The following is a 71,148-nucleotide window of genomic DNA, read 5'->3' as shown; positions in this document are numbered from 1 at the left end:
GAACACAAAATTGTTCATAAAGAAGTAGCCAAAATCGTACATATTACAGAAATAATACACTTTAAAAAGAATATACTTAAGTGTGTACTTAATGTACAGTTTTGGACACTTAGTTATATGTTTAATTGCAATTAAAGTATTATTTATATTAAATACAATATTTGATAAATATTAGTGTCCTGACCCTCTTAAGTAGGACTTAAGTACATCTTTTTATGCAATAACTTCTATTGTCTTTGAAATATAGTTGAATTTATTGTACGGACAAGCATTTATGATCAACTAAAATATACTTTAATTTTCATTTCTAGTTAAACTTGTGTCATGTATTTCAATATATTTGTAATGATGGAGCATTTAAATCTATTAACTTTAAATGTAACATTTGATAACACTACATTTAAAACCATAATCAAGTACTTTAGCTTTATTTAAACAGTGATTTAAAATGTACTTTAAGATAAAAACTTAAAGGGATAGTTCACCCAAAAATGTAAACATGAGGTCATAATGACTCACCCTCATGTCGTTCCAAACCTGTAAGACCTCCCTTCATCTTCGGAACACAGTATAAGATATTTTAGATTTAGTCCGAGACTTTTCTGTCCCTCCATTGAGAATGTATGTACGGTATACTGTCCACGTCCAGAAAGGTAATAAAAACATCTTCAAAGTAGTCCATGTGACATCAGAGGGTCCGTTAGAATTTTTTGAAGCATCGAAAATACATTTTGGTCCAAAAATATCAAAAACTACGACTTTATTCAGCATTGACTTCTTCTCCCGGGTCTGTTATGAGCGCGTTCACAGCACTGCAGTTTAGTGATATCCGGTTCGCGAACGAAATCACACTCGATGTAAACAGATCTTCTTGAACCAGTTCACCAAATCGAAACTGAACGTTTGAAAGGGTTCGCGTCAACAATAAGCATTAATCCACAAATGACTGACTTAAGCTGTTAACTTTTTTTAACATGGCTGACACTCCCTCTGAGTTCAAATAAACCAATATCCCGGAGTAATTCATTTACTCAAACAGTACACGGACTGAACTGCTGTGAAGAGAGAACTGAAGATGAATACCAGGCTGACCCAGATAACGAACGAAAGATTGACTCGTTCTCGAGTCAAGAACCGGTTGCATCGGTTTTTCGGATCACCGGTAGTGATGGGAAGTTCTGTTCTTCTCCGCGAACCGGTTCTTTCGGACAGTTTGATTCAATAAAACCGTTGTCGAAAAACGGTTTTTCACCAGTTCTTTTTGCGCTCGACGTAATGGACTTCCATTGGCGATGATTGCCTTGATTCAAGCCCTTCGGTTTTACCCGTCCTCGCTCATAACATTAGCACAGAATCAGTTCAGAATCAATCATCAAAATAACCAGTTGGCAGTTCAGACGCGCTGTGTGTCAGTCTGCTTCACGCTGAATCAAGCATGCGCAGTATCATCAGCTCCTCGGTTCTCGAATCGGACGCGTCTGACAGAAACGGTTCTTGACTCGAGAACGAGTCAATGTTTCGTTCGTTATCTGGCTCGGCTCGGTGTTCATCAGTTCAGTCAGTGTACTGTTTGAGTAAATGAATTACTCCGGGATATTGGTTTATTTTGAACTCAGAGGGAGCGTCAGCCATGTTAAAAAAGTTAACAGCTTAAGTCATTTGTGGATTAATGCTTATTGTTGACGCGAACCCTTTCAAACGGTTCAGTTCGATTTGTGTGAACTGGTTCAAGAAGATCCGGTTACATCGAGTGATTCGTGTCGCGAACCGGATATCACTAAACTGCAGTGTTGTGAACGAGCTCCTAACAGACCCGGAGAGAAGTCAATGCTGAATAAAGACGTAGTTTTTTGATATTTTTGGACCAAAATGTATTTTCGATGCTTCAAAAATTCTAACGGACCCTCTGATGTCACATGGACTACTTTGAAGATGTTTTTTATTACCTTTCTGGACGTGGACAGTATACCGTACATACATTCTCAATGGAGGGACAGAAAGCTCTCGGACTAAATCTAAATATCTTATACTCTGTTCCGAAGATGAACGGAGGTCTCACGGGTTTTGGAACGACATGAGGGTGAGTCATTAATGACATAATTTTCATTTTGGGTGAACTATCCCTTTAATTTGCCCTTTATTACAAAGGTCATTTTTTAAAAGTGTACTTAAGTGTGTGTAGAAACATAGTCATGAAAAAATCGGTCTCTCTTTAAGTGGCCTTTTATTTCATTCTTATTATATTATCTGCAAGTACAGTTTTAAAAATATACTTTAAAGATTTGAAGTGCAATACAATTAAGCACACTTTGTCACGAAGGGGGTTTCAGGAGGCACTACATTTGAATATGTTAAAACATTTTATATTCCAAGAAAGTAAATTGTATGTGTTTGGAACAGCATGAGGACAGACTTCTCCATTCATTTACATGACGGTTGAGTTTATTGCACAGGTATGTTGTCGTGTCTTTATTCTGTGTTATAAGACGTCTCTGTGTTTGTCTTGCACAGATAACCTGTCCTACATAGAGCACATCTTTGAGATCTCGCGGCGGGCCGGACCTCTTGACCGGGTCATCGAGTACCGCACGACCGTGCTGAAGATCTCCGAAGACGACGAGATCGACACCAAACTCACACGCATCCCCTCGGCCAAGAAATACAAGGGTACAAATGAGTACATTCTCTGTGTCTTTCATTGAAATAGTGGCGTCTGTAACAGAGTTGTCCTTACGTCTCTCCTCTCTGTCGTAGATATCATTCGCCAGCCGTCAGAGGATGAGATTATCAAACTGGCCCCTCCACCTAAAAAAAGCATGAGGTCAAAGTTCATGACCTCTGCTCCTCCTCCCCGTCACTTCATCGTCACTAAGCCCCCACCCACTCCACCTCCTCCCCCACCCGAACAGAAGCCAAGCAGCCAATCAGATCAAGATGCTTTAAAGCCACGCCCACGCCACGGAACGCATGGAAAACTGAACGAAAGACAACGAAATGGACAAAAATAGACTTGCAGATCGGATCATCAGATTGTGTATGGAATGAAAAACAAAGTCTGTGTTCGCTGACGCTTGTGTGGAATTGTGTATGTGCGAGAGAGAGCTTATTCACACCCGTGATGGGATCAGAAGTTGGCCAGCACAAAAGGGAGTTCGCAGTTAATGTGGCGACTAGTGTGAGTCTAGTAGAGAAACCGGTTTAGCCACTGATCGCTGTTCCTATAGACACATTTATTCCCTGGTTAGTATCGTGGGTAGACTCCAGGTCGGTACATTCCCTTTAAAACACGACTCACATCAACATTTAAAAGTGTTACAGAGAATCCATCCCTGAATTTGTGTGATTGCCACTTAGAAAGCCAATATTTGCCTTCCTTAGAAATTAAATGCATTATCGCAGGGTATGCAGGTTACTTAGTAGAGATATGATATTGCTTTTTTATATTTCTGTACGTCATACTTCTAGGAATTATAGTTTATTAAATTATCAGTTATATAATAATAATCATTGTTTTGTGTCAAGCGACAGCAGTCTTATATATATAGCAACATATATGGAGTCTGTTAAACTAGCGTGGGAGACAAAATTAGACATTTATCTTCTATTATTAAATGTATAACGGGCCTAAAAACACTGTCTTAGAACGATTGGAACATGCTAGAACACTAAACCCCCCCAGAAAACAAAAACAAGCAACAGATTAGTAAAGTTATAGCTCCATTACTGCAGTATTTGCATCAGGAAATAGAAGGCTTTTTTTTTTCTTTATATATCTTTAAATTGCTCAATTTGACTATGTCTACTGTGAATTATTTATTCTGATGCCTCAGTATGCCATCATGTGAAACATTAGGATGATATCACATATACTGATATCACATATACTGACAGCTGCGACTAAAACAGGGATATTCATGTCACAGATGATGTTAAAAAATGAAATATATATATATATTACTGAGATAACTGCAGCAGTCGATATGTGGCCAAAAGTCTATACGGACACATTGTGTATCCAAAAAGCGCATCGTTTGAGCTGTTTCCATCTATTTTTATCTATTTATCATCCTAACACAGCATATTAAGATTGTCCTGTGTTTACAAATATTAATATCATGATTACGATTGTGATATTCTTTCGCACCATCTGCTGAAAGACTGTTTCAACACGGCTCTAAATTCGCTTGATCACTGTGCGCTCTGCCCCTGCAGACTGTTGTTTTCATGCGATGAAGCCGGAGCGGTTATCGAGGACATGCCATGCGTGTTTTTACGCGTCTGTATTTCCACCCACGCATGAGGCCCGCATGCAGCGTTCAGTTACAGGCTGTTTCTGCTACTCTATATTATTCTGCTGTGCGATTTTGTTAAAATTGTGGCAAACAAGCTGTAAGAGCTCAGCAAAACCTTACACTGAATCTGGAACTGCATAGTTATACAAGCCTGTGGTATTTTGTGAATAGCTGGAGAGCGACCGGTTGTGAGCATTCGTGGCCTTTAAACTTGAAAATCGGTTACTGTGGATTTCTGAGGACTGTAAAGAATCATGTCCTGTCAAGGTTTAGATCGGTGAATTGATCAAGTTTATCTCTGTCGCTGCCAGCCACACAACTACAGATCTGTTATCATTTATCTACCCTGTATGTTCGTTCCAAACCTATGCTTTGCTTGCTCAAAAAAAATATGTTTTGTAGAATGTCCTAGACGCTCCTTTCCATGCAGCGAAAGTGAAAAGCAGACGTCAAAAAGTGTGTCTATAATTCTTAAATCTATAGAAGCTCATTTCTGCCATGGAATAAAATATTTCAACCTTTTAAAATTATAACGGTAACTGCAACTTTTTATCTCACAATTGCAACAGTTTTTCTTGCAGTTCTGAGTTTGCCATGTTTGCAATTCTAAGAAGAAAAGTCAGAATTGTGAGAAAAAAAACAAACTAAAAACTTGTAATTAGCTTTATTTAGGGCGTGGTGGAAAACAAACAAGATTTTTGAGTTAATAACTTGAAATTGCAAGATTCACACTTGAATTTGTGAGAATAAGGTTGGGATAATGAGATCAAAAGTCACAATTACTTTTTTTATATATTTATTCTGTTGCACAGACAAGCTTCCATACAAATCTCTTTTGCATTTCTGCATATTTAATTAGCTGCATCGCATCAAATGTGCATGTTAAAATAGCTTTTTAGTATCACTGACGTCAAACTTTACATCTTGCCACTTAATCATCTTTAAAACGTACACAAATGTGAAACAGATTTGAGTTTATTGAGTTCTGACAGGCTCTCGATCCTCTTTCATTGTATGCAAAAGTTCTCCTTTTTCAGTCCCAGAAATGATCAAACAAATGTGAGGGCGAGTAAACGACAGAATGTTCATTTTTGTCATTTCTCAAAGATTAGCGTGTGAAAATCCAGACGCGTCACAAACAACCCCTTTTGAAAAACAGATTGTACGTTATTCTATTTATTGTAGTTTTTTTATGTTGTTGTTGTTGATGTATTGATGTTTCTCGGTGTTATACAGATATCATCTTGTTTATTCCGCGCTGTGTGACATTGTGGTGATGTTCCCTGTCTACATCTTTCCGAACACAAGGCCAAACGCTCATCAGACATGCCACGATCACTTCCGAATCGATTCGTTTCTCTCTTAGTTTAATAGTAGTTGGTTGGTTTAGTTTGTTTGCATCCTCAGTCCTGACTGAATTCTCTGTGATACCTGACTCTAGATCAGCTCTCTAGGCTTATGCTAGTTTACCAACCCAGATGTAGAAATTCATAACATCCCCAGACCAGCAACCAAGGGCTTCAGATGTGCTCACGTCATTGACGGTGGTTTTCATTAGATGTGGTTCTGTCGATCTCGTATCTGTGTCTGTGCAGTTAGTCACTGATCGGTAGATCCGTCTCTATCAAGGGCCTCTGTTCAGCACTGTGCTTTGCGCTTGAGATCAGTTTGCCAAGAGTATTTCTAAAACACAGCGCCTCCACTGGAGAACATCGGAAAAGCCATATTATCATCGCTTGCCCTTTTCCATGTTTCCTTTTCGAAGGCAGATGAATTTCCTGTTGCAGCAGGAAATGATGCAGAGCTTGATGATTTTCTTCACAACGTCTTTCTCTAGTTTAATGCCACTTCTTTTCCTCTATGCAGAGATTATTGGGCACTGTGCACAAGCGTCTCCTCTAGACGTTGTTAATAACCACTACATGCAAGTATTACGATGTGTTCGGCAAAATGAAACAGTGCACTGCTGAAGCCATAGACGCATAATCATGTCTTCTGATTGTCAAATTGGATGTCAGAGTATTAAAACATATCAGCCTTGATAATGCTGCAAAAGCTTTGTAATGCTGAAGATTTATCGCTATTGGCGTAACAGAAACACGACTCGAGGTGTTTTATCCTACGTTTAGTTATCGTGTCCAAAACAAGTTCCACTGAAACTAGCCAAACTAAAAATGAACACAAATAAATCCTGTTGAAAACCTGTCCACTTCAGAATAGACATAAGAAAAGAAATGCAGAAAGAAAATGAAGCATATTTTTCGAGCCATTACGACTGCGAAGCACATTTAAAACTCCCATTTTCACCTGGATATCGTAAAAAACAACACAATATGTCTGGGTCTTCATGACTGTTTTGGTTCTTTGCTTTATAACAATAACACTGGGCGAAGGATGTGCTTATTTGTCATGGAAAGTATGTAACCTAAAAATAGGCTTCATTTTCTTTTGCATAATGTGATTCTCTTTCTTTTTTCTTAAGTTCTGACTGATGTTTTGTTCTTCAGTTGTACATACAAATATATTGTGGATTTATAAAAGTGTTTATTATTAATTAATTTATTTAATGCAACTGTATCTTGTTTTGGTGTACTGAAGTCTGTGTACTAACTGGACAAGCGGGACGGTGTTTATTCATCAGTGTAAGTGTAAGTGTGATGCTCAGATCAGGTCTGTACTGTTGGGTTTATCGTAGGGCTCAAGATCCTTTTCTATACTCTTCTGTTTTGAAAACTTTACAGCATAATTTACATGTCTTTTCGTCACATCTTTCCTTTTTTTGTATTTTTATTGTAGTGTTTTTCCAAATGCTTGTTCTGTTTCTTAGAAACGCTTCGCAGCATAATATGACTGTTTTGAGCGTGTTGTAGTAACCATGCCTTTGTCATGTTGTGAAATGTTCGTATGAGAGGCCACTGGCTGTAGATGCAAGAAAACCTTTAAGGATCATTCATTTAACGCACGTTTGAAGTTCCCCGTCAGAGCGTGAGACTGAGAAACGTGGAATCGGTTTGTGTAGAGACTGAAACACTCATCGTCGGCTGATGTGGTGTGATGGTTTAGATGATGGTGAAAATACAGTGTGTTTTGAGAGAGCGGATTGTAGGGCTTTAATGAATACACTGATCACAGAAATGAAGAAAGTAAATACGGTCAAATAACTGCACGGGTGAAACTCATGAAAAAAATTGAAGGTCATTTAACCCAAAAACAAACAATTAAACTGCCCCTTTATGCATACATACATATATATTAAACATTTCAGTTGACCTGGTTTGCCCCAATTTGATCAAATTTTATTCTTTTGATTGTAATTTAGTGAAAATCATGCTCTCTTGACTTATTATCAATAATTGTAATATCAGTAATACTATTAATAATTGTTTTTTAGGGTGAAGTATGTCCCACACATGCTTCATCTAGCGGTGTTAGTTTAGACATGAAAACATTGTAACTAAGCTTTTTTTTTTGACATCACATTCGTAAACCATTCAGATGGAAATGTAGAGACGTTGTAGAGAATGTTGAATAACTGATGATAAACGTTGTAGACAAGTTGATGTTACTGCAGAAATGGAAATGCGTAAAAGAAAGGAGAATAGAGAAAACATATGGATAATATAATGCACATTCATAGCACGGAAATACATTAGATTTAAAAATACGAAGCACAGGCTAAAATGATTGTGTGCATAAGAGCTGTTAGAGCTGTACGTTTTACACTGAGGACTAAAGCATGCTCTCATGTCATGACAAAGTGCCAACTCGATTAGTATTTGTGCAGAAGCTTAAAACAGACAAATTATTTTGTATGGCTCTCGTGATAAGAAGCTTACCTATAGTTTAAAAGAGTTAGCACACTATCAGTTGTGCTGTGTGTGCAGGTGTGCAGTGTTTGGGCTGGAGATGCTGTGATGAAGTCGAGTAGAAAATAGATACTGAAGTGGTCGGTCTTAGACTCATGCCGAAGGACTTCTTTGTTTTGCATTTTTTTGGTCATTGCATATTTATTTATTGATGTGATGCTCTTTTTTTTCTAAGTCGCTTCATAAGACATTTTGGCTTGAACCGCTTTGCAGATCGCTGATGTTCTCGTTGATCGGACTGATGTTTGATTCTCATTAAACGTTAAACCTCTATGGGTGGATTACTGTTAGCATTTCTTCAGTAATTCATTTTGCTTTCGTTCTTTCTTTTGTCTTATGTTGCAGCAACAAAGTGATGGACACTCAGTATGGAGTTATGTTTGTTAAATATATGTGGCTTCTCTCTTGGAGTAAATTAGGCTGAACCGAAATGATGCCGTTTTGTCATTGTGCTTAAATATATAAATATTATATTCTATATTAAAATATATTTGCTAACCAACAGATCTGTGTGAGTCGGTTCTTTGTCGCGCTCTCAGATAAAGTTGAAATTATGTGATAATATAAAATGCACAACACTTTTTTATGGTAATACTCTATTTCCTTGGGCTTGAAAAAATAAACCTGCATTACAAAAAAAAAAAAAAAAAGTTTTAACAAATATTTTTATATAGAAATATATTTTAAAATGTATTTTTTTATTAAATATTTATTGAATATTTTCTATGCATGTTGTAAAGTAGAACCTGTAGTGAAACTGATGTTGATGTTGTTTAATCTGTCATGATGAAATGAAACCTTATGGATGTCATTTTTGTCCAAGTGGTTCTACGAAGCTCGCACTCTATGCATCAGGGATTAGATATTATTCAGTGCTATTTTGTGGGTTTTGGTGAACATGGCCTAGGATGGACATCCCTTCTGGCTTCTACTGTTTTTGTGAAAAAGCTCTTAGTTTGTGCTGCAGGCTCTCAGAGCTTCTGGTTTCATACTGCCCTCATGTGGACAGAAAACAAAAGGATGGCTTTCTAGAGAATTTGCATGGACCTTTGATCCTTTAAAGACTGAAAATGTGACGGTCAAGCACATAATGAACAGGTTTGACCGGTTTAGTTTTTGTTTTGCTTTCAGTTTGTTTTGCGTGTTAAAATCTAGTTTCCACTGACGAAGACACTTGACGGTCAATGCACAGGATGAGCCAATAAAGTAAGTTATTCATGAATGTTTTGTATTTTACATTGAAGAGTTGTTTTGTATCTGAAGTTGTGGAGTTGAATATTGTTGACAGCTCTGCGTCTCACACCAGTCTGAAGTATTTGACAAACCCGGCTGAATGCTCTTGATGAAAAGATGGCAAAACCAAAAAGTGAGTGTACAATAACATTAACATGAAAAACTGAACATGAAAATCACTCTGTTTACTTTCTTAGTACACGATCTACAGTCCTGTAAATGATTTCATCGGCACACGATCATGATCCACTGCAAACTCACATTCACATTCAGATCTGACTCCAATCTGGTTTGGGATTCCCCACTTAAAAAAAAAATGAAGTCAGGGTCATTCTGTTCACACCCTAAGATACCTTAAAGGTTGTTACTGATGAATGTGCAACTGAACATATCAAAACAAGCCGTCTGAGGTTTGTTGACGCTGAGTAGTTAAGCCCTGCTTTTTTACAGCAAACTCCATGTGCCTTTTGGAAAGCAGGAAAACAAAAGAGAACGTAAGGATTCACTCTTTAAATCCAAAGTAATGAATAAAACAGCTCCATGCGAAGAAATTAAATCATGGCATGAATGCTCTTATTTGTGAAACCAGTAGCTATCATTCAGTGAATTCATCTTTTTGGTTGATTAATTTACTGATTATTTATTAGATTCACTGGATTGAAATTGTATGTGGGCCACAGAAGAAGAAATATATATATATATATATATATATATATATATATATATATATATATATATATATATATATATATATATATTGTGACGGGGTGAAGAAGCACACGACACGAGGATCAAGGTTAAGTCCCCGAAGGGTGGATTTTATTGAGGTGGTGCAGGGAAAAATAGCCAACGTGAGGGTTTCCGGTGCTCAGTGCTCAGCCCTTCTCTTCCTCCCTCGGTGCGCAGTGCTGTGTGCGGTCCGTGAGGTCCGTGTCTTTAGCGGGCTGGCGGTCACACGCTGCTGGTCTGGAAGGAGAAACACAGAGAATTGTTAGCTGAGTCCTTTGGAGACATCTCACCCTCTGTGTTCGTCGGTGCCGCTTATAAAGCCCGTCTGCAATGGGCTACAGGTGTGACCGCTCAGCCCATAATGAGCAGGTGCAGGTGTGCCTGCTCTGTTTCCAGGGCGATGCTGATGAGAGCTCGGGACACGCGTCACAATATATATATATTGTTCACTTTAAAGTTGTTTTGATCATAAATGAAGACTTTTACATGTTTTTTTCTGCTTATATTTTTGTCAAGATATCAAAAGCTGTAAAAAATTGGAGCAACTTTTGAATGAATATGCAGAACAAATACAGGAGCTGTGTCGTCTTAACGACATATGCCCAAAAAGGTAAAAGTCAATGATTTTTTTAATATCTGAATTTCACTGTTATTTGCCAACCCGGCGTCTCTGTGAAGGTGTGATCTTTATTGTTGCTAAATCAAGAAACAAAGGCCCGAAAAAAGAGAATAAAAGGATGCAGCAAAAAGAACTCAAAGAGCTTATGAAAACTGAAGATCAGTCATTTGATGTCTCAATCTATACTCAGTAATATAGAATCAGCAACAGAAATGATAAAGAAAAACAATCGAAGAACTAGAAAGCGATTCTGATCCTGTCCAGCCGTGCAATGTCAGAAGTAAGTTATTACTAATCTAAATTAATCCAGAAAATGGCACACAAGCATCATGTTTAATGAACAATGGCTTAAATGGCAGCAGCTGTGAAACTGTGAATGTGACCATATATATATACATATATCACACAGATTAACATCTTGGTGTTTCAGGTATGGCCCCGAGTTCTATGTGACACTAAAAAGAAAATGATTGCATCTGGTAAGTTAAGCAGCTTTGATGTTTGGTAAAAAATAATCAACCCTAAAAATTCCCTTTTTCCAAAAACATTACATAAATGATCTAGTTCAGGAGTGTCAAACATACCGGTCGTGGCCAAATGCGGCCCACAAAGGTGATTTGAACTATAATATAAAATATTAAATAAAAACATAATTTTGAAAATTAAATAAAGTGTATTGCTATTTTTAATTTAAAGTGAACAAATTGCTCATTTACTTGAGTTGCTGGTTACGCCTCTGGATATACATGAGCATTATAAAGATGTGCAAAAAAATTTGGCATGCAAGTGATGATAGATGCATTGTAACTCTGATATGTCTAGGGCTGAGTTTGAGAGGGTTTCACACATGCTTGCATCCACATTCAAGTTGTGTTGCATTCCTAGTTCTGCTATTTTAAACTAAGAATTTACTATTGCTGTAGCTTTGAAGCAGACTAGGTGAAGGCGTAAGACTGGTGTCCTCCTCCAGATACTGGGGCTATTCTAAGCAGAAAGCTCTTGTGTTTTGCCCATTAGAGTGTGGCATGGATGGAATTTTCACCCGAGTCTCACGAACGTGTTGTGACATGACGTCATTATCTTTATCTTGAGCTCTTTGGCTGCTCTCTGAGAAGGATCTCTGCTTGATTTCTAGATTACAGAAGTGTACCTTTTGAAAAGGTACTGCCCCAGTGACAGCTTTTCTACCTTCTTTTCTGAGAGTGTGGCAAAAAACGAGCAGGCTGGTTCCCAGCTCACTCTCTGTCATCCTGTCTCTCTAAGCCACGTTACTAGTCCCAAAAAAAATTTGTGATATTTTCGTACATCGCTACGTTTTATGTTTGGGATTTCTCATTTTCTTTTCTATGACATTGAAGGGTGTTGTGTATACAAAAACTCTTTCAAGTGCAGTGTTGGGCTCGTTACTCAAAAAATGGTAATACATTACTCATTAATAGTTACTCCTTTCGAAAGTAATGCTAATACTTTTCTTATTACTCGCGACCAACAGTAATTAATTACGCTACTAGTTATTTTTTAGTTATACATTACTTTTCCATAACACCCCAAAAAATTGGAAACTGCATCATTTTTGCAGCCTGTGAATCCATGAAAGTTACAGATAAATGATGAGTACAACGGGCTCAAACTCATGAGAAGCCACGGTTTTTAAACAACTTCTGATATTTAATGAAGCCGCACCATAGTAAAATCTGCAGCAGGGCTCAAGCATTAAGAAACGTGCTTCCAGCCGCTATATGGTAATGGGATTGTAACTAATATTATTACTTAAATTATATTAGTATTAGTCACAGTACTAGTTACAGAGAGAAAGTTGCTGAGAGTTCTGATACATTATATAAGATATTTAAGTATTGTATAACGTATGATCTTATAAAACTGTTAAACAAACCAAGATGTTTTTTGAACATATGGTATTAGAGTTCATTTGACGGGACGTGGCGTCTCCGTTCCCTCCTTCAGGGAACGAGGCTTACCATACGTAACCGAGACGTTCCCTTTCAGTCGGTCACTCTCGACGCCACTTCGGTGACCAACGAAAATGGTATCCCTACCAAAGTGCCATGGGTGCTGCCCCTTCCAGTGCCCTGTGCGAGCCGCCTGCGCCCCTATTAGGTGTAGGCCGGGGCTCGGAACAAGTAGTTCCACTCACCATTGTCAAAGCACTACCTCTCTGGGCGAGATTGGATAACACTGGGAAAACGTACCCGTTCTGCTTGGAACAGGGACGATGCGGTAGCCCCATCCTTCCCGAAGGAGGTCTCGGGAGCAAATACACATATAGCATCCATTTAGGTGTATATGGAGAAATTTGAGGTGATTCAAACCCTCTTGGAAAGGCAGAAGTCTGCCGGGGAAACACGGGCTCTAAGGCTATACCGTGGACTAAACGCATATGAGTACCGCTTAGGTCTCAATATGGAACCCAGCCTTCCATGGTTCTCACGGATTCATCATGAAGGCCTGGCGCCGGACGTTCCGCTGCGTCCAGCTGCCTAGGGTGATGGAGGATCTCAACAGGGTCTACAGTACGGACACTCTGGAGCAGTTTTAGCAAGCCGACACTAACCGGGGCCTCTCGGTGCCACTACCCGTTTGAGGTGAGAACACAGGAGGATACCGGCTCTACACGAAGGCTATAGAACCCAGCAAACGTGTTAGGGGTAACCCAGCCCACAGCTCTACAAATATCTGTCAGCGAGGCACCACGAGCCAGTGCCCAGGAGGATGCAACACTTCTAGTTGGGAGAGCTCACAACCTGAACGGGCAGGGCACACCCTGTGCCTGATAAGCCAGGGCTATGGCATCCACAATCCAGTGGGCCATCCTCTGCTTAGAGACGGCATTCCCCTTCTGCCTGCCTCCGTAACAGACAAAGAGCTGATCTGAGGTCCTGAAGGTTTGTGTCCGGTCTACATAGCATCTCAATGCTTGGACGGGACAGAGCAAAGCCAGGGCTGGGTCTGCCTCCTCCAGGGGCAGCGCTTGCAGGTTCACCACTTGGTCTTTGAAGGGTGTAGTGGGAACCTTGGGCACGTAGCCGGGCTGGGGCCTCAGGATTACCTGGGAGTCAGCCGGCCCAAACTCTAGGCACGAAGAGCAAGCAGGAGCAGAGTTTTCAATGAAAGAAACTTTGGCTCGACTGAATGCAAAGGCTCAAATGGGCCCTGCTGTAGTGATTTCAGCACCAGAGTCAGGTCCCAAGAGGGTATGGAGGGGGACCGGGAAGGATTTAACCTCCTGGCCTCTCTAAGGAACCTGATGACAAGGTCATGCTTACCTAAAGACTTCCCATTCACGGGGTCATGGTACACAGCAATAGCGGCAACCTGGACTTTGAGGGTGGAGGGAGACAGCCTACGCTCCAGCCCTTGCTGCAGAAAGGAAAGCACGACCGCAATCGGGCATCTTCGACAAATAGGTTCCACTTCAAGGCGTAAGCGTGTCTCATAGACGGTGCTCTTGCCGAAGTGATGGTGTTCACTACCTCCTGGGGTAGGTTACCTAGAACCTCCACGTCCCGTCCAGGGACCAGACATGGAGTTTCCAAAAGTCTGGACGCAGGTGCCAAATGGTGCCCCATCTCTGAGTCAGTAGATCCTTCCTCAGATGAATCGGCCAAGGAGGGGCTGTCGTGAGGAGCACTAGTTCGGGGAACCAGGTCCGAGTGGGCCAATATGGCGCCACTAGCAAGACTCGCTCCTCGTCCTCCCGGACTTTGCACAGTGTCTGTGCGAGAAGGCTCACTAGGGGAAAAGCATATTTGCGTAGGCCCCACGGCCAGCTGTGTGCCAGTGCGTCCGTGCCAAGAGTTCCCTCGGTCAGGGAGAAGAACAACTGGCAGTGAGCAGTCTCTGGAGAAGCAAACAGGTCTACCTGAGCGGCTCCGAACCGTCTCCTTATCAGCTGGACCGTCAGGGGATGGAGTCGCCATTCTCCCGGGAGCATTGCTCGTCGGCTGTACGGTTGAGCAGGCCTGTAATGTGAACGGCACGAAGTGACCTCAAAACCTTCCGACTCCAAAGGAGAAGGTGGTGGGCGAGTTGTGACATGCGACGGGAGCGCAGACCACCTTGTCCGTTGATGTACGCAACAGTCGCTGTGTTGTCCATTTGGACCAGCACGTGCTTGACCCATACGCGACCTTTGAGATGATTTCGAGGCACTGCTAACAACTCTAGGCAATTGATGTGCCACTGCAGCTGCGGGCCCGTCCAAACCCCATTGTACGTGGCCCACCAGCCGGTGGTGGAGGCATCCGTGTAAACCACAGAATGCCTGGAAATCTGCTCTAGGGGCACCCCTGCAAGATCTGACCACAGGGTGAGGGTTTGGCGACAGGCCGGTGTAACTTGGACCCGGTGAGTGCCGCACTTCCACGCCCACCTCAGGACTCGGCCATAAACCCAGTGCTGGAGCGGTCTCATATGTAACAGGCCGAGCGATGTAAGTGCCGCTGTGGCCGCCATATGCCCCAGGAGCCTCTGAAAAAGTTTCAGTGGGACTGCTGTCCTGCCCTTGAATGTATTCAAGCAGGCTAGCACCGACCGCGCACGTTCCTCTGTGAGGCGTGCTGTCTGTTCGACCGAATCCAACTCCATACCGAGAAAAGAGATCCTCTGCATCTGCGAGAGTTTGCTCTTTCCCCAGTTGACCCGAAGGCCCAACAGGCTGAGGTGCCAAAGCACAAGGTCCCTGTGCTTGCACAATTGATCCCAACATTGTGGTAGTATCAACCAATCGTCTAGATAGTTGAGAATGCGAACACCCTGCTCTCTGAGGGGAAAAGAGCCACCTCCACGACTTCCGTGAAGACACGGGGGAGGCAGGGACAGCCAGAAGGGCAGGACCTTGTACTGATATGCCCGTCCTTCGAACGCAAACCACAGAAAAGGTCTGTGGCGCGGAAGGATCGATACATGAAAGTACGCGTCCTTCAGGTCGATCGCTGCAAGCCAATCTCAGGGACGGATGCACCCGAAGATGCATTTCTGCGTCAACATCTTGAACGGTAGCCGATGAAGGAACCGGTTCAAAACTCACAGATCCAAGATCGGTCGTAACCCACTGCCTATCTTGGGTACAATGAAGTAAGGGCTGTAAAACCCCGTCCTCATATCGGCTGGAGGGACCAGCTCTATCGCGTTCTTTTGCCAGCAGGACTGCGATCTCTACCCACAGAACAGGGGCATCGGATGCTTTCACTGTAGTGAAGCGGATACCGCCGGGCGAACTGAATCGCATAGCCGAGGCTGATGGTCTGCAGAAGCCAGCGAGATGGGCTGGGTAGCGCTGACCAGGTGCTTAGAAACCGTACAAGCGGGACCAACAGAACCACAGCCGTACCCACAGTGGGGCAGCGAGGTGGAACACAGGGACCCAACTCGGGCGGCTTGTGAGCGGGCCGGAGAGGGTTGTGAGTGTGGGGTGCAAGGCTCACCTGGTTCCACAGGTTGGCAGAGGGTGCGTGAGTAGGGCCTTCGTTGACGCTCTCAAACTACCTGCTGCTGCCATCTGGCGAAGGAGGAGGAAGAGTGAGGTCCGGTGTTTGGCCATCCGCAACTAGCAGCTACCTCTCTCTGGGCCACCCGTCCCGGGGCCTCTTGCTCTTCCGCTCACCGCCAGGTTTGACGGGGGCCAGGATGGGTGGGGCAGCCTGCCTACGCCCAGCTCTACGGCGCCACTTGCTGGAGGCGGATGCGGCGCGGAAGCGGGGTGGACGCAGGGGGCCATCCTCAGTGACGAGCAGGCTGGGGCGCTGCAACCGGCGGACGGGTGGAGGCAGCAGCTGCCCGCAAGGCAGAAGGTTGGACTCCCTCAATCTGCTCCCGTGCAGCCGAGAACTGCTGGGCCAGGTTCTCGACCACGTCACCGAAGAGGCCAGTCTGGGACACAGGCATTAAGGAACTGATCTTTGTCGGCGTCCCTCATTTCAACCATACTCAGCCAGAGATGGCGCTCCTGGACCACAAGCGTGGACATCGCATGACCTAGATAACGCGCAGTGACCTTCGTTGCTCGGAGCGCAAGGCCAGTGGCGGTTCTGAGTTCTTTCAGGACTTCTGGATCGTGACCATCCTCGTGCAGGTCCTTCAGTGCCTTGGCCTGGTGCACCTGCAGTAACACCACAGCGTGTAAGGCAGAAGCAGCTTCCCCGCAAGCCATATAGGCCATGCCGGTTAGAAAGGCGAATGCCTATAGGCCCGGGAAGGAAGCACCGGGTCTCCCCGCCAGCAGGAGGCAGACTTAAGACACAATTGCATCGCTACCGCCCGCTCCACTGGGGGAATCACCGAATAACCCTTCACTGTGGAGATTTCCACTCGAGCCTTACCCTCTCGGCGGCCCGGGAAAGCATACCTGTCATCTCCAGATCCAATTCAGGCTTTGCCACCATCCCAGAGGGCGGCAGCGCAGCTGAATCTTCATATGACAGCTCTCCCTCCAATGCTGAGATCGACATCTGGTCGGGGGGAGGCCCACTGGATACCACTGGTATGCTCTTTGAAGAGGGCCCAGCACATTCCGTGGGTTACTCCTCTGGATCGGAGATGCAAGAGGAGTGATGGTCCCCAGAGGGTTGGTTCCCTGTGGGGTTTGCCACCACTGTAATCGTCAAACCTCTTGTGCTACTGCTGGAAGTGGTTCTCATCTGTCGGCCGCCAGAACGAGCCCCAGATCGCGGCAGTGGCAACTGGACTCCGCCCCCTTTTTGAAGGTAGCGGAGCCTGGTTTGCAGCTCCGAGATGGTCATCTTCCCACAGAGGAAACATGATTCATCCACGAAAGCTACCTCAGCATGTGTGCCCAGACACGTGAGGCAGCGATGGTGACTATCACCCATTGCCAGGTAACGACCGCACCCAGAAACGCACGGGTGAAACGGCATCCTTATAATGACCTTATAAATCCGTCATTATAAAAGATGCACCCATGAAGCTCTTTTAGAGAAATTTGCTCTTTAGGAAATGCTCTTTTAGTGCTGAGGCGCACAGGGGAATTGGCCGATTGCAACACGACAGGGGGTAGTGCAACCTGAAGTGTGCAATCCACTCAACGCTGGAACGACCACCGCTGAAGCGCAGTCTTGCGAACACACAAATAGACACAGTTGAGCAGAACGATACTAACGCTCGATGGACATTCACTGTAACCTCTGGAACTATGAAGGAAATTCATCTACCTCACTTCATCTGTGTAGGTATGTGTGTGTAAAGGCATATCTCCACTCCAGATCCAATCATTTCAACATTCGTGGTAAACCGTTCAAGCCAGAACTTTGAGCTCTCATTCTGAAGACTTAAACCAGCATTTACTGTCCACAGATTCTGTATCTTCATCAGATGATTGCAGTGAAAGCTCTTTATGTAAACGGCAGCCAGTGAAGCTGCATTGGAGAGAGGTGAACTAACCAGATTTCCACACCAAGCTTCTCAGTCCCACCTTCTCACTCTTGGGAGTTATGCACATTTTGCATCAGTACTTCACCTGTGAACTTTCACTGTGAAACTTTGATTTATCACCACAAAATTGCTGCCCTCCCACCTCATGTGTACCTGATTTTAAAGGATTTGAAAAACTTAAGAAGGTAAAATCTAATGATAAACTTTATGAGGAGGCTATGTAAGCTGACATTTATTTACTTACACTTGTAGAAAATAATCATCCATGTATTGGATGATTTTATCTGACCAGTACACAATAGATTCCATATAACCAAACTGTTTGATGGAATAATGAAAATTTTGCCATTATTTAATTTCCCTCAGGCCACTCTTTTATTCCAATAAACCAATTCTTCAAATTATCCATCATATTCCAAAGTCTTGTTGAACACCATAGGAATAACTTTGCCTTAAAAAAAAAAAAAAAAAAAAAAATGAATGCTGTATAATCCTCTTTGATTATAAGTTATATCCACCACTCAAAAGGTTTTTAGTATTGAGATTTGAAAGATGGCTGTAGAGGACTTGAAATATAACTTTTTATATGGACAATATGAGTAGATTTTCTCTGGTTGTTTTCACTTGCCGAAAGTAAGAATAACACTACCTCTGTAAGAACACTGTTTGATCAAATAATTCTGGTCTATCACTGTTAGGATGTGAGGGAGAAGGAGCAACATTAATATGGAGAGTGGTAAAAACCATCACCAGATGAAGCCCTTAAATTCGATGACTGTTACACCCTGAAGACATCTTGTGACTAACGAAATCAAACCACAGGTACTTGTAAAAGTTTGCCTTTGCATGTGTATACCACACACACACACACACACACACACACACACACACACACACACACACACACATATATATGTATATCTATATTACTGTGTGTGTGTGTTTGTTTAGTTATTTAAAATAATCCAGACTTACATGCTGCTGCTTTCTAAAATATTTCAATTCACTTTTTGTCAGAAGAATTTACAGCTGACACCCTGCAAGGCCAAACTTCTTTGATTTATACATTCAAGATGCAAAGAAACAAAACTGAACTCTATATAAAGACAAAAGGAAGACAAAACAATATGGATGTTAATATAGAATCAGGTAAACAACCACAAAAACCATACAAAACCTGTCCGCAGATCAGTTATTTATATTTTATCTTTATTTATTTTTTAATTTTTTTTAAATTTTCCTGTGTTCTTTCAGATGAATTAAACATTCCAGTCTGTAAGTGGCAGTACAATTTCATTATTCATACAGATCTTCACATGGCTATAAATATAATACACATATACATGCTATAAATAAATAAACAAATAAATAAAACTTTTATTCTGCAGTTAGAATAATATATAATATAGATTAAATAATTTAAATATTTTTGGCCTCATTTCAGCTGACTGCAGTCAGACGACCTCCTCAACGAGTGTGTGACAATGAACATTTAATTCAGTGGCCAGTAAATGTTCTGTAATATTCTGTAAAATTAAATGTATTACTGTTATTGTGCATTTAGCCACTAATGTATATATGTAATTTAAGTTTTACTATACTATTGTAAAAAAAAAAAAAAAAAAAAACGTTTTTCCTGAGAGGGAACGAGATGCTGCATCAGAATCACTTCTGATTGATTGCGTCTTGCTACATGTATGAAATCAGTCCAATGGCGTGGTGTGATGTCACTGTGTAGAATGTGACATTGTGACCAGGAAGCTATAGCATAACTGAACCAAATAATGTCAGCTTCTGATTGGCTGAAGCAAGCTGATAACAAGCTTGCAGGAAGTATGGCAGGGTGTCGTAGCATCAAGTTCCTTCTCAGGGAACCATGGTTGGAGTCAAACCTGAGATGTTCCCCCTCAAGGGAACTCGCACTGCAGTGGAAGTTACAATGCTATGTGAGATGCAAGCACAGTCTAAGACGCAAAGTTTGGACTTGCGTATGTGGTGTTCAGGCAATATGTATATATATATTTTATTGTTTTTGTTCACTTTAAAGTTGTTTTGATTGGAATGAAGACTTTTAAAACTTTTTTTTTCTTGCTTATATTTTTGTCAAGATTTCAAAAACTTTAAAAAATTGGAGCAACTTTTGATTGAATATGCAAAACAAATACAGGAGCTGTGTCGTCTTAACGACATATGCCCAAAAGGGTAAGAGTCAATGTTTTTTTTTAAATATCTGAATTTCACTGTTATTTGCCAACCCGGCGTCTCTGTGAAGGTGTTGATCTTTATTTTGCTTAAATCAAGAAACAAAGGCCAGAAAAAGAGAATAAAAGGATACATCAAAAGAACTCAGAGAGCTTATGGAAACTGAAGATCAGTCATTTGATGTCTCATCTATACTCAGTAATATAGAATCAGCAACAGAAATGATAAAGAAAACAACAATCGAAGAACTAGAAAGCGATTCTGATCCTGTCCAGCCATGCAGTGTCAGAAGTAAGTTATTACTAATCTAAATGAATCCAGAAAATGGCACAAAAGCATCATGTTTAATGAACAATGGCTTAAATGGCAGCAACTGTGAAACTGTGAATGTGACCCATATATATATATATATCACACAGATTAACATCTTGGTGTTTCAGGTATGCCCCGAGTTCTATGTGACACTAAAAAGAAAATGATTGCATCTGGTAAGTTAAGCAGCTTTGATGTTTGGTGAAAATAATCAACCCTAAAAATTCCCTTTTTTCCAAAAACATTACATAAATGATCTAGTTCAGGACTGTCAAACATACGGGTCATGGCCAAAATGCGGCCCACAAAGGTGATTTGAACAATAATATAAAATATTAAATAAAACATAATTTTGAAAATAAATAAAGTGTATTTGCTATTTTTAATTTAAAGTGAACAAACAATTGCTCATTTACTTGAGTTGCTGGTTACGCCTCTGGATATACATGAGCATTATAAAGATGTGCAAAAAATTTGGCATGCAAGTGATGATAGATGCATTGTAACTCTGATATCGCCTAGGGCTGAGTTTGAGAGGGTTTCACACATGCTTGCATCCACATTCAAGTTGTGTTGCATTCCTAGTTCTGCTATTTTAAACTAAGAATTTACTATTGCTGTAGATTTGAAGCAGGACTAGGTGAAGGCGTAAGACTGGTGTCCTCCTCCAGATACTGGGGCTATTCTAAGCAGAAAGCTCTTGTGTTTTGCCATTAAGAGTGTGGCATGGATGGAATTTTCACCCCGAGTCTCACGAACGTGTTGTGACATGACTTCATTATCTTTATCTTGAGCTCTTTGGCTGCTGCTTGAGAAGGATCTCTGCTTGATTTCTAGATTACAGAAGTGTACCTTTTGAAAAGGTACTGCCCCAGTGACAGCTTTTCTACCTTCTTTTCTGAGAGTGTGGCAAAAAGAGCAGGCTGGTTCCCAGCTCACTCTCTGTCATCCTCTGTCTCTCTAAGCTACGTTACTAGTCCCAAAAACATTTGTGATATTTAGTACATCGCTACGTTTTATGTTTGGGATTTCTCATTTTCTTTTCTATGACATTGAAGGGTGTTGTGTATACAAAAATCTCTTTCAAGTGCAGTGTTGGGCTCGTTACTCAAAAAATGTAATACATTACTCATTAATAGTTACTCCTTTTGAAAGTAATGTTAATACTTTTCTTATTACTCGCGGCCAACAGTAATTAATTACGCTACTAGTTATTTTTAGTTATACATTACTTTTCCATAACACCCCAAAAATTGGAAACTGCATCATTTTTGCAGCCTGTGAATCCATGAAAGTTACAGATAAATGATGAGTACAACTGGCTCAAACTCATGACAAGCCACAGTTTTTTAAACAACTTCTGATATTTAATGAAGCAGCACCATAGTAAAATCTGCAGCAGGGCTCAAGCATTAAGAAACGTGCTTCCAGACGCTATATGGTAATGGGATTGTAACTAATATTATTACTTAAATTATATTAGTAATTAGTCACAGTACTAGTTACCAGAGAAAGTTGCTGAGAGTTCTGATACATTATATAAGATATTTAAGTATTGTATAACGTATGATCTTATCAAAACTGTTAAACAAACAAGATGTTTTTGAACATATGGTATTAGAGTTTCATTTAGACACAATGTTGTCTGTTGTTGCTGTTTCACCAACAGAAATTATTTTAAAGGGGTCATTGGATGTTGCTAAAAAGAACATTATTTTGTGATATTAATATTAATATTAATATTGATGTAATTGTGAACAAATTAATGTTTAACAAAAGGTAATTCAAGGGCCACTCAAGGGGACATTTTCCGGTCTGGCCCTCAACCTAAAATGAGTTGACACCCCTGATCTAGATGTATTTGATTTTGAACTTGATCTTGTTTTCTTCTTCCAGGTGCAGTAAAGCATGATCATACAATTATGAGATTTATGAAAGATCTCAAAACAAACCAAAAACCATTTCCCGCAATCCAGAAACTATTCCAGGAGGAGACGTCTTATAAATTAAGAACTGCTTACAACAAAATGGGAATTGATACAAAGGTAGGTTCTTGGCCAGAATTAATCAAACAAAAAAAAAAAAAAAAAAAAAAAAATGGAACTATGGTGATGCTACTTGGAAACTATAGTTTCCTACACTGTACAATGCACATCTCTTTTACTAGGTAAACTCATAACAAAATTATGCTACATATCATTCTACATTAAATCAAATTATATATAATTTAAAATTTAGTAACTTTTTAAAGCTAATGAATAATATATAATATATATATTCATTATATATATATATATATAGATATATATAATATATATATATATATTATATATATATTTTAATTTTAATCTTCATAAGAGATTGATGAGACTGATGTTTACTGTGGACATTTTGCTTTAGCTGACTGGTTTTTGTTTGTTATTCTTTAATCAGGTTGTGAGACATGTGAATTAGAGGTGAGTAAAGGGAGTCTGCTTCATTAAACCAGTCACAATTCCTGTCTATTGCCACTCTGTGTATGTGTTTAGCTGGTTGTCTTCATTAGTGGTATTATGTCTTATAGATACATTTAGTTTCACCCTCCTTGCTAAACATTGCTTAATATTAGTCGTTGAAGAGATCAAAGGATTCTTGAAGAATCAGAATATATATATATATATATATATATATATATATATATATATATATAATATATATATATATATATATATATATATACTGTATAGATTTAAGTGACTTTGAACATGGGAATGGTTGTTGGTGCCAGAAGGGCTGGTCTGAGTATTTCAAAAAATTTAAAAAAAAAAAAAAAAAATCTTTAAACTCAATCTTAATAGAGTTTATTTTTGCCACTATCAGGATGATTCTGAATGGGAGGTTAAAAGACCTTCAGAGGTCAAAACTGAGGCAAATATCAAGTACAGGTACAGAGATAAATCTTTATGAAATATTACATGCTTGTAACATTACAGTACATCTTCTGAGAGCATCTTTGTCAGTGTTATATTTGTGTTTTTCAGTGTCAGCTCCTCTGCAGGGCAGTATGAATGTTCAGAGACTGGCCTCCGCTGGCAGTGTGACAGTGATGTCAGTTTGGAGTATCAGTTTGTTGACTGGGAATCATTACATGAAGATATCATGAAGAACTACAAACCATGTGGAACTTTGATGGACATCACTGTAACTTCTGGCACTCTGAAGGAAATTCATCTACCTCACTTCATCTGTGTAGGTATGTGTGTGGTAAGGCATATCTCACTCCAGATCAAATCATTTCACATTCGTGTAAACCTTTCAAGCCAGAACTTTGAGCTCTCATTCTTGAAGACTTAAACCAGCATTACTGTCCACAGATTCTGTATCTTCATCAGATGATGCAGTGAAAGCTCTTAATGTAAACGGCAGTGAAGCTTCATTGGAGAGATGTGACTAACCCAGATTTCACACCAAGCTTCTCAGTCCCACCTTCTCACTCTTGGGAGTTATTGCACATTTGCATCAGTACTTCACCATGAAATTTCACTGTGAAACTTTGATTTATCACAACAAAATTGCTGCCCTTAACCTTCATGTGTACCTGATTTTACAGGATGAAAAACTTAAGAAGGTAAAATCTAATGATAAAACTTTATGAGAGGCTATGTAACTGACATTTATTTACTTACAACTGTAGAAAATAATCATCCATTTAATTGGATGATTTTATCTGAAGTAACAATAGATTCCAATAACCAAACTGTTCTGAAAGGATAATGACAATTTTGCCATTATAATTTCCCTCAGGCCACTCTTTTTATTCAATAAAACAATTATTCCAATTATTACATTATATTCCAAAGTCTTTTGAAACCATAGAATAACTTTGACTAAAAAAAAAAAAAGTTTTTATGAAATGTGTATAATCCTCTTTGATTATAAGTTATATACACCACTCAAAAGGTTTTAGTATTTGAGATTTGAAAGATGGCTTTAGAGGACTTGAAATATAACTTTTTATATGGACAGTATGAGTAGATTTATTTTTTTGCACTTGCAGAAAGTAAGAATAACACTACCTCTGTAAGAACATGTTTGACAAATAATTCTGTCATCACTGTTAGGATGTGAAGGAGAAGGAGAAACATAATATGGAGATTGTAAAACCATCACCAGATGAAGACCTGAAATCGACAACTTTACACACCCTGAAGACATCTTGTGACTCCGAAATCAAACCACAGGTACTTGTAAAAGTTTGCCTTTGCATGTGTATACACACACACACACACACACACACATATATATATATATATATTATATATATATATACTATATATATATATATTATATATATATATATGTATATATATATATGTATATGTGTGTGTGTGTGTGTGTGTGTGTGTGTTTAGTTATTTAAAATAATCCAGACTTACATGCTGCTGTCTTTCTAAATATTTCAATTCACTTTTTGTCAGAATTTACAGCTGACACCCTGCAAGGCCAACTTCTTTGATTTATACATTCAAGATGCAAAGAAACAACAACTGAACTCTATATATAAGACAAAAGAAGACAAAACAATATGGGATGTTAATATAGAATCAGTAAACAACCCACAAAAACATACAAAACTGTCCGCAGATCAGTTATTTTATATTTTATCTTTATTTTATTTTTTATTTTTTTTAATTTTCCTGTGTTCTTTCAGATGAATTAAACATTCCAGTCTGTAAGTGGCAGTACAATTTCATTATTCATACAGATCTTCACATGCTATAAATATAAATACACATATACATGCTATAAATAAATAAATAAAAATACTTTTGTTTTGCAGTTAGTGCAGTTAGAATAATTTTTAATATAGTTTAAATAGTTTAAAGTAAAATATTTTTGGCCTCATTTCAGCTGACTGCAGTCAGACGACCTCCTCAACGAGTGTGTGACAATGAACATTTAATTCAGTGGCCAGTAAAGTGTTCTGTCATATTCTGTAAAGTTAAATGTATTACTATTATTGTGCATTTAGCCACTGATGCGTATATGTCATTTAAGTTTTACTATACTATTGTAAAAAATATAGCATAACCCTGAGAGGGAACGAGATGCTGCATCAGAATCACTTCTGATTGATTGCGTCTTGCTACATGTATGAAATCAGTCCAATGGCATGGTGTGATGTCACTGTGTAGCATGTGACATTGTGAACAGGAAGCTATAGCATAACTGAACCAAATAATGTCAGCTTCTGATTGGCTGAAGCAAGCTGATCACAAGCTTGCAGGAAGTATGGGAGGGTGAGTTTCTGAATGTGCAGTTCTCAGGGAACCATGGTTGGAGTCAAACCTGAGACGTTCCCCCCTCAAGGGAACTCGCACTGCAGTGGAAGTTACAATGCTATGTGAGCTGCAAGCACAGTCTAAGACGCAAAGTTTGGACTTGCGTATGTGGTGTTTCAGGGCAATATGTAAATATATATTTATTGTTTTTGTTCACTTTAAAGTTGTTTTGATTGGAATGAAGACTTTTACATGTTTTTTTTCTGCTTATATTTTTGTCAAGATTTCAAAAACTTTAAAAAATTGGAGCAACTTTTGAATGAATATGCAGAACAAATACAGGAGCTGTGTCGTCTTAACGACATATGCCCAAAAGGGTAAGAGTCAATGTTTTTTTTAATATCTGAATTTCACTGTTATTTGCCAACCCTGCGTCTCTGTGAAGGTGTTGATCTTTATTTTGCTTAAATCAAGAAACAAAGGCCAGAAAAAGAGAATAAAGGATGCAGCAAAGAACTCAGAGAGCTTATGGAAACTGAAGATCAGTCATTTGATGTCTCATCTATACTCAGTAATATAGAATCAGCAACAGAAATGATAAAGAAAACAATCGAAGAACTAGAAAGCGATTCTGATCCTGTCCAGCCATGCAGTGTCAGAAGTAAGTTATTACTAATCTAAATTAATCCAGAAAATGGCACACAAGCATCATGTTTAATGAACAATGGCTTAAATGGCAGCAACTGTGAAACTGTGAATGTGACCATATATATATATATATATTATAAATATATATATAATATATCACACAGATTAACATCTTGGTGTTTCAGGTATGCCCCGAGTTCTATGTGACACTAAAAAGAAAATGATTGCATCTGGTAAGTTAAGCAGCTTTGATGTTTGGTAAAAATATCAACCCTAAAAATTTCCGTTTTTTTCCAAAAACATTACATAAATGATCTAGTTCAGGACTGTCAAACATACGGGTTGTGTGGCCAAATGCGGCCCACAAGGTGATTTGAACTATAATATAAAATATTAAATAAACCATAATTTTGAAAATTAAATAAAGTGTATTTGCTATTTTTAATTTAAAGTGAACAAATTGCTCATTTACTTGAGTTGCTGGTTACGCCTCTGGATATATACATGAGCATTATAAGATGTGCAAAAAATTTGGCATGCAAGTGATGATAGATGCATTGTAACTCTGATATCGCCTAGGGCTGAGTTTGAGAGGGTTTCGACACATGCTTGCATCCACATTCAAGTTGTGTTGCATTCCTAGTTTCTGCTATTTTAAACTAAGAATTTACTATTGCTGTAGCTTTTGAAGCAGACTAGGTGAAGGCGTAAGACTGGTGTCCTCCTCCAGATACTGGGGTCTATTCTAAGCAGAAACTCTTGTGTTTTGCAATTAAGAGTGTGGCATGGATGGAATTTTCACCCGAGTCTCACGAACGTGTTGTGACATGGACGTCATTATCTTTATCTTGAGCTCTTTGGCTGCTGCTTGGAAGGATCTCTGCTTGATTTCTAGATTACAGAAGTGTACCTTTTGAAAAGGTACTGCCCCAGTGACAGCTTTTCTACCTTCTTTTCTGAGAGTGTGGCAAAAAAGAGCAGGCTGGTTTCCCAGCTCACTCTCTGTCATCCTCTGTCTCTCTAAACTCCTTTTGAACGTAATGTTAATATTTTCTTATTACTCGCGGCCAACAGTATAATTACGCTACATTATTTTTTAGTTTACTTACTTTTCATAACACCCCAAATGGGACACTGCATCATTTTTTGCAGCCTGTGAAATCCATTAAAGTTACAGATACATGATGAGGTACGAAATGGGCTCAAACTCATTACAGCCACAGTTTTTAAACAACTTCTGATATTTAATGCTCAGCACCATAGTAAAAACTGCAGCAGGCTCAAGCATAAGAAACGTGCGTCCGCCCTCCCGCGCTATATGTAATGGGATTGTAACGATATTATTCTTAATTATATTAGTACTTAGTCACAGTACTAGTTCCAGAGAAAGTTGCTTGATAGTTCTGATACATATAATAAGTAGTTAAGTATTGATAACGTAGGATCTTATAAAACTGTTAAACAACAAGATGTTTTTGACTATGGTATTAGGTTTCATTTAACACAATGTGGTCTGTTGTTGCTGTTTCACCACCAGACATTTTTTAAAGGGGTCAGTGGACAGGTTGCTAAAAGAACCCTTATTTTGTGGATATTATATTAATATTACTGTATTGTGAACCATATTAAATGTTTAACACAAGGTACATTCAGGTGCCACTCAAGGGGACCATTTTCGGTCTGGCCCTCAACCTAAAATGAAGTTGACACCCCTGATCTAGATGTATTTGATTTTTGAACTGATCGTTTTTTTTCTTCTTCCAGGTGCAGGTAAAGCATTGTCCCTAAAATTATGAGATTTTTGAAGATCTCAAAAAAAAACCAAAAAACCATTTCCCGCAATCCGAAACCTGGTTCCAGGAGGGACGTCTTATAATTAAAGAACTGTTACACAACAAAATGGGATTGATACAAAAGGTAGGTTCGTGGCCAGAATAATCAAAAAAAAAAAAAAAAAAAAAAAAAATGAACTATGGTGATGCTACTTGGAACTAAAGTTTCCCTACACTTACAATGCACATCTCTTTTACTAGTAACCCATAACAAATTTATTCACATATCGTTCTACATTAAATCAAATTAGATAATTTAAATTTAGTAACTTTTTAAAGCTAATAGTATATCATTATATATATAATATCTAATATATATATATATATATATATATAATATATATATATATATATATATATATATCGATCTATAAATTTCTTTTTTAATCTTCAGAGGATTGCTGAGACTGAGGTTTACTGTGGACATTTGCTTTAAGCTGACTGGTTTTGTTATTGTTCATTCTTTAATCGTTGTGAGCCTGGTGAATTAGAGGTGGTAAAAGGGAGTCGCTTCATTAAACCAGATCACATATCCTTCTATTATTGCCACTCTGTGTGATGTGTTTAGCTGGTTGTCTTCATTAGTGGTATTAGGTCTTCTGATCATTTATTTCATCACCCTCCTTGCTACTTTCTTATATTAGTCGTTGAGAGATCAAGATTCTTGAAGAATCAGAATATATAGCTATAATATAATAATATATAATAGATATATCTATCTATATATATATATATATAAATGTATATATTTAGGTGACTTTGAACTGGAATGGTTGTTGGTGCCTAGAAGGGCTGGTTCTGAGTATTGCAAATTTAAACAAAATAAATAAATCTTTAACTCAATCTTAATAGAGTTTATTTTTTGCTATCAGGATGATTCTGATGGAGTTAAAAGACCTTCAGAGGTCAAAACTGAGGCAATATCAGTAACTCGGTAACAGAGGATAATCTTTATAATATTACATGCTTGTAACAGTACAGTACCGCTTCTTAGAGCAGCTTATGTCAGTGTTTTATATTTGTGTTTTTTCAGTGTCAGCTCCTCTCAGGGCAGTATGAATGTTCAGAGACTGGCCTCCAGCTGGCAGTGTGACAGTGATGTCAGTTTGGCAGTATCATTTTGTTGACTGGTAATCATTACCTGAGATCATGAATACTACAAACCATTGGACCTTTGATGTACATCACTGTAACCTCTGGCACTCTGAAGGAAATTCATCTACTCACTTCATCTGTGTAGGTAGGGTGTTTAAGGCAGCTCTCACTCCAGATCAATCAGTTCACATTCGTGTAACCTTTCAAGCCAGAACTTGTGAGCTCTCATTCTTGAAGACTTAACCGCCAGCAAAATTTTAACTGGAGGGGGGGGGGGGGATCCACAGATTCTGTAGCTTCATCATATATGCAGGTGAGATCTCTTTATGTAAATCGGCATAAGCTTCATTGGAGAGATGTGAACTAGACACAGATTTCACACCAAGCATCTCAGGTCCCACCGTTCTCACTCTTGGGAGTTATTGCACATTTGCTCCGTCTTCACCATAAATTTCACTGTGAACTTTGATTTTCACACAAAATTGCATTGCTGCCCTTAACCTTCATGTGACCTGATTTTTAAAGGAGGAAAAACTTAAGAAGGTTAAATCTAATGGAACCTTTAGGAAGGTCTATGTAAGCTGACATTTATTTACTTACAACTGTAGAAAATAATCATCCATGTATTGGATGATTTTTAGATCTGACAGTACAATGATTTCCCAATAACCAAACTGATCTGATGGAATAATGAAAATTTTGCATTATAATTGTCCCTCATGCCACTCCTTTTTATTCAAAAACAATTAGTCCATTATTCATTATAGTCCAACGTCTTTTGAACAGAATAACTTTGACTAAAAACAAAAAAAAGGTTTATTACTGTGTATAATCCTCTTTGATTATAAGTTATATACAACCCCGCAAAGGTTTTTAGTATTTTAGATTTGAAAGATGGCTTTAGAGGACTTGAATATAACTGTTATATGGACAGTATGACCGTGGTGATTTATTTTTTTGCACTTGCATGAAGTAAGAGATAACACTACCCTCGTAGAACACATGTTTACAAATAATTCTGTCAATCAATGTTAGGATGTGGAAGGAGAAGGAGAAACATAATATGAGATTGTAAATGTGTGCATCACCAGATGAGCCCTGAAAAATCAAACTGTTAACACCTGAAGACTCTTGGTGACCTCCGAATCAAACCACATGTACTTGTAAAAGTTGCCTTTGGCATGTGTATACAACACACATCACAAACACACCTATATCAGATAGATATATATATATATATAGATATAATATATATATAAATTATATTATATATACTATATATATATATATATATAGTATATATATCTATACGCATATATATAATATATATGGATCTATATCTAGGTGTTGTCGTGTGGGTGTTTTTGGTATAGTTATTTAAAGTAATCCATGACTTACATGCTGCTTCTTTCTAAATATTTCAATTCCTTTTTGTTCGTAATTTACAGCTGACATAACCCTGCATGGCAACTTCCTTTGATTTATTACATTCAAGATGCAAAGAACCACTGAACTCTAATATAAGACAAAAAGACAAAAACATATGGGATGTTAATAATAGAAAAAATCGGTAACAACCCTACAAAACATACAAACTGTCCGCAGATCAGTTATTTATATTTTAATCTTTATTTATTTTTTTTTATTTTTTTTTGTTCCTGTGTTTCTTGTCCGTGACTTAACATTCCAGTCTGTAAGTGGCAGTACAATTTCATTATCATACAGTCTTCACATGCTGAAGATACATAACATAGACATTCTATAATAATAAACAATACATAAACTTTATCGGCAGTTACGAATAATATTTATTAGTTTAATATTTCAATATTTTTGGCCTCCTTTGCTGCCTGCAGTCCGATGACCTCACCAACTGAGTATGTGACAATGAACATTTATTCAGTGCCAGTACATGTTCTTCATATCTGTAAAGTTAAATGTATTACTCTTATTGTGCATTAGCACTTATGCTATATGTCATTTGTAGTTTTCCTATACTATTGGAAACAAAAAAAACAAATCCTGAGAGGGAACGAGATGCGCAATCAGAAGTCACTACTGAGTGATTGCGTCTTGCTACATGTATGAAATCATTCCATTGGGCGTGTGTGATGTCCCTGTGTAGAATGTGACATTGTGACCAGGAAGCGATAGCATAACTGCACCAAATAATGTCACTTCTGAATTGGCTGAGCCGTTGACACAAGCTTTCAGGAAGTATGGCAGGGTGTCGTAGCATCTCGTTCCTTCGCATGGAACCATGGTTGGAGTCAACTGAGACTTCCCCCCTCAAGGGACTCGCACTGCAGTGGGAAGTTACAATGCTATGTGAGGCTGCAAAGTCACAGTCTAAGACGAAAGTTGGGACTTGCGGATGTGGTGTTCAGTCAATATGTATAATATATATAATTTATTGTTTTTTGTTCACTTTAAAGTTTGTTTAAATGAAGATTGAATGAAGACTTTTTACATGTTTTTTTCGGCTTATATTTTTTGTAAGATGTCAAAACTTTAAAAAATTGGAGCAACTTTTGAATTGAATATGCAGAACAAATACAGGAGCTGTGTCGTCTTAACGACATATGGCCAAAAGGGTAAAAGTCAATGGGATTTTTTTAATATCTGAATTTTCACTGTTATTTGCCAACCCTGTGTCTCTGTGAAGGTTTTGATCTTTATTTTTTTGCTTAAATCAAGAAACAAAAGGCCAGAAAAAGAGAATAAAGGATGCAGCAAAAGAACTCAGAGAGCTTATGGAAACTGAAGATCAGTCATTTGATGTCTCATCTATACTCAGTAATATAGAATCAGCAACAGAAATGATAAAGAAAACAATCGAAGAACTAGAAAGCGATTCTGATCCTGTCCAGCCGTGCAATGTCAGAAGTACGTTATTACTAATATAAATGAATCCAGAAAATGGCACACAAGCACCATGTTTAATGAACGATGGCTTAAATGGCAGCAACTGTGAAACTGTGAATGTGACTATATATATATATATCACACAGATTAACATCTTGGTGTTTCAGGTATGCCCCACGTTCTATGTGACACTAAAAAAAAATGATTGCATCTGGTAAGTTAAGCAGCTTTGATGTTTGGTGAAAATAATCAACCCTAAAAATTCATAACATAAATGATCTAGTTCAGGAGTGTCAAACATACGGGTCGTGGCCAAATACGGCCCACAAAGGTGATTTGAACTATAATATAAAATATTAAAATAAAACCATAATTTTTGAAATTAAATAAAGTATATTTTCTATTTTTAATTTAAAGTGAACAAATTGCTCATTTACTTGAGTTACTGGGTTACGCCTCTGGATATACATGAGCGTTATAAAGCTGTGAGATTTTGAGTGGCATGTAAGTGATGATAGATGCATTGTAACCTCTGATATCGTCTAGGGCTGAGTTTGAGAGGGTTTCACACATGCTTTGCATCCACATTCAAGTTGTGTTGCATTCCTAGTTCTGCTATTTTAAACTAAAGAATTTACTATTGCTGTAGCTTTGAAGCAGACTAGGTGAAGGCGTAAGACTGGTGTCCTCCTCCAGATACTGGGCTATTCTAAGCAGAAAGCTCTTGTGTTTTGCCATTAAGAGTGTGGCATGGATGGAATTTTCGCCCGAGTCTCACGAACGTGTTGTTATATGACTTCATTATCTTTATCTTGAGCTCTTTGGCTGCTGCTTGAGAAGGATCTCTGCTTGATTCTAGATTACAGAAGTGTACCTTTTGAAAAGGTACTGCCCCAGTGACAGCTTTTGTACCTTCTTTTCTGAGAGTGTGGCAAAAAGAGCATGCTGGTTCCCAGCTCACTCTCTGTCATCCTCTGTCTCTCTAAGCCACGTTACTAGTCCCCAAAAACATTGTGATATTTGGTACATCGCTACGTTTAATGTTTTGGATTTCTCATTTTCTTTTTATGACATTGGAGGGTGTTGTGTATACAAAAAGTGCAGTGTTTGGCTCGTTACTCAAAAAATGAGTACAACTGTCTCAAACTCACGACAAGCCACAGTTTTTTTTTTAAACAACTTCTGATATTTACTGAAACAGCACCATAGTAAAATCTGCAGCAGGGCTCAAGCATGAAAAAAACATGTGCTTACCATGAGGCTCGTAAACAGCTCGTAAACCAGTGGTTTCTCCCTCGCTGTCCTCTAGCTCAGGGGGCTGCTGGGCGGGAGCCCTGGCCGTGTACCAGCTTCTCATACAGGGAGGTGCAAAAAATGAGCATCGTCTCTCGTGCTCCCACCGCAACGGGACTGAGGTCGGTGGCGCTCTAAAGCCGGGGACTTTCAAGACGAGGCCCGATCTGAGGGTTTGTGCTTCAGTCCAGGAAGCCCTCCACAAGCGGTCTGACAGACGAACATCCAGGACTGCTGAGGGTGACCCCTACTGGGGAAGAGCGCGGGGTGCACCGCATTACACAGTGTCCGTTTCTCCTCAGAGCCCTCAACAGCAGTTAGTTCAGTTGTTTCCTGCCGGTTTTCCCGCTTCAGGGCACCGAGCTAGCAGCTCCAAGTACATCAGAGACCAGTCTCGAGAGACTGGTTTCCTTAGTAGACTATTTAGCAGCGTGGAAACTACTGCCAAATGTGTCTTGTTTGGTCCTGCAGAATGTAGAAAAAGGCTATCGCATTCAGTTCGGCGCTCCACTGCTGCCTTTCAAAGGGGTCTTTCCCACACTAGTGGGCCCCGAGCAGGCTCTGATATTGGAACAAGATGTAAACACCCTCTAGAGGAAGGAGGCCATCGAAGTGGTCCCTCCTCACAACAAAGAGTTCCGGGTTCTACAGCTGATACTTTATAGTTCCAAAGAAGGATAGGGGGTTGCGTCTGATTTTAGATCTGCATCAGTTAAACTGCTCAGTCATGCGACTGAAAAGTTCAAGATGCTCACTATCATGTAGGTCGTGTCTCAGATCAGGTCCGAGGACTGGTTTGTCACGATAGATCTAAAAGATGCTTACTTTCATATCTCCATCCTTCCCAATCACAGGAAGTTCCTAAGGTTTGCTTTCAGGGGCGAAGCTTACCAGTATCGAGTTCTTCCTTTTGGCCTAGCACTCTCACCCCGAACTATCACGAAGTGTGTGGATGCTGTGCTGGCTCCACTGCGACTCCAGGGCATCCACATACTATATTATATCGACGATTGGTTGATTCCGGCTCAATCAGAGCAGATGGTGATTCGACATCGAGATGTCGTTCTCGCCCATATGAGAAAGTCGGGGTTAAGATTAAACGCCAAGAAAAGTGTGCTTTCTCCATTACAGAGGACCACTTATCTGGGCGTGGTGTGGGATTAGACCACGATGCAGGCACATCTGTCCCCTGCTCGTATCGAGTCGATCCTCACGTCAGTAAAAAGTCAGAGAAGGGGATCTCCTCTCACAGGCGGAGGGCACAATATTCCACCCCCGCCCGGAGCTATGGAAGTTAAGTAGCTTCTGGTCTCTCAACTGCGGTTGTTGAGACCATCCTCCAATCCAGAGCTCCCTCACGAGGAAACTGTATGCCTTGAAGTGGAAACTTTTCTCTTCTTGGTGCAGAGATCGTCAATTTGACCAAGTCAACTGCCCAGTTGGTACAATGCTGAATTCCTGCAGTCCCGTTTCTCCACAGGGTTGACTCACTCCACCCTGAAGGTATATGTGGCGGCCATTGCGGCCTACCAGGGCCCTCTCGGTGACCAATCAGTGGGCAGACACCCCCAGTAGTTTCTCGTTTCCTCCGTGGTACGCTGAGGCTGAGGCCTCCGGTACATTCTCGTGTTCCCACGTGAGACCTGGCTGTGGTGCTAGAAGCTCTTTGTAAAACCTCCTTTCGAGCCTATTGAAGAAATCGCTGATCGCTATCTCACGATTAAGACTGCCTTTCTTCTAGCTATTACTTCTCTAAAGAGAGTTGGGGATCTTCCTATTTAGACTTTGCGCCCGGCATGGCCAAAGTGTTTCTCTACTCTCAAGCACTGTCCCGAAGGTTCCCTCAGTTATCCCACAGCCTATCGTACTGCAGGCCTTCAGTCCTTCAGTCCTCCTCCCTTCAGGGAGCCAGACTAGCAGAAGCTAAACTGTATGTGTCCAGTGCGATCAACAGAGCTGCCATGTGGAGAAAGGTGGACCAACCTGTTTGTATACTATTGTCCCCCTAAGGGAGGTCTTCCAGCCACAAAACTGACCCTCAGTCGGTGGATAGTAGATGTAATTACTACTGCCTGTGAGTGCTCTGATCTCCCCTCACCATTGGGAGTCAAGGCTCACTCTACCCACAGTATGGCGGCCTCCAAGGCCTTCTTGTCAGGTGTGTCCATGCAGGACATCTGCAATGCAGCTGGATGGTCCACCCCCCCTCACATTCGTCAGATTTTATGGTTTAGTTCTGCAAGCCACTCCAGGCTCTTCTGTTCTCTTGCCTTAGCTGTGCTCCTTGTATACACACTAGGCAGGGATTGCAAGTCTGGCGGCGTGGGCATTCTCGTTCCCATAACGTTTTCGGACGCAGCTCGAGTTCCTGAAGGGGAACGTCCCAGGTTACGTATGTAAGCATGGTTCCCCGAAGGGAACGAGACGCTGCATCTCTAGGCCATACTTCCGGCATCCCTGCCAGAGTTCGCTTCATTCCTAGAAGCTGACGCTCATTCCACCTCACGTGCTTTTATAGCTTCCAGGTCATTACGTCACCCGCCTATGACGTCACACCCATTCATTGGACTAATTACACATGTTATTCAGAGCTGGTCACGCTGAAGGGCATTTTCCAAAGCGTTTTCGGACGCAGCGTCTCGTTCCCTTCCGGGAACCATGGTTACATACGTAACCTGGGACGTTATTTGTGGATTAGTGCGTACTGGAGACACGAACCGTTTCAAACGATTCAGATAGATTTTGGTGAACTGGTTTTGACCGGTACAAGATCCGTTAAAATGATAAAGATTTGTTCACGATCCGGACAACACTAGACGAGACAAAACAAATAAAACCCATTATGACATAATGACTGATTATAATGACTTATACTGTCTTTTTACGCGTTGCATATTGCGCTGCGTAAACATAAAACCATGTCTGCATTTGTGATTGGAGAAACAACAACAAGCACTACTCTACAGCTCAAACTCGCGTTTGAATCATCATTAGCAAATTATTTAATATAAAAAAAAAAACGTGTTTGAACTGCCCAACTTTATAGAAACAGCCGTTGTGCCACAGACGCATTGCAGGCTACTGGTTCAGGAAACAGTCCTCATCATCCATAAAATGCATAGCCACACATCTGAATATTTTTGGTTAAACTGTTCTGGAACAGTGTTGACATACAACTTCACCACTGATTTCTAGTCATGTCCTCTTTTGGAAGATTGTCCGAATGCCTCAAGCGTGTGACGGAAATGTTACGCCTCTTAACCTATTGTGATGCCTTGTCCGGCTGGAGCAACGAGACATAAACACAAAACCCATTATAAACATGATGTAAACATAATTTCTAGTCGTGTCTTCTTTTGGAAGGCCAAACAAAGTAGTTTCGTTTCACAGTGAAACACACAGCATGGCGGCGACGGCAACAACAATACTACAATGAGAATAAAAGATGCGCCTTCTTTCTTTGCATGAACATCTGGGTGGCGTTATGTAAATCTTCCCACATACTGATGTAGAGTTAGAACGAGTCGTTTCAGGGGGGCATGGACGAGTCTCAACTTTTATAAAGAATATCTCTTTGGATTTGAGACTTTAGTCTTTGCAACTTCACAGATCTCCTTTATTCACCAAAAGCTTTTAACACTCCAAAGAGAAAGAAAAATTGAAATCGCATCATATGACCCGTTTAACAAAGCCTGAGTACAACATTTGTGCGTCTCAGAGCAACCCGTGTTTTGTTATCGAATAAATCTGTGTTTTTCAACAAATCATTTGAGTAAATGTATGGTTAATATTAATATTAATGTAATTGTGAACAAATTAATGTTTAACAAAAGGTAATTCAAGGGCCACTCAAGGGGACATTTTCCGGTCTGGCCCTCAAGCTAAAATGAGTTGACACCCCGATCTAGATGTATTTGATTTTGATTTTGATCTTGTTTTCCTCTTCCAGGTGCAGTAAAGCATGATCATAAAATTATGAAGATTTATGAAAGATCTCAAAAAAGCCCAAAAACCATTTCCCGCAATCCAGAAACTATTCCAGGTGGAGATGTCTTATAAATTAAGAACTGCTTACAACAAAATGGGAATTGATACAAAAGGTAGGTTTTTGGCCAGAGTTTATCAAAAAAAAAAAAAAAAAAAAAAGTGGAAATATGGCGATGCTACTTAGAATATATATATATATATATATATATATATATATATATATATATATATATATATATATATATATATATATATATATAGATATATAATATATAATCTTCATAAGAGATTGATGAGACTGATGTTTTTACTGTGGACATTTTTGCTTATTTGCTGACTGGTTTTGTTTTGTTAATCTTTAATCAGGTTGTGAGACCTGTGAATTAGAGGTGAGTAAAGGGAGGCTGCTTCATTAAACCAGTCATAATTCCTGTCTATTGCCACTCTGTGTATGTGTTTAGCTGGTTGTCTTCATTAGTGGTATTATGTTTCATAGATACATTTAATTTCTCCCTCATTGCTAAACGTTGCTTAATATAAATGTTAAAAAGATCAGAATTCTTGAAAAATCTGAATATTTGTAGATTTTGACTGAATATTTTTTTATTTGTTTTTGACATGAAACAGTTTCAAATTCTATTGAAATTAAGTATTTTCTGTACTTCTGAGACTTTTAATTTCTTAATTAAATTTTATTTATTATTTATTTATTTATATTTTTCTTAATTCAGTTTTATTGTCTCCCTCTCAGGATGATTCTGAATGGGAAGTTCAAAAACCTTCAGAGGTCACAGCTGATGCAAATATCAAGTACAGGTACAGAGATAAATCTTTTTGAAATATTACATACTGTAACATTACATATGTACTATTACATCTTCTGAGAGCATCTTTGTCAGTGTTATATTTGTGTTTTTCAGTGTCAGCTCCTCTGCAGGGCAGTATGAATGTTCAGAGACTGGCCTCCGCTGGCGGTGGGACAGTGATGTCAGTTTGGAGTATCAGTTTGTTGACTGGGAATCATTACATGAAGATATCATGAAGAACTATAAACCATGTGGACCTTTGATGGACATCACTGTAACCTCTGGCACTCTGGAGGAAATTCATCTACCTCACTTCATCTGTGTAGGTATGTGTGTGTAAGGCATATCTCACTCCAGATCCAATCATTTCAACATTCGTGTAAACCTTTCAAGCCAGAACTTTGAGCTCTCGTTCTTGAAGACTTAAACCAGCATTACTGTCCACAGATTCTGTATCTTCATCAGATGATGCAGTGAAAGCTCTTCATGTAAACGGCAGTGAAGCTTCCATTGGAGAGATGTGAACTAACCCCGATTCCACGCCAAGCTTCTCAATCCCACCTTCTCACTCTTGGGAGTTATTGCACATTTGCATCAGTACTTCACCATGAAATTTCACTGTGAAAATACTTTGATTTATCGCAACAAAATTGCTGCCCCTTAACCTTCAAGTGTACCTGATTTTAAAGGATGAAAAAAACTTAAGAAGGTAAAATCTAATGATAAACTTTATGAGAGGCTATATAATCTGAGATTTATTAACTTACAACTGTAGAAAATAATCATCCCTTTATTGCACAATAGATTCCAATAACCAAACTGTTCTGAAAGGATAATGACAATTTTGCCATTATAATTCCCTCAGGCCACTCTTGTATTCAATAAAACAATTATTCCAATTATTCATTATATCCCAAGTCTTTTGAAACCATACAATAACTTTGACTTAAAAAAAAAAAGTTTATGAAAAGTGTATAAACCCTCTTTGATTATAAGTTATATACACCACTCAAAAGGTTTTAGTATTTGAGATTTGAAAGATGGCTTCAGAGGACTTGAAATATAATGATTTATATGGACAGTATGAGTAGATTTATCTTTTTGCACTTGCAGAAAGTAAGAATAAACACTACCTCTGTAAGTGTAACATGTTTGACAAATAATTCTGTCTATCACTGTTAGGATGTGAAGAAGAAGGAGAAAAGTAATATGGAGATTTGTAAAACCAACACCAGATGAAGCCCTTAAAATCGACAACTGTTACACCCTGAAGAACATCTTGTGACTCCAAAATCAAACCTCCGGTACTGTGGTAAAAAGTGTGCCTTTGCACACACAACACACCACACACACACACACACACACACCCACACACACATATATATATATATATATATATATATATATATATATATATATATATATATATATATATATATTATTTTTAAATAACCAAACAAACACACACACACACACCACACAACACACACACACCAATTTACAGCTGACACCCGTGTGTGTGTGTGTGTGTGTGTGTTTGTTTAGTTATTTAAAATAATCCAGACATGCTGCCTCTTTCTAAAATATTTCTATTCGCTTTTTGTCAGAATTTACAGCTGACACCCTGCAAGGCCAACTTCTTTGATTTATACATTCAAGCTGCAAAGAACCCAATTGAACTCTATATAAAGACAAAAGAAGACAAAACAATATGGGATGTTAATATAGAATCAGGTAAACAACCCACAATAACATACAAAACTCTCTGCAGATTAGATATATATCTTTTATATTTATTTATTTTTATTCTGTGTTCTTTCAGATGAATTCAACATAAACAGTCCAGTCTGTAAGTGGCAGTACAATTTCATTATTCATACAGATCTTCACATGCTATAAATATAAATACACATATACATGCTATAAATAAATACATACAAATACTTTTGTTTTGCAGTTAGAATAATTTTTAATATAGTTTAAATAGTTTAAAGTAAAATATTTTTGGCCTCATTTCAGCTGACTGCAGTCAGACGACCTCCTCAACGAGTGTGTGACAATGAACATTTAATTCAGTGGCCAGTAAATGTTCTGTAATATTCTGTAAAATTAAATGTATTACTGTTATTGTGCATTTAGCCACTAATGTGAATATGTAATTTAAGTTTTACTATACTAATGTAAAAAAAAAAAAAAAAAATAAAAAAAAATTCTGAGAGGGAACGAGATGCTGCATCAGAATACTTCTGATGATTGTGTGTCTTGCTACATGTATGAAATCAGTCCAATGGCATGGTGTGATGTCACTGTGTGGAATGTGACATTGTGACCAGGAAGCTATAGCATAACTGAACCAAATAATGTCAGCTTCTGATTGGCTGAAGCAAGCTGATCACAAGCTTGCAGGAAGTATGGGAGGGTGCCGTAGCATCTCGTTCCAGTTTCTGAATGTGCAGTCTACACTTTCTTATGTAATTCTGAAAGCCTGGACAATGATTTTAATTAAAAGCTTTTTTAATATTCACGCAGGTAATCAACCAGCATACACAGAATATACAGACTCACCACCCAAAAAAAAATGAACGCTGCAAAAACAGTAAACGTAAATATAATTTATGAAAATAGATCAAGCTGTTTCTGTGCAGATTCTTGATAAAGTATACTGTTCAGTGGTTTCTCATGAAGGCAACATTTTGTTCATGCAGGCGCTGAGTTTGTGGAGAAACACGAGATAGAGTTGATCAGAAGGGTCTCACTGGTGGAGCCCATTGCAGACGACATGAAACCTCTGCTTGGTGATGAAAAATACCAAACCATCTTAAACTCAGGAACACCACAAGACAGAATGAGAAAGCTTCTGAACTTTATCACAACAACTAAACTGAAAGAGAAACTTTACCAGAGTCTTCTAAAACATGAGCGCTTCCTTGTAGAAGATTTGGAGAGTTCGGAGTAGATGCTCTTTATGTGTCAGTACAATTAATTCAAGATGTAGGGCCCTATGAAATCTGTTTTATTTTTTTATTTTTTTTCAAAATTCCATTTTATTTTTTCCTGGATTCTGTTTTTTTTTTTTTTTTTTTCCATTTTAATTTTTCTCGAGTCCTTTTAAATAGTTAAGTTAAAGTTTATTAATCAAAAAATGTCTAATTAATTAAAACCATGAAATGTAAACATTTCTACATCAATTTAAAACAAGTTTAACAAAAATTACATGTATATTTTCCTATCAATTTAACCATATTTTTTATTGTTACCAAATTCTGTTTTAGCATGTCTGCTTATTTGAATGCATAAAACAACTTTTTTTTTTTTTTTTTTTTTTTTTTTCTTAAAGTAGCCTTATGATTTTTTTTCCCTCAGAAATTCTGTGTTGTGTATTTAATTTTTTTCTGGTTATCAAATGAAGGTATAAAACATTTCATTTATTGCAAACTTTACTGCAAACTTAATGGGATACACAGTTCTGATGAGTTGTTTTTTCTAAATTTTTTACACTGAATATCATTACATTTCAGAATAAAACCTATATGAATACATAACACAAAGACTTTTACTTTGGATAGATTTTGGATAGATTAGGAAGTCAGATAGTTAGGAAGATTAGCCACTATACCAAAATATCTTCATTTACATTTATGCATTTAGCAGACGCTTCTATCAACTTACAGTGCATTCAGGCTTTACATGTTGTATTTTTTTATGAGTATGTTTGAATAATATTACACATTTGAAAAATATGTCTCTTGTAGTGGTTTCCATAATGTGCTTGGGCCATAACATTTTTAAATTTATCAACTTTTCCAGACTTTACATACTTAGTTTCCCATGTGAAACTCGACTGATAATAAAAATTCAGCTCAACATAATTTTCATTCAAATAAACATAAAACAAATAAAATAAAATAAAATAAACATTTTTGACTGGTCTGTTGTTCTTCCGTATGATTACATATCAGCTATTTTTTTTATTTCTAAGTGACATGTTGTGCCTTGTTATAGTGATTCCTTACCATGTATTAACTATTATGTTATGTTTTTTTTTAAATGGGATTTTATCACTAATGTCACTCATACACTATGCACTTCTCAAAGTTGTTGGATTGCTTTTCCTTTCACACTAAATAATGCAATACACAGTGCAAGGATATCTCTTGATTGATTCAATTTAAGAGAAAGTTATACTAACTGTGGTAAATGTGATTTGACTCAAATAGTTGTAATTTTCTATTTCACAGTGTGTGCAGTATACACTGATTGTGCAACAAAAATAAATAAATAACTTTTCCTCAGAGACTGCACATGTCCGGCAGTGGTTCACAAATGGCAAGATGCAGATATAATTGCAGCAGTCAATATCATGATGAGAGCAAACACACTCAGGAACACTAAAAAATCACCAGAGAAACAAAACTAAACACAAGGAGGAAACACATGAACCAATGGAAACAGAAAACACATAAACTTAATCATCAGGTTTAGGTGTGCATAAAATAGGACCATTGTCTTCTAACTTTCATTTTCAGATAAACTGGGCTTGCTGATTTGTCTTTTTCTTTTCAATACAGTGCTTACATTTCACACAGTATTCAACTCATTACAGTACACCGGTATAATTCCATAATTATTAATAACTGAAAGGAGCCTTCATTGTGAATCTCTCTCTCTCTCTCTCTCTCTCTCTCTCTCTCTATCTCTCTCTATATATATATATATGTGTGTGTGTGTGTGTGTGTGTGTGTGACCACTGTGTTCTTACTTTCATTTTCAGAGAGATGAAACTCTTTTTGGTGAGCAGTGATTCAAGGAAAACCCTCCCCAACCACATTCTCCCATTTACAGTGAAGGAAGTATGCATTTCTCTGCTTATGTTTATTAATGTTTAGTTAAAAAATGGTTTTATTGAAACTGGTTAAGAGTGGGTAATATTTTATAAATAATCTTGCGTTGTTAAAAATGAAGGGGGAAGCATATACAGCATATGTTACTGCATCTAATGCTATTTGTGTGAATAAACGTGCAGATAATTGTTGCTGGGTAATAGACATGACATCAGATGTGACGTGACAATAGCATTTACTCATTGTGATTCTTTCATTTTTTATACACATGAATAACTTTAGGTGTCACCATGACTCAACGGGGCTGGACTTTAAGACTCATCGAAGGCTATTTAAATGCATTTGCTTTCCTCAGTTCTATTACATGAAGTCACAGCCACTGACTGTCAGCAAAACGGTAAGAACATTCAAGCAGTTTATTGACTTATAAAAGCATGTTTATTATTTAACTACTGATGTGGTAGGTAAAATACATAAGTTCTTTCTATATTCAATGAATGCAAATAATATTAATTGTTTATGTATAATTCAAAAAACTGAATGAAATTGTTACTGAATAACATGTTATTTTAAATGTCAATTTGCATGTAATAGTGTAAGTTTAGTGAATAACCAACAAGTACTCATTCGTTCACTTGTTAATTGGCAATTACTTAAACTACAATGAGAAATGTTTCTTTTGTTCTGCTAGGTATCTCAATTCATTTCTCCACATTGCCGCAAGGACAGGAATCCTCATCAATTATCACCAATTTGAAGATGCTCCTCAATCTACATCTTAATAGAAAACAATAAAATATAATTAAAGTGAATTGACTAAATTAATGCAGTATTGATCATGTATACCATACCTTCATCCAGAAGTGAAACCATTGCGATTCCAGATAAACTTAGAGAGTCCCTATCATGCCTCGATGTTGTGTGGTCCGATATGTTTCAGGCAGTAGACATTAACCCTGAAGAAGCAAGAGAGCATGAGTCTGACTTTCTTAAAGGAGCCCCACCAAAGTGGCTTAATTTATCAGAGGAAGAAAACTCAACTTTAGTAAAGAGGGACGGGTTTACTGATTTAACACAGTTAATTAAGAGGAAAAAAAGAAAAAGCTGTCTGATCACTGATGTTTCTTTACAATACCAGCCTGGCAGCGGAGGCTCAACTCTCTCCATGCAGGTGCTTTGGTGTTTCCGGAAAGATCTCAGATGTGCTAAAGTGATCGATTCAGATCTAGACACCAAACAGCTGTCCAAACAAGTGCTGGACCTTTTTCTGCTGTCTAATGAAAAACATGCAAAACAAGATCGTAAAACTGTGCTGCTGTTACTGGACACCAAGAACAAGCTGGACAATCATCTCCAAGAAGATCTGATTGAGGAAATCCATACGAGGGGCATTAATACAGACTTCCCAGTTGTGATAATTTTGAACTGCAGGACTGCAGACTTTACTCTCACCGACACACTGATTCTCAATACAAGACTCTCTGAAGAGCAAATTAGACAATTTAAGGAAAAACTAATGCAACAGATCCGACTACAGAGAAAAGGCCAAAGGAAAGTCACAACCATAAATCTGTTGTATCATGAAGCCAGCGGAGGATCAACACTAGCCAGTGAAGTACTGAGAGATTTGAGGGAAGAGTTCACATGTGAAACCCTGACAGAATCATTCAGAACAGAGACTGCTGGAAATAAAGATGAGTTGACAAGAGAGATTGAAAATACAGCAAACGGACTGCTCAGAATATATGAAACACATAACAACACTGTGCTTCTTCTGTTGGATAACAAAGGAGAAAAGCTACTACGCTACTTATTAAAGAGTCTGCTGTTAAAGCTAAAGCGTGTCGATCAAACCAACCATCCTGCATTCATCATTATCAATGCTTGTTGGAAAAAAGTTGTTCGAGCGCCAGGCGATGTGAAACTGAAAATGGAGCTCTTACCAGAGGAGAAGGACAGATTTGCTCAGAAAAAGCTTTGGCTGGAAAGTAAACACAAGGAAATGTCACAGAAGTTGCATGCCTTTAACGTCATGCAGGGAGGTTTCCAGAAAGAAGATGCAGAGAAACTGATCACAGAAGAAATGGTGAATCATATTGAAAAGGACACAAAGTCCAGCAGCACAAGACTTCTTAGTTTTTTGGCTTTGATAAACTCATATGTCCCAGGTTCACACTTGTTGAAGCTTTTCTGTGAGGATTTCATTTCCAGAAGAGAACAGCCAACCGATGAGGAAAACCCCAAACTGGAAACAATAATGAAGCCTTTCGAGGGTCTCATAGTAACATACTCAGAAGGAGAACAAGAAGACCAATGCATTCGTCTGGCACATCCAATGATTGCTGATGCCTGTCTAAAAATACTCACTGAGCACAAACTGACAAGGTTTGACATCGCTCTTGACTTCTTGAACAGCATGGTGGAAGGAAACGAGAGTAATTATGAGAAAATTTGTAAGAGCATGTTCATCACAAGACCCGAGGGTCTGATGGAAAAGGAAAAGTTTTCCAGACTGATTCTTGACATCATGTATGAAAGTGAAAATTATACTGAGCAATGCATTTATTTGTTGCAGTTGGCTTCAGGTTTGTTCTGCAAAGACCCTTTTTATCCTCAAGCACTTGCACGTTTTTATTACATTAAGGTAAAAGAAGAAAACAAATATTCTGAGGCAGAACGCTGGGCAAAAATGGCAGTTGAAAGAGACCCTCAAAATTCATATATCAGTGATACTTTGGGACAAATTCACAAAAACCACCTGCGGAAAATCTGGATTGAAGCTGGAGAAACATGCACAGACGTAGAGAACGTTTTGGCCATTGCACAGTCTGCCATTGATGCATTTAAAGATGTAGAGAAAGCTGCTGAAAACGAGTCTGAAAATGACACTGGATTCAATAACAGGGGTCTCTTTGGGTTCCTCCAGGTTTGCAAGATCATACATTCAAGGCCTTTTCAACACTTTGAACAAAAACACAGTGATTTCATCAGTGATCTCAGAGGTGATGTGGAGTCTAGATATGATTTCTTTGAATGGTATCTGGCATTTTCAAGACTAAGCCTCAATAAAGAGGAACCAGACTACTTTCATGAAGATGTTGACGAGTCCTACAGGAAATATTTTACACAGACAAGTCAGACTGATGAAACCACCCTGAATGAGAAAAAGATGAAGTCTTTTGGAGGACTGCTTCATTTTCTAAAATCAGACATCAATGTGCTTAAACGATATAAAAGTACATTTGATAATCCACAGTCCGATAACGAAACCCAAACCGTTCTCTACATCCTTGCCAACATCACCTTGAGTCAGTCGGGTGATCCGTGTGAAAAAACAGAAGATCTTCAGGCCAGGTTACAGAAACTTTGGCTGAGAGAAATGAAAGACAGGAGCCCAGAGTTTTACCTCTTGATTCTTTTGCTCTTTTGGCCTGATGAAGCACAGCCAGGAATCACAAACCCTCCAAACCTTGAAAAGTGTCTCAGAAAAATGCGTGAGTCATACAAGAGAAAGTATCAGAAATACCTCAGCGGTCGCTACCTGGTGCCTCTGTTCTTCTATGGGAAAGGAAAAGGTTTGGAGAGACTGGTTCACGTCTCAAAACTACATCAAACTGCTCTGGAGCTCCTCACTGAAGGGGATGGAAGAGTAGAAATCAAAGATCTTCCACGTGTCAATGGGCAGATCAGAAATCATAAAGTGTTTGCTATTAGAAGAGAAAAACAGATTAAAGTCTCTCCTCACGATCCGTCCAGTGTGTGCAAACCAGGCCAGGTGTCTTTCTACCTGGGCTTCAATATCAGAGGACCAGTCGCCTACAACATCAGATATGAAGAGAACTGTAAGTTACATAATATTTCACTTCATAATAAGACGCATAGAACACAATTCATATTTGCCAAGCTTTTATCAGTATGCAGTTTGGTTGTTTTCAAAATATGTATGTATCAATTGCATTTTTTCCCACAGTGAGATATTTTTATTGCTTTTTCTTTGCAGCTTTCAGGGGCGCATATTATATGAAGACAGACAGAACGAAAACAACCTAAATGACCTTTTACCTTTGATCTCTTTTTATTTATTTATTTATGTTTTTTTGCCACGTGATTATTCTCAGCACCAAGAAAAATAACCAACCAACCAACCAACCAACAAACAAACAAACAAATAAATAAATAAAGGTGAAAAAAAATGAAACGGTGCATATTTAAAAAATACATCAAAATAAACATTAAAATATGTTTCAATACGTAAACTACATTACACATTGACTTACAACATGTATTTAGTTTTATTTTATGTGAGATTTCTACGTTCATTGTATAAACTTTTGTTTATGGTGGAATGAAAGTATAAAAGCCAAAACACATATTTAATTCCTCTTAAGTAACATTTTGGCTTGTGTCTAAGAAAATATATTGATTAACGTGCACATGATGCTTTGCATAGTATTTAATGAGGAGAGTAAAAATGTTAAAAGTTAAATGTTAAGTGTAACTTTTGTGTTTTTGTGCAAGATGAGAAAAGGGGATCTGAAATGGTTTAATGTTTAGTTATGTTGGGATTTGGGATTGGTTTTAATTATACTGTTACCACTAGTGAGCATGGGTGCAAAAATTCTCTATAAAAAAATAAAATAAAATTATATAAAAATACTAAAAATGGGCTTGCGTTCATGTGGAAGCTGGTCTGGTCAGACTTCACTGAAACAGAGATGGAAGAAACAGCCTTTTGAAGCTTTTAATCAACTGAACCAGGTGCAAAATAATTCACTGTTTGGAAGAGCTTGAAACTCCTTACGTGACATCTACTAGTCAGAACAGTGAAAATTCAACAACAGCTCAGGTCAAACATGCAAAACAACTTTGCAAAATGCAAAACCCCATTGCTAATGTTTTATTAGGGCCCGAGCACTGATGGTGTGAGGACCCTATTGAATCTGCTATGTTTCTTCTTCTTCTTCTTCTTCTTCTTCTTCTTCTTCAAAATGAATCACATTTTTGAGGGCCTAAACATGCTCAAAAAGTCATGAAACTTTGCACACGCATCAGACCTGGTGAAAATTTACGTCTGATATAGGTTTCAGAAGAAGGTGTGGCAAAATGGCTCAACAGCGCTACCTATTCTAAAAAAAAAATCAACAGCCCTCAAGCTATGTTTCACATACATGCACAAAAATTGGCAAACACATGTAAAGCATCAGTACCTACAAAAAAGACTCTTGGAGCAATATCCGAAACCCAACAGGGAAGTCGGTTATTTTTAATTTTATGAGCAAATTTTGTTTCATTTTTGTCATTTGCATGCGTTGTATTTTAATGAACTCCTCCTAGAGATTTATTCAGATCAACACCAAATTTGGTATGCCTAATCTAAAGGCCTTTGCGATGTTAAATTGCGAAGATCTTGAGTTTTCGTCGAAGGTTGAAGGTTGAAGGTTTTCGTCCGTGGCGGCCTGACGAATTTCGATGTTTCGCCATGAAAAATGAAGTTGCTATAACTCAGACATACAATGTCCAATCTGCCACAAACTTCACATGTTTGATAAGACTCCTGACCTGAACAGATCGACATGCCCATATTCAGTTATAGTCATAGCGCCACCTACTGGCAACAGGAAGTGACTTTTACGCTGTAACAAACTATTCCTAGAAGTTGTATGACATCATTTTTTTTTTCTTTTTGTCAGTCTAATCTAAAGGCCTGTGCGATGTTAAATTATGAAAATCTTGAGTTTTCGTTAAAGGGCATGTCCATAGCGCAGTGACAAATTCGATGTCTCGCCATGGGAATAAAAGTTGTTGTAACTCAGTCATAAAATCTCTTTTTCTTCCTTAAACTTCACATGTTTGATAAGAGTCCTGGCCTGAACACATCTGAAGGCCAATATTCCATCGGATGTGGCAAAATGGCTCGATAGCGCCACCTATACACTTTCAACGCAGTGTGCCTCGAGCTACGTTTCACGTACATGTACAAAAAATGGTACACACATGTAACACACCAATACCTACAAAAAAGTCTCTTGGTACAAAATTCGAATCCCAACAGGAAGTCGGTTATTTTTAATTTTCTCCGCAAAATTTGTGTGATTTTTGCCATTTTCAGGGGTTGTACTTTAACGAACTCCTCCTAGAGATTTATTCAGATCAACACCCAATTTGGTCAGTGTAATCTAAAGGCCTTTGCGATGTTAAATTGTGAAGATTTTGAGGTTTTGTTGAAGGGCGTGTCTGTGGCGGCCCTACAAATTTCAATGTTTCGCAATGAGAAAGGAAGTTGCTATAACTCAGACATACAATAACCAATCTGCCCCAAACTTCACAAGTTTGATAAGACTCCTGACCTGAACATATCTACATGCCCATATTCAGTTTTAGCCATAGCACCACCTGCTGGTAACAGGAAGTGACGTTTTACGCAGTAACAAACTACTCCTAGAAATTTTATGACACTTTATAATTTTTTTTTTTTTTTTTGGTCAGTCTAATTTAAAGGCCTTTGCGATGTTAAATTGTGAACATCTTGAGGTTTCATTAAAGGGTGTGCCCATGGCGCTGTGACAAAGTTTGGTGTCTTCCCATGGGAATAGAAGTTGTTGTAACTCAGGCATATAATGTCCGATCTTCCACAAACTTCACATGTTCGATAAGAGTCTTGGCCTGAACACATCTGAAGGTCAATATTCCACTATAATCATAGCACCACCTGCTGGCAACAAGAAATGGCTTGTTTTACACTAACTTAAACATGCAATGTCCAATGTGCAACAAACTTCAAATTTTTTGAAAGAGTCATGGCCTGAAGACATCTAAAGGCCAATGTTCAGTTATAATCATAGCGCCACCTGTTGGCAATAGGACACATCATGCTTTATACTAACTCAAACATTCCATGTTCAATCTGCACTAAATTTCATATGCTTGATAAAAGTGCTGGACTGAAGAAATCTACATGCTAAAATCCAGTTATAGTCATAGCGCCACCAGCTGGCAGCAAGAAGATTGGCACATATAAATGACATTGACATATTCCTCTTATATTTATCACATTAAACGCATATTTCTCGCCGTTCGCTGTTTTACTAAAGCCACCCGGTGGCGGTGAGCCCGGGTGCGAGGGCCCGTTCATCGCTGCTTGCAGCTTTAATTTAAATTAAAATCTATCAAATGCGATTAACTAATCAACAAATACCATTAGATACTAAGTGTCTGTATGTGTTCTCTTATCAATTTGTAGGGGTTGTTAGTTACATGGCTGGCTATTATTCCTTTTAGTTGTATAAAAAGTCTTATTAATAGTGTCTACACATTTATAAAACTGATCCGATTTATTATTTTCATTATTATTATTATTTAAATTCACTGTTTGAGATAACTGCATTTAAATTGAGCACATGAGGCTATACAACATGTGAAATCTTGTTACAATTATTATTTATAATGTTGGTAATGGTTTGATTTGTTTAAACTGTTCTTCCTTTTAACTTTATTAGTTAGTGAAAATAAATGCTGTAAGAAACATTCTTTATTATTTTCATTATATAAATTCAAGACACATTTGTTATCTGTTGTGGTGTGGAGGCATGTATTCCAGTAAAATTAATGTATCACGCAATCTCTTGCTGTAAACATATCTGAACAACAGACTGACAAGTAAGCGCTGCATTACCACAATCCCCAACAATGGGCTCTTTGTGTGCACAGACAGTTCAGAGAGGAGACTGGAAAGGCAAGCTCATGCAAATAAGTTTCACATTTCACTGCATTCCAGTGTTCAGGTTTGGTGACTTTGGCCAAGATGACACAGCAATAACTCTCATCAGAGTAAGAAGAAGAAGAAAAAAAAAAGATTACTAATCTGAACTACTTCTAAACCTAATCCTAATCATAAACCTGCACCACACGTACATCCCGGAGAATCTATCTGAAGTCTGCATTTACAAGTCAAGTCAAGTCAAGTCTGCTTTATTGTCAATTCTTCCACATGTACAGTACATACATACAGAGAATCGAAATTGCGTTACTCTCAGACCCCCGGTGCATACAGATAACACTAACAGTAGAGCCTAAAATCTAGATCAAATATAAAATATAAGATAAAAACTATACAATAAGGGAATGTAAAAAAAAGACATAGAAAAAAATAAAATAAAAATATGCTTAAATAAAAGCAGCGCAAGGCACATGGCAGATAGAGTGCAAACCAGTGAACAAACAGTGCAGATAAAAAGATTTTTAGTGCATAAAAAAATAGCTTATTTAGTCTGATTAAAGTGATAAAGGGCTCAAGAGCAGTTATTTTATTTAAACTGACTGATGAGGAGGTAGAATGACGTCAGTTCCATGGTGAATGAGGTAGTGAGCAGACCAATGCTGCACAAAGTGACTGGTGCATGACATCGTATGCTAGTAGAAGGACCTGGAGATGTGGGATCATAGGGTTCATAGTTCAGTGGTGCCTGGGGCAGAAGAGGGACGGGGGGGCAAGTTCGGGAGCGAGTTCAGCTTCCAGACAGCCTGATGGATGAAGCTGCCCTTCAGTCTGCTGGTCCTGGCCTGGAGACTCCGCAGTCTCCTCCCTGATGGCAGCAGACTGAAGAAGCTGTGTGATGGGTGAGTGGGATAACCTGCAATGCAGAGGGCTTTGCGAGTGAGACGGGTTCCATAAATGTCCTGGAGGGAGGGGTGAGAGACACCAATGATCTTCTCAGCTGCTCTCACTACGCGTTGCAGAGTCTTCCGGCAGGACGCGTTGCAGGCGCCATACCACACAGTGATGCAGCTCATCAGGATGCTCTCGATTGTGCCTCTGTAGAAGGTGTACATGATGGGGGATGGGGCTCTGGCTCTGCTCAGTTTGCGGAGGAAGTAGAGACGCTGCTGTGATTTCTTGGCCAGTGCTGCGGGTGTTGTCGGTCCAGGAGAGGTCCTCTGTGATGTGCACACCCAGGAACTTGGTGCTGCTCACTCTCTCCACAGTCGCACCATTGATGGTCACGAGGAACATGCTGAGTGTGCGCTCTCCTGAAGTCAACAACAATCTCCTTCGTCTTCTCCACGTTCAGAGAGAGATTGTTGTCACTGCACCACCCGGCCCGGCGGCTCACTTCGCTCCTGTAGTTTGTCTCATCTCTGTTGCTAATGAGACCCACCACAGTCGTGTCATCCGCAAACTTAATGAAGAGGCTGGAGTTGTGTGACGGTGTGCAGTCGTGTGTCAGCAGAGTGAAGAGGAGGGGGCTCAGCACACATCCTTGGGGGGCCCCAGTGTTCAGTGTAATGGTGCTGGATGTGTTGCTGCCGACACGTACTGCCTGAGGTCTTCCAGTCAGAAAGTCCAACGGCCAGTTGCACAGCGAAGTGTTGAGCCCCAGCTCGACCAGTTTGTGAATGAGCTGTTGAGGGATGATTGTGTTGAATGCTGAACTGAAGTCTATGAACAGCATTCTGACGTATGAGTCTTTTTTCTCTAGATGTGTGAGTGCTGAGTGAAGGGTAGTTGAGATGGCATCATCGGTCGACCGGTTGAACCGATATGCAAACTGGAATGGGTCCAGGGAGGGGGGGAGGGCAGACTTGATGTGGTGCATGACTAGCCGTTCGAAGCACTTCATGAGGATGGGAGTAAGTGCAACAGGACGATAGTCATTGAAGCAGGATGGAGATGGCTTGTTCGGGACTGTAATGATGGTGGTAGCTTTGAAGCAAGTGGGAACAACAGCCTGACTAAGTGAGATGTTGAAAATGTCTGTGAAGACATCAGTGAGTTCTGCTGCACAGTCTCTCAGTACACGCCCAGGAATGTTGTCAGGACCCGGAGCTTTGCGTGCATTGATCCTGCTGAAGGATCTCCTCACACTGTTTGGGGTCAGCATCATCACCTGGTCACTGGGAGAAGGTGGAGTCTTCTGTGCAGTGGAGCTGTTTTGTGCCTCAAAGCGAGCGAAGAAGGTGTTCAGCTCATTCAGCAGAGAGATGTTGCTGTCACAGGTCCGCTGTGGGGACTTGTAGTCCGTAATGGTCTGTATCCCCTGCCACAGGCTCCGAGTGTCTCTGCTGTCACTGAATTGATGGGCTATCCTCCTGGAGTATTGTCTCTTAGACTCTCTGATGCCGCGGGATAGGTTGGCCCTGGCTGTTCTCAGGCCCCCCTCATCTCCAGCTCTGAAGGCAGCGTTCCACGTCTCCAGGAGTCTGTAGACCTCACCCAACAACCAACTCACCCCAATTTCCCCCAAACCTATATTAATTTCTACCTTTACATCCTCAATAGACTTGGTGATGTAGGCAGTGACAGTCTCCGAGTACTCCTGGAGGTCAATGGTGTTATTGTAAGTGGCAGCCTGCTTAAACATATTCCAGTCAGTTGTATCAAAGCAGTCCTGAAGAGCGTCAGACGACCCTTCTGGCCACACTTAAATCTGTTTCTGAACTGGTTTGGCGACTTTAACGAGCGGTCTGTATGCAGGCATTAACATGACAGTGATGTGGTCTGAGGCACCGAGGTGGGGGAGGGGGAGGGCTTTGTAAGCTCCTCTCTGTGTGGTGTAAACAAAGTCTAAAATGTTATTACCTCGTGTTGGAAAGTTAATGCGTTGGTGTATTTTTGGAAACACACTCTTTAAGTCAGCATGGTTGAAATCCCCAGCTATGATGAGAAAAGCATCGGGGTGTGCTGTCTGCTGCTCACTGATGTGCTGGTACAGTTCATTTAGTGCATCGTTCCTGTTGCTGTTGTTGTTGTTCGGGGGAATGTAAACCGAAACGAGCAGTATGGCAGTATATTCCCTCGACGCGAGCTCTGTCTGCTCGATAGCACGTCAGCTGGTCGAGCTGAATGGCGCAGTCCGGAACGCTGTCGCTGAGCCATGTTTCCGTGAATACAAACACACAACAGTCTCTTACAGTCCTTTGAGTTGAACGTAGTAATCGGATGTAGTCCAGTTTATTGTCCAAAGAGCGTACGTTAGCCAGTACGATGGTGGGGATAGATGGCTTGTGTGGGTTAGCCGTTAGCCTAGCCCGGATACCTCCGCGCTTTCCCCCTCTTCTTGCTTCCTCTCACGCCCGCTTGTGGCTCCTCCACTGTGGGCGAGATGCAGCAGTGGGGGTCGGTGATGATGTAAGCCTCCGGAGCAGACCGAGGGCCCGCAGCTGTTCCGTGTGCGCAGAGTTTAACTCTAAAAATGTGGTTCTGCCGACATCCAGCAGAAACTCACGACTGTATGCGCGCTTAAAGACAGATAGACGCGATGACGACGTACAAAAACACTGCGACTCACAAGACAAAAAACACGAAAAGACCGTTCTGTCGGAACAGAGAGAGGCCACTGCGTGTGGACGCGCCGCCATCTTGGTTCAGTTTCAGCTGCAAGATCTATTTTTATTTATTTATTTTTTTTTGGAAGAAAGAAAGAAAGAAAGAAAGAAAGAATGAAAGAAAGAAAGAAAGAAAGAAAGAAAGAAGTGACAGACTCGAAGTCTACGGATGTTTGTGCTTCAAGCTGCCCAAAACAACAGCTTTATCAAACACTGCACACGTGCTTCACTGATGATCATTTCATTAAATTCCCTTCACTCAGAGGACGAGTTTAATCTTGTATCAACTTTTCCACTTAAACGAGGCATTAAATGCACACGCGGCTTTGTTCCGTGGCTGATGCTCGCCTTGAGTTTGATCTTGTTGATGTTGCTCATTTATTACTTAAGCTAAAGAGCTTCTGTTATACTGCAAATCTACACAGAGAGAGAGAGAGAGAGATGGCAGAAACCGCCCCGCCGCAGCCGCCCCGCCGGCCAAAGCACCCAAGAAGAAGTCCGCTGCTAAAGCCAAGAAAGCAGGTCCAGCTGTCGGTGATCTGATCGTTAAAGCCGTGTCCGCATCGAAGGAGAGGAGCGGTGTGTCTCTCGCCGCCCTGAAGAAAGCTCTCGCTGCCGGCGGCTACGACGTGGAGAAGAAGAACTCACGCGTGAAGCTCGCTCTCAAGAGCCTGGTGTCTAAAGGCACCCTGGTGCAGGTCAAAGGAACCGGTGCCTCCGGCTCCTTCAAGATCAACAAGCAGCAAACCGAGACCAAGAAGAAGCCGGCGAAGAAAGCAGCTCCTAAAGTGAAGAAGCCCGCGGCTCAGAAACCCGCTGCTGCCAAGAAGCCCAAGAGCGCAGCGGCAAAGAAGCTGCCGCTAAGAAATCACCCAAGAAGGCCAAGAAACCTGCCGCTGCAGCCGCTAAAAAGGCGACGAAGAGCCCCAAGAAGGCAAAGAAGCCCGCAGCGCCTAAGAAAGCAGCCAAGAGCCCCAAAAAGGCCAAGACTGTCAAACCCAAGGCGGCAAAAAGCTGCCAAGCCTAAAAAGGCAGCTCCCAAGAAGAAGTAAAAAACTAACGTTACTGTTTTATTCCCTAACGGCTCTTTTCAGAGCCACTCACTCTAAAGAAAGGTATTCACTTTGTGAAAGTAAGGTTAGGTTAAGAAACAACTATATTGTACCACCATTGTACTTTAAAAACAACACAATTAATAAAATGGCAGACACAACATGACAATAATCCATCAACAGGTCATTCACCAGCATTGTAAACTGCAGGCAAGACAATAAAAAAAACTGAGCAATGAATATGATGTTTATAAGACTGAACTATTTCTATCTTCTGACCATGGATTGTCATGGTTTTACTGCTTCCTTATGTCTTCTAAAATCAGAGGTCAACTATAGTCTTCTTCACATTGAATTAAAAAAAAAAAAAAAAATATATATATATATATATATATATATATATATATATATATATATATATATATATATATATATATATATTATATATATCAGGGGCGTAGGAGCGATTGAACCTCTGGGGGGGACAGTAAACCAGGGGGGTTCGGGGGAAATTCCCCGGATTTCTATATATATATATATATATATAGTATATATAGAATATCTATATATATATATAATATATTATATATATATCTAAGCACTTAAATGCTCATTTTGGGAACGGATTGTACTACTTTGTTTGTAGGAGGGTATATGAAGTGACAGACTGGGTAATAATATATATACAAAAAGCCAATATCGGTCGACCACTACAGTAAACGCAATGCAGTAAGGTGGAAATAATAAAAATGGAATCAGCTGTTAAATGTAGAATATCACAGAATCTGCCAAAATTGGAATTAAAAGGATTTCAAAGGGCCCTATGTAGCTTATTATTAAAAAGCTTCAGCGATAAACTATTTTTACATTTAAATATATATAATCATAACAACAACTACTTAATTAGCTCGACACAGTACCAATGAATTCTGTTGTCCTACACAAATGAGCATTCTGTCATATTCCTATTACCTGTTTCTCACTTGGACCTAACTCTCCCTGTTCTGTGGTCTCTTCATCTCCTGTCTAGGATAGTAACAAATGTTTGAGGACACGGAACTCATTTTACATTTAAATATATATAATCATAACAACAACTAGTTAAATGTCTGATGACATGCCGTTGACCTAATTTTACTGATCTAAAGTACTTTTACTATGTGAATTTTAGAATATACTGTATGTAGCTCCAGCGAAGGCCAAGCTCGTTCTCCTCTGTCCTCTTCCTCTTAAAGTATTGTAGGGAGCTCATCTCTGTGTGCATATTTTGACTAATGTTACTTCTCATAGTTTATGGACACGCATCAATGGCACATTGAATTCACATTAGCTAATTATCTATCATTTGCTCGAGTTACACAACATAAAATTAAAAAAAATTGCTGGAAGTAGGCTAAATTTGACAGTTTCAAAATACAATAAAACTAATGATCAAGCTGAAAACCAGCAATCTGCCATTTCATCGGCTGAATTAGCATACTCCTACGAAATACAAAGTGCGTCTGTGAATAATATTGTTGTTTAGTTGTAACGTTAACGTCAACCGTCCAAACATATCCAGCAGATCAATCCCATCAAAAAAACCCCAAAAAAACCACAAAAAATATGTTATCACTGATCAGTATTTATTTCAGTATTTTTACTTCCATGTTTTTTCGTTTTTCTTTCCTACCCATGTTTACGGTTGGTTAATTTACATACAAGAAATAAACGTATTTCTGTCCGAACAAGCATACATACAATAAACCGTTTGTGGTTATTAGCGTCAAGCTTTTGGACTGGAGTGTTGCCCTCCTTATAAATAAATGACGCCATCAAAACCCTTACGGCGAAATGACAATATCCTCCAACTATAAGGCGGTCTCCAGTATCTTTGCTAGTCGATTTTATTTCATCCAGTGACATGACGGGTTTCAACTTCATTCAGGAATTTTGGGTAATGCACACGCTGACAGACTTTGAGCGCACCGCCAACGGTGCGTGTGTGTAACCATAGCGACAAAACGACCAACTTTCGGAACCTGCACTTAAGCCGTTTTTAAAAATTTAATTATGCATTTAAAAGTTGCAGAATGGATTAATTTGGAGACTCTGAAATCGGCAGAGACTGCAGGCAATGCAAAACAAAATCTGACATTGGGGAAATGAGGGGGACAAAACAAAGACCCCCAAATTACAACCACTTATAATGGCTCCTACGCCCCTGATATATATATATATATATATCACCATGTAACAAAAAGCTGAACCTCTTTTCTATTGTCCAAACGATTATTTAGTTTGATTAGATCCACAAGATCAGTGTCATAAGAAATCTTTTGTAGACACCAAGATGACTGAGTATGCTGACAATCAGAAGAATACAGTGCAAATTAAAAAGTCGATAACAAAATAAATTAGAAGAGGATCTGAGTTTACCTCGACTCAATGTTGAACATGTTGACTGTGTATTTAAAGAAAATAAAAACACAAAGTAATACACATATATTAAAGTTAACAGCTTTAATGGGTCATTGATCTAAATTTAATCAGTTAAAAAAATATGGATCAATGCTTTTTGCCTTAACAATTATTTTGAAATACTTTAACACACGTCACAACTTCTTTAATGTTTTCTGTCGTGTTGTTTCTAAAGCGGCACTATCCGTGCGCCAGCTGTGGAGGCGTGGCTTCGGCGGTCGGTGTTTGGAGGAAGTTCAGCGATTGGTTTAAAATCTTACAGACTCTAAACCAATGGGCGACTCGCAACTCTTTTAAATTAAGTAGACCTGGGCTCATACAGTCATTATTTCTTCATTATAAACGTAGAAGTTCTTACATCAACAATGAGCGGAAGAGGCAAAACCGGTGGCAAGGCGAGAGCGAAGGCCAAGAGTCGCTCCTCCAGAGCAGGGCTGCAGTTCCCCGTCGGTCGTGTTCACAGACTTCTCCGCAAAGGGAACTACGCACAGCGCGTCGGGTGCCGGAGCTCCCGTCTATCTGGCGGCTGTGCTCGAGTATCTGACCGCTGAGATCCTGGAGTTGGCTGGAAACGCCGCAAGAGACAACAACAAGAAACCCGCATCATTCCCCGTCACCTGCAGCTGAGCGGTGCGCAACGACGAGGAGCTCAACAAACTCCTGGGCCGAGTGACCATCGCTCAGGGCGGCGTGCTGCCCAACATCCAGGCTGTGCTGCTGCCCAAGAAGACCGAGAAACCCGCCAAAGCCAAGTAAACACATACAAGCGTGTTGCTGAAACCCAAAGGCTCTTTTAAGAGCCACCCATTTTATCTCTTAAAGAGCGCATTTATTTAACGTTATTTCAGTCCGCACAAGCACACTACAATAATGTATTGGTTATTAAAACCAAGCTATTTGCCGTTGTTTAACAAGTGACCAATGAGTGTTTCACTCCTAAAATACACAGGAGAAAAAAAAAAAAAAAAGTGTTTTGCTAAACAAACTGAATTAAAGTTTTTCATTGCTTTCAGGCAATGCATTCAATCGCCACATTTTTTCAAAATCCACAAAAACAATTATCATAAAAAATGAAAAAAATAAATAAAATCATCACAATAAATTAAAAAAACAAACAAACTCATCACAAAAAACTTAAAAAATAAAACACTACCAACAAAAAAAAAATAACCAAAGACATTCCGATCAATAATAGCAAAATGCTGCTTTTCTCAGTCAGTGAAATGAAAAGGTTATTCTTACCCTATAATGAAATACTTTTGTAACAAATCATTCAATCGTCAAATATAAAACTTCATCGATTATGTAATACTCCTTGCTGTTGGTGTTTTTTTAGATCCATATGTTTTGAATGAAGTGTATGTTTTACACTGTTGCCAGTGTAGGGGTTAAACAATCTTATTTAGAGACATATATGAAGTGTTTTGCTGGTCTGTGTCTGACTGAGTTTTGGAGGTGAGATGAACTGGCCAAGATTCATGTTGGTAATGCAGACTGTATGAACGGTTTTGAAAATGTGTCTTCAGTGTTGAACAATGCTTGTTAGCAATTGAAAAAAAAAAAAAAAAAAAAAAAAAACTACTCCAACATAATTACTAGCAGTGCATGATCTCGCATCAAGACAATTTAATAAGCTGTTCATTTAAAGGAAGGTAGTTTTGTTTGGTTGTAATCACTGATCTAGATAATAATATTATAAAATAATTGTATATAATAGACCAGTGTTTGTAATGTTTTTATGCAGACGAAAATACTGTATATTGTTCCAATCCGAGTTAGACACAATCATCAGAAATTATGTGAACAAAGAAATCTACCAAAAAGAGTATAAATAATGTGTAACGAAGCGTTGTAGTTTTACTCGAAAAGATGTAAACAGAACAAAGCATCTTGAGCGGGAAACATAGGCCATCCTCTGTCTGTTTGAAAACTAGAGACGCGCTATCATTGGCTAGCAGTCATGCACAGACGTCACACATCAGCCAATCACAAGCTTCTGTACCCGCGACGCCATCCTAAGATGGTTTAAAAGCAGCTGTGATATATTGATCGTTACTTTCAACGCTCCTAGCTTGAAGCAATTACACTGCAGCAATGGCAAGAACCAAGCAGACCGCTCGTAAATCCACCGGTGGTAAAGCCCCAAGGAAGCAGCTCGCTACTAAAGCCGCCCGGAAGAGCGCCCCAGCCACCGGCGGCGTCAAAAAGCCCCATCGTTACAGGCCCGGGACCGTGGCTCTCCGAGAGATCCGCCGCTACCAGAAGTCCACCGAGCTGCTGATCCGGAAACTGCCTTTCCAGCGTCTGGTGCGAGAGATCGCTCAGGATTTCAAGACGGATCTGCGCTTCCAGAGCTCCGCTGTCATGGCCCTGCAGGAGTCCAGCGAGGCTTATCTGGTCGGTTTGTTCGAGGACACCAATCTGTGCGCCATCCACGCCAAGAGAGTCACCATCATGCCCAAAGACATCCAGCTGGCGCGCCGCATCCGCGGAGAGCGCGCTTAAACCCGCCGCTGCATCACTAATATCAGCACCCAAAGGCTCTTTTAAGAGCCACTCAAATTGCACTTAAAGAGTTTAAAGTTTCAATCCTATTCCTAGTTAATAGATGCTGTCGTTGCATTTTTGCAATAAATTATTTTAAAGTACATGTTCTGTTGCTCTGTATATTTTTAGTGTATAATACTACACGCAGACAATCTATTTTTATATAAAGGTTATTTTTTCCATACACATTACTGTCTCAATACCATTCTTGACATCTAAGACGTGTACTTTGCATGACGGCACATTTCATTGTCATATACTGTAGTGCGGAGGCGCTGTCACGTGGCTTTGGTTTCTATTAGGTCCTTTAAGCAAATGTAAAACGCTCCCTCTTTTTTTCCTGCTTTATTTCACCTGCAGATATTCGTTATTCGGAAAAGTAGGCCCTTAAGCGTCACCATAAAGTTTTACACGATAACGAACAAATCTAATAAACTCGCACAAGTAACTTAACTCACATAAAGTAAAGACGTTTGGATCAGAATGACACGACGGTGAGAGCAGGAGTGATGTTGCACAAAAATCAGACAACAGCAAAAATGATATTTCATTCACATTAAACTCAAGTCATTGATGTTTGCATATTGAACAGCCACAGGCTCAGCACCCTCCTTCTTCCACTCACATCCCCTCCAGAAGCCTGAGATCCACAGCGGAGCGGAGCCTCGTGGTACCATCACAGAGAGGCACAAAATCACTTTACAGAACATTCTCGTTCACCGTTCCTGGCTGGTGCAATGATCTTCCCAACCCCATCCAGAATACTGCATCTCCGACCATTTTTAAGCAACAGCTGAAAACTCATCTCTTTCATCAACATCTGACTTCATCATAAAAAAATAAAACTTTGCTTTCTCTTTCATTATTTCTCTTTTCTAGTACTTGTACTAATCTAAAAAGAATGTCTGAAACTTTGTATTATGAGCACTTCCTGTGTTTATTTGCCTCTTTATGATGAATCACTTGTATTCCTCAATTGTAAGTCACTTTGGATAAAAGCGTTTGCTAATGAATAAATACAAATGTAAATATTACACGAATGTAAAAAGGGCTTTTATTAAGAAATTCTGTGGTTCAAAAGTAGAGGAACAATATAGTTGTTTAGTGTTGTTAGTAGCCTGTGTTTATAGTTCATGAATCAGTAACGTTTTGGTCGGATTTTAAACACTTCTGATCCTCATTGCTCTCCTCCGAAAATGGGTGAATAAAGGTTTTGAAGTTACTCTACCATGCACAACATTTGGGGAGAGCTATTGTTTTTGAAAAAAGAAAATAAAAAAGAAAGAAAGCGGGAAATGAAACAAGGGAGACCGAGCGGGGTGCAGTCCACGCAAGGAGTGAAGGGTGGGGCTATCATTTAACAGCTTGTGATTGGTCCTCACAAGCCTTGAGTTGTCCAATAAAACACGTCCCTTGGGTTGGGCCAAAGAAATCACGCAATCAGAATGTTCCTTTAAGCTTTGAAGATTAGCATAGAGAAGTGAATAAAAACCCCTGAAAGCGGAGAGAAAAGTATTGATTTGTGAAACCAGCCACTGATCAGATCTCATCATGCCTGAACCAGCGAAGTCCGCGCCGAAGAAAGGCTCCAAGAAGGCCGTAACTAAGACTGCCGCGAAAGGAGGAAAAAAGCGCAGAAAGTCCAGGAAGGAGAGCTACGCCATCTACGTGTACAAAGTGCTGAAGCAGGTTCATCCTGACACCGGGATCTCTTCGAAGGCGATGGGCATCATGAACTCTTTCGTCAACGACATCTTCGAGCGCATCGCCGGTGAAGCGTCTCGTCTCGCTCACTACAACAAGCGCTCCACCATCACTTCCCGAGAGATCCAGACCGCCGTGCGTCTGCTGCTGCCCGGGGAGCTGGCCAAACACGCCGTGTCTGAGGGCACCAAGGCCGTTACCAAGTACACCAGCTCCAAGTAGAGCTCTGCTGCAGCTCTCACACACAAAGGCTCTTTTAAGAGCCACTCAACTTCTCGATAAAAGAGCTTCAAATGTTATAAGTTCTTAAGCGATCATGTTAACATGCAGTTCATCCACCGCTAATTCTATTAGGCTGTATTATTATTATTATTATTATTATTTTTAAAATAAGTCCCCGTCCTATTTTAGAGTTTCATGCATCAGACTGGCCCATTTTAATTCATGACTGACTATATTAAAATAATGCGTTATCACGATGTTTTAACTGTTTCTCCCTGTAAGATCATCTGTGTACATGCATTTTATTTCTCTTTAATTATTACTTGTTTTATTTTGCTTGCCCATTTTAATTCATGACTGACTATTTTAGCTTTAGAGTTTCATGCATCAGACTGGCCCATTTTAATTCATGACTGACTATATTAAAATAATGTAACTTCAGTATACAAGTCTGCAATAGTGCACTGCTCTCTACAGGCTTGGAGTTCATTGTCTTTCAAGTGCTTTTGTTTTGACAAAAGTCTTAAGAAATGGAAAATAAGGGACTCTTAGTAAATAAAGGGAAACTCAAAATATTTGCATTGTACCATAACATCCGTTAAAAAGTTCCCTGGAATAATCACGTTTGTTGGGACATTTTGTTGATTGATGTATATTAACTAAACAAATTACTATACACATCAAAAAGAAAAGTACTAAAAAAAGTATCAATAAATATCATAGCCTAATGTTAGTGTGATCTATTAACTACACACATCACAAACCAGTTTATTTAGACAAGTACCAGATAAGGTGTCCTGAAATATTTTAATACGACTGAATTAGTATTTAAAGTGATCACAGTTTAATCAAAAACATTCTAAGTTACTAATTATAACACTTTGATTTCCACAGTTATTCAAACAAGTGAGTGAATTATGGAGAAAGCGAGCGGAGGACATTCACATTAAAGAATATTACCCCTGACCTCAGTTTAGCTCGTAGATCCTCTTATAATCACTGAAGCTGTCCATACACTGTATGATAAATGAATCTCTTGCATCGTACGTACATCTGCACATTGTTGTTTATGATGAGAAAAGTCACGAGTTTCAGTCAGAATTTTCTATTATATTTGCACATAAATACATTAGAAAATTGGACTACTGATGTAAACTTCTTGTATTTTATATAAGTGGACACATTGCAACATAACTAGCTAATAGTGGAGAGATGGTTAGACAGCATGAAGCTGCAGTGTGAGACTGTTAGTCTGTCAGTCAAAAAGCACGATGCAGTCGGGGAAGCACAAGCTGGCCACCTGAACAGTCTTCTTGGTCCGAGCTCTGAGATCTTTTTTCCTTTGAGTTCCTTCCTTCCTTGATTCAATAAACAGGTAGAGAGTGAAATTTCCTTTTAAAAAGGAATAAGGGAATAAAGTGGAAAAACGGTGGATTGGCCAATTGTCAGAAGTGTAATGTTCAGCTCGTGTGCTAACTGAGGATAATGCCAAAAAATAAGGACAGAAAATAACTGACCGCCCTCGCTTTTTGATAAATATACTCAATTCTGTCAAATACCTCAAATACCACCATGATAGTTAATTTTGTTGAAGACTGTAATATTGATCACCTTAATTAATTTGTTTAAGACTGTAGACTTGTGGGTAGGATTGAAATCGTTTTCAACGAAAGTCAAGACAAATGATGTCGAGGTATCACAAATTGAGCAAGTTGTCCGAATTGTTCAAGGGAAATGCGATCAGGCTGAGACTTACACTACCGTTTACCAAGACATTTTGGAGAACTTCATCCTTCCTTCTGCTGACCAGCTTTTTGAAGATGCTTTTTTCCATTTTCCAGGAGGATTTGGCACCTGCCCACACTGCCAAAAGCACCAAAAGTTGGTTAAATGACCGTTGTGTTGGTGTGTTTGACTGTGTCATAGATTAATTAATTTAGGAGATTTCACATGATTTATTCAGGTAGATTCCATTATAAAATCAAGCCTGACAAACTACTCAAAAATATTATGTGTAATATTGTTACCTTAATTTTTTTTAAGTAAATAGCTCATTAGATTTTTTTACAGTGTGTGTACCACAGTTTGCTTTGCCGATTGCGAAACGTGATTGATAAACAGTTTGTCAAGAGGAGAATGAGAAACAAGAGACCAAAAAATGCAGATGAGCTGAAGGCCACTGTCAAAGAAACCTGGGCTTCTATACCACCTCAGCAGTGCCACAAACTGATCACCTCCATGTAAGCAATTGAAGTAATTAAAGCAAAAGGAGCCCCTACCAAGTCTGAGTACATGCACAGTAGCTATATGAACATATTTTCCAGAAGTTACAACAATTCACTAAAAATGGTTTTTTTTTTTGTTGTTGGTGAAGTATTCTAATTTGTTGAGATAGTGAAGCGCTGGGTTTTTGTTAAAGTGAGCCAAAATCATCACAATTAAAAAACCAAAACTTAAAAACTTCAGTCTGTGTGCATTGCATTTTATAATAATATCAATAATATATATATATATATATATATATATATATACATATATATATGTATTTATTATATATATATATATATAAAGAAGCCCATCACTAAGAAGTCGACTAAGGAAACCAAGAAACCCCCCACAGCAGCCGCTAAGATAGCAACCAAGAGCCCCCAAAAGGCCAAGACTGCCAAACCCGAAGCCACTAAGCCTAAAAATGCAGCTCCCAAGAAGAAATAAAAGAAAGTTTATTCCTCACCGCTCTTTTATGAGCCAAGTGGAGCCATCAAATAGAGCAAATCTATTAGTGCTGTAATCGAAATAACAGTTACAGAAGAGTGTATTTAGAAACTGTTGTTTCTCCATTTCAGTTCACTTTGCAATGTTTTACACTTTGACTGTGCAATTAGAAACTTAATTTGGATTATATGCACTTTATTTCTTATTTTTAATTGACTAAGAAATCAAATACACTGCTGGACAATAACCAATAATTTGTATTCTATAATATCTTTCACCCTTTATTTTTGTAACAGCAATTTTATGATTGGTTTATATACTACAAACACTACTTTTGGGTTACTTTTGGTACTGTTTTTGACATTTTGGCAATAAATTACTTGATTGCACTTATCTGTCTGTCATGTTTTAATTTACAGCCTACTGTAAGAAATGTTTAGGGTTAAAGTTAGGAGTGGGATTAGCGACTAAATATATCTTTTTTGATGCTATATTGTTACTAAAATGGTAATTTCATTGCATATTTCGGTCTGTTACATTTCATATCTTTTTTTAGAATCGTTATAAAATGGTTATGTTAGCTAACATTTGCAAATGCACACCAGCACTATCCACCCAGGAAAAACTCAGGAGTGAGCTCAAGGTTAACTGAACAAATAAACCTACCACCAAGAAGTAGTATTTCCGTGGGCAGTATATCTTCATCTGTTCTTATCTGCTTCAACTCAGCAGGCAAAGGTTTTAAACACATATTTAATTGTTCGGGGGAGCTGACCTGGGCCCTCGTTTATCAACAGTGCTAGAAAAGTCAAAGTACAGTGAGAGCAATTCAAAAGCATACAGTGTCCCTCTCGCGGTACTTTGATGTCATACACAGCACCGCTGCATCTCGAACAAGCCTATACTGTAAAAAAAAAAAAAAAAATGTATTTTTATTTTTACAGTTTTTCCTGTATTTTTGAAATATACTGTGAATGTACATGTTCTATGTAAAATAACATGGTGAACCTGCAACTGTGAATAACCATTAACGTTTATATATATATATATATATATATATATATATATGTGTGTACACTGTGTGTGTGTGTGTGTGTGTGTGTGTGTGTGTGTGTTTATACCTGTCTCCATAAATGAAAAAATAAAAAAAGCAATCACTAATTTATCAAAACTTCATAAATATGCATTTGTATTTAACAGATGACCTTTTACATATACAGTCATGCCCAAAAATATTGGCACCCTTGGTAAATATGATCAAATAAGGCTGTGAAAATACATCTGCATTGTTAATCCTTTTGACCTTTTATTTAAACAAATTCACAAAAATGGATCCTTTAATTGGATAATAAGAATTTAAAATGGGGGGAAATATCATTATGAATATAAATGTTTTTTTCTCTAATACACATTGGCCACAATTAATGGGCAATGTGTATTATTCAATACTTTTTGAAACCTCCATTTGCCAGTTTAACAGGTCAAAATTTTCTTCTATAATGCCTGATGAGGTTAGAGAACACCTGACCATAGATCAGAGACAATTCCTTCATCCAGAATCACTCCAGACCCTTTAGATTCCCAGCTCCATGTTGGTGCTTCTCTTCAGTTCACTCCTCTCAGTTTCCGTAGGGTTCAGGTCAGAGGACTGGAATGGCTATAGCAGAAGCTTGGTTTGAGCTCAGTGACCCATTTCTGTGTTGTTTTTGAGGTTTGTGTTTGGATTATGGATTACGGTTGGATTACGGTTGGAAGATCCAAACATGGCCCATTATAAGATTTCTAACAGAGTCAGTCACTTACTGATTTTTTATCTGTTGGTATTTGATAGAATCCATGATGCCATGTGTCTAAACAAGATGTCCAGGACCTCCAGCAGAAATATAGGCCCACAACATCAAAAATACAGCAGTACATTTCATTGTACACATGGGGTACGTTTTTTCTCTGTGTTCACCAAACCCATCTTGAGTGTTTGCTGCTAAAAAGCTAATTTTTTAGTTTCATTTGATCATAGAAGCCATTCCCATTTAAAGTTCCAATCATGGCTGATATCTGAATATGCTTTAGTTTGTTTTTGGGTGAGCTAGGAGAATTTTTCTTGTAACCCTTCCAAACAACTTGTGTTGATGTAGGTTCTGTTTGACAATTTTTTTTAAAGGTTTTCTGAACCAGAGAGTCAACTATTTTCTGCAATTCTCCATCTGTGGTCCTTGGAGAGTCTTTAGCTACTCAAACTCTCCTCCTCACCACACATTAGGACGATATAGACACACGTCCTCTTCCAGGCAGTTTTGTAACATTTTCCTGTTGATTGGAAATTCCTTAATTATTTCCCTGATGGTGGAAATGGGAATTTTCACTGCTCTACCTCTTTTCTTAAAGCCACTTCACTAATTTGTGAAGGTCAATTATATTTTGCTGCACATCAGAAATATATTCTTTGGTTTTTCTCATTGTGATGGATGATTAAGGGAATTTGGGCTTTGTTTTGCCTCCTCTTTATATTTCTGTGAGACAGGAAGCCATGGCTCGATAATTTCATGTTTATAATCACGCTGGAGTGCTCAAAATTGTTAATATGAATGGGAATATACTTCAGAGAAATTTTACTCATAAGAATTTCTAGGGGTGCCAATAATTGTATCCAACGAGTATTTGAGAAAAACCTTTATTTCATAAGGATATTTCCCCCCATTTTAAATTCTTATTATCCAATGAAAGAATACATTTTTGTGATTTTTTTAAATAAAAGATCAAAAGGATTAACAATGCAGATGAATTTTCACAGCCTTATTTGATCATATTTACCAAGGGTGAAATAAACGTACATTTATGATAACTAAATAAACTAACATTTATGATAACTATGAAGGTTTTTAAATATTCGAGAGGAACTCCTCTCCTCTAGGCACACAGTGGATCGACTCTCAGCAATTTATCTGGATCAAAAATAAGCAGGTAGAATATTTTCTCAACAATATTGGTTTTTGTTTAATGTTGTTATTAAGCTAAATCTTGACTGTGTGTTTTTAAACTTGGACTCGGACCGTTAGGCCTAATATTTAAAAATATTTATGATTTTTACATTTGAGGTCTAGTTTTAGTTGAGTGTAGTTTGTTGCTTGACAGTAGTCAAGTTGTGCTCCCTATTTTGGTTCCCGTTGCATTCTGTCGACATTTTTCCAAATGCGGGAATTTCATCATCAGACAATTATTAGCCCGATTTCTGTGTAATCATAAGCATATGATGTGATGTCTGAATTATTCAATGTAGGCGTCCTTAAGAAACTTAAAATGCTATTTAAATGAGTGAAAACAGCAGGCTACTCTCGGTTACAGTCAACTTCATGCGGTGTAGGTGTGTGTCATTCACACTTAGACTGTGTTGTTCTATTTTTATATCTTTGTATGGTATTTTTGAATGTAACGTTTATTCAAGGTGGTTAGTGTAAGCGCAGTTGGTCTGTCTAATAATACTCGGTTCTGATTGGCTGGTGTTCGTTCAAACAGTCAGTTCCTCTCCAGGAACTCGAGCTGCGTCGGAAACGCTATGGGGGAACGCGTCTAGCGTGAGTGACTCTGAATATCGTGTGCAATCTGTCCAATGGAAGAGTGTGACGTCACTGGCAGGGTGATGTAAGCGACCAGAAAGCTATAAAAGCACATTCCGCGCAGCTGGCGTCATCTTTGCGTCTTTCAGCAAGCGCTCTGTGTGTGAATGTCCTCAGTTTGTCTTGTGAGTCTTATTTACTGTTGTCTGTCCCCTAGTTAGAAACGTCTAAGAGCAAGGCAAAATCTAAACATCAAAAGGGCGAATCCGGATCGCGTTTCAGGCTCTGTGTTCCTCCCTGCCCACGATATATAACGAGTGGGGATACACACAGTCTGTGCGTGGTCTGCCTGGGATCGAAATACGCTGAGTTCGCCCTCGAGGGGGCCGACTGTCCGCATTGTGATCGCATGCCAGTGCGGCTGCTTCGTTCCCGGAGGGCTCTCTTTGAGGAGGGAGCCTTCGCCAGCATTCCCTGCGGTGCTGGCCCCGCTTCTGCTGAGGCAGAGCGGTAGCTGCACTTGTGGGTTTCGCAGGTGGATCTAGCAGAGGGAATGGAGACGGGCGAGTCCCTATTTCCTTCCACTTCTGCCAGATCTGGCGCCCAATCCCTGGGTTCAGAAGCACGCTCGGCGGTTTCTTCCCCCCAGGGAGAGGGATCGACACTCCGCCTCTCTTCCTCTGAGGAGGTTGATGCGGAGTCTGTCGGCGGGGATTCGCCACCCTACTCCCCACAATATGAGGAGCTCTTGGAGGTGGTTACTCGGGTGGTGGCCAAGCTCAACATCGATTGGCCCGCCGAGAAAACATCTGAACCGCAGAAAGTAAGCTAGATGAACGCTTTCTGCGGGCGAGGCAACCACCTCCAAGCTGGGGCATTCCCTTCTTTCCCGATCTGCATGAAGAGATAGCCAGATCGTGGAAACATCTGTTTTCAGCCCGCCTCTACATCCCTTCATCTGATTATTATGGCAATGTGGTGGGGAAGGGACAGCGTGGCTATAGAGCGATGCCATGGGTGGAACAGACGCTTGCGAGCTATCTGTCCCCCGGGGCTGCATTGTCTCTGAAGGCCCCGACGTTGCCCTCCTAGCTGCTTAGAGCAACTTCGGATTTGGTGGGCAAAGGGTATGTGGCAGCAGGTCAGGCTGGTGCGTGTCTGCACACCATGGCGGTGTTACAGGCGTACCAAGCCGACCTGCTTAAAGAGCTAGACGAGGGAGAGGAGATCAAGTCCGAAGATATATCAGAGCTGAGACGGACTGCTGATCTCTCCCTCCGCGCCACCAAGGAGACCGCCCGAGCGATTGGGCGGTCTATGGCAGCTATGGTGGCCGCGAAGAGACACTTATGGCTGACCCTGTCTGAGATGAAGGAGAAAGACAGGGTCTGCCTCATGGAAGCCCCATCTCACCTCGGTGCCCTCGGGAAGTCAGTCTGCCAACCCTACCAGAGTTCCAGGGCGCAGCGGCTTCCAGCGAGCACCGCTCTCAGTATTTTCTGCCCATGTATGTAGCGGAGCTGAGAGGCTCGCCACCCCTTCGGGGGTCTTAGGAACAGCCAGGTCAAAGAAACGCAGATCTGGCTGTCCCAGTAAAACCAGAGGTCAGTCTCGAGAGACTGATTCCCTTAGTAGATTATTTGGCAGCGTGGAAACTATTGCCAAATGTATCTCAATGGGTCCTGCGCACAGTAGAGAAAGGCTACCATATTCAGTTCGGCTCTCCACCGCCGAGATTCAACGGGGTTACTCTGACACTAGTCGGCCCCGAGCAGGCTCTGGTTATGGAACAAGAAGTGAATACCCTATTGAGGAAGGAGGCCATCGAGGTGGTCCCTCCTCAAGACAGGGAATCCGGGTTTTACAGCCGGGTATTTCATAGTTCCGAAGAAGGATGGGGGGGTTGTGTCTGATCATAGATCTACGTGTACTAAATCAATCAGTTATGACACTGAAATTCAAAATGCTCACAATCATGCATGTTGTAGCTCAAATCAGATCCGAGGACTGGTTTCTCACCATAGATCTCAAAGACGCATACTTCCACATCTCCATCCTTCCACAACACAGGAAGTTTCTGAGGTTCGTTCTTGGGGGCGAAGCTTACCAATATCGAGTACTTCCCTTTGGCCTGATGGCAGCTGCATCCCACATGATACCTTTTGGCCTGCTGTACTTGAGACCCCTACAGTGGTGGCTCAAGACCAAGGGATTTTCCCTGAGGGGGAATCCACTTCTAACTATCAAGGTCATGCGGTGATGCCTATGTGGAAGAAATGTGGAA

The 71,148-nt window shown here is 39.5% G+C and overlaps 5 protein-coding genes, 5 long non-coding RNA genes and 2 pseudogenes across 10 annotated transcripts in view; all 12 read left to right on the top strand.

Annotated features, from left to right (window-relative positions):
• LOC109106968 (astrocytic phosphoprotein PEA-15-like) overlaps positions 1–3,678 on the top strand; it is a 4,136-nt gene extending 458 nt beyond the window's left edge. The window contains exons 2-3 of the mRNA XM_042761297.1: positions 2,512–2,667; positions 2,755–3,678. Coding sequence (XP_042617231.1) covers positions 2,512–2,667; positions 2,755–3,008 — 410 coding nt within the window. The 3' untranslated portion in view covers positions 3,009–3,678. The remainder of the gene's footprint in view (positions 1–2,511; positions 2,668–2,754) is intronic.
• Positions 3,679–9,344: 5,666 nt separating this feature from the next.
• On the top strand, positions 9,345–10,728 carry LOC122145744. Its single transcript, XR_006160549.1, has 3 exons — positions 9,345–9,364; positions 9,447–9,524; positions 10,637–10,728. It is a non-coding gene; the product is annotated as an uncharacterized LOC122145744 (long non-coding RNA).
• A 196-nt stretch (positions 10,729–10,924) lies between these two features.
• On the top strand, positions 10,925–22,689 carry LOC122145742. Its single transcript, XR_006160546.1, has 3 exons — positions 10,925–11,019; positions 20,789–20,836; positions 22,557–22,689. It is a non-coding gene; the product is annotated as an uncharacterized LOC122145742 (long non-coding RNA).
• Positions 19,202–20,498, top strand: LOC109053520. The gene is made up of 4 exons (XR_006160548.1): positions 19,202–19,295; positions 19,401–19,421; positions 20,255–20,348; positions 20,448–20,498. It is a non-coding gene; the product is annotated as an uncharacterized LOC109053520 (long non-coding RNA).
• A 402-nt stretch (positions 22,690–23,091) lies between the features above and the next one.
• LOC122145743 lies at positions 23,092–24,818 on the top strand. The gene is made up of 5 exons (XR_006160547.1): positions 23,092–23,116; positions 23,520–23,584; positions 23,681–23,892; positions 24,014–24,267; positions 24,761–24,818. It is a non-coding gene; the product is annotated as an uncharacterized LOC122145743 (long non-coding RNA).
• Positions 24,819–26,204: 1,386 nt separating this feature from the next.
• Positions 26,205–26,827, top strand: LOC122145745. The gene is made up of 3 exons (XR_006160550.1): positions 26,205–26,298; positions 26,396–26,582; positions 26,755–26,827. It is a non-coding gene; the product is annotated as an uncharacterized LOC122145745 (long non-coding RNA).
• Positions 26,828–37,364: 10,537 nt separating this feature from the next.
• On the top strand, positions 37,365–38,971 carry LOC122145822 (NACHT, LRR and PYD domains-containing protein 1 homolog). Its single transcript, XM_042761424.1, has 5 exons — positions 37,365–37,754; positions 38,008–38,030; positions 38,393–38,457; positions 38,562–38,773; positions 38,895–38,971. The coding sequence occupies exons 1-5, from the start codon at positions 37,640–37,642 to the stop codon at positions 38,969–38,971; spliced, it is 492 nt and encodes a 163-aa protein (XP_042617358.1). The 5' UTR covers positions 37,365–37,639.
• A 4,578-nt stretch (positions 38,972–43,549) lies between these two features.
• LOC122145737 (sterile alpha motif domain-containing protein 9-like) lies at positions 43,550–47,933 on the top strand. Its single transcript, XM_042761296.1, has 3 exons — positions 43,550–43,685; positions 43,980–47,130; positions 47,289–47,933. The coding sequence occupies exons 2-3, from the start codon at positions 44,127–44,129 to the stop codon at positions 47,336–47,338; spliced, it is 3,054 nt and encodes a 1,017-aa protein (XP_042617230.1). The 5' UTR covers positions 43,550–43,685; positions 43,980–44,126; the 3' UTR covers positions 47,339–47,933.
• A 7,118-nt stretch (positions 47,934–55,051) lies between these two features.
• Positions 55,052–55,652, top strand: LOC122145738 (annotated as a pseudogene).
• Positions 55,653–58,431: 2,779 nt separating this feature from the next.
• On the top strand, positions 58,432–58,991 carry LOC122145739 (annotated as a pseudogene).
• Positions 58,992–60,168: 1,177 nt separating this feature from the next.
• Positions 60,169–60,679, top strand: LOC109109675 (histone H3-like). Its single transcript, XM_042761298.1, has one exon. The coding sequence runs from the start codon at positions 60,217–60,219 to the stop codon at positions 60,625–60,627; it is 411 nt and encodes a 136-aa protein (XP_042617232.1). The 5' UTR covers positions 60,169–60,216; the 3' UTR covers positions 60,628–60,679.
• Positions 60,680–62,185: 1,506 nt separating this feature from the next.
• LOC122145741 (histone H2B-like) lies at positions 62,186–62,644 on the top strand. Its single transcript, XM_042761299.1, has one exon. It carries the CDS (start codon positions 62,221–62,223, stop codon positions 62,593–62,595), a length of 375 nt encoding a protein of 124 aa, XP_042617233.1. The 5' UTR covers positions 62,186–62,220; the 3' UTR covers positions 62,596–62,644.
• Positions 62,645–71,148: the final 8,504 nt, after the last annotated feature.

Source organism: Cyprinus carpio, chromosome A7 (assembly GCF_018340385.1).
Source record: "Cyprinus carpio isolate SPL01 chromosome A7, ASM1834038v1, whole genome shotgun sequence".
In the NCBI taxonomy this organism is placed as follows: domain Eukaryota; kingdom Metazoa; phylum Chordata; class Actinopteri; order Cypriniformes; family Cyprinidae; genus Cyprinus; species Cyprinus carpio.
This window is presented reverse-complemented; position numbering and strand designations above follow the sequence as displayed.

Coding starts and splice junctions, on each gene's coding strand:
- LOC122145822 (XM_042761424.1), top strand. CDS start 37,640: ATGAAAGATCTCAAAAAAGCCCAAAAACCATTTCCCGCAATCCAGAAA. Junction 38,031..38,392: donor GTGAGACCTGTGAATTAGAG/GTGAGTAAAGGG, acceptor TCTCCCTCTCAG/GATGATTCTGAATGGGAAGT. Junction 38,458..38,561: donor GATGCAAATATCAAGTACAG/GTACAGAGATAA, acceptor TGTGTTTTTCAG/TGTCAGCTCCTCTGCAGGGC.
- LOC122145737 (XM_042761296.1), top strand. CDS start 44,127: ATGTATACCATACCTTCATCCAGAAGTGAAACCATTGCGATTCCAGAT. Junction 47,131..47,288: donor CATCAGATATGAAGAGAACT/GTAAGTTACATA, acceptor TTTTCTTTGCAG/CTTTCAGGGGCGCATATTAT.
- LOC109109675 (XM_042761298.1), top strand. CDS start 60,217: ATGGCAAGAACCAAGCAGACCGCTCGTAAATCCACCGGTGGTAAAGCC.
- LOC122145741 (XM_042761299.1), top strand. CDS start 62,221: ATGCCTGAACCAGCGAAGTCCGCGCCGAAGAAAGGCTCCAAGAAGGCC.